Genomic DNA, 72,089 nt, shown 5'->3' on the forward strand with positions numbered 1-72,089 from the left:
TGTGTCATTATACACATTTTTTTCATGTTTGCATTCAGTGGCATGGGGCATGGTTGGGAAACTATATGAAACACAGTTTGGTTTATTGTTTTGTTGACTGAAGTTAAGAAAGTGGTTTAGAAAATTATTAATACTGAGATTAAAAGTGTGCTGTGTGCTCTACTACTCCATTGTGAAGAGCAAAAGAAATCAAAGAAATGCTTTTCCAATATTTGAGTGCTGTCATCCAACTATGCCAAAAGTTGCTCATGCCATTGACATTGAAAGATGAATGAAACGGACACAAGGCAGGGGCGGGGGCTCAAAGAGGTTCAGTTTCAAGAATGTAATTCACATGAAAGTGAGTGGTTTTCCAGCAGATCACAGGTCAGACTCAATGGCAATAAAGTCATGAGAATCAAGCAGAAAGGAATGAAATTCAATCTCCACATCATGGTTGGTATGTTTTAGACAGAAGCTCCTGCATGAGACAATAGAGAACGTTCAGAAGTGAAACTATTGGGTGATGAGAGTCTTGACCTTATCAGTGCCCAATCCCCTGATAGGGATGAACTGGGTGGTAACACCAGGCGGTCGGGGGTGGTTGGGAGATGTGGGAGTGTGTCTTCAGAGTATAGACTCTGTCCTTGCTGAATGGAGCTCTCTCTCTGCTGCCTGATGCCAGGCCCCAGCTGCTCTCCTCCGCCACACAGATCTGCCATGATGTTCTGCCTCATCTCAGGCCTTGAGGAAGGGAGTTGGCCATCTATGGATTGAGACATCTGAAACCAGGAGCCCCCAAATTAACTTTTTCTCCTCTAATCGTTCTTGTCGGGTCTTTTGGCCACAGCAATGGAAAAGCCGACTAAACCAGTACTTGAATCCCAACTAGATTGGCGATAGAAAGAAGAGTTCATGGAAAGCCAATGAAACTATCTCATAAGATTCAATTGTTTAGGGCTGGGTGGTGGCTCAGTATAGAGCACTTGCCTAGCATGTGTGAGTTACTAAGTTTCATCCTCAGCACCGAATATAAATCAATCAATAAAATAAAGGTCCTTCAACAGCTAAAAAAAAATACATATTTAAAAAAAATTCAATTGTTCAGATAAACTATGATGAAGAACATTGCACAATTTTTGTGGTTGGGAAACACGTGCTACCTGTCCTTTACCTGAGCAAGATTGTTGGTGAACTTATGTGCATGCATACAGCCTTACCTTTCCTGAGGTGAGCCTGTTGCTACACATTTACCTGTGCCTCATGGCATGCAGTGTGACCAGTGTGACACAAACAGTGGATTCTGAACAATTCTGGCTACTCCTGGTAGTGTAGTACCTCACCAAGTATGTCTAGTACAGTATTTGGGGGGAAGGGCATGAAATGACGTCATTTCTGCTCTGTCTGTAAAATACCTAAACATGCTTTCCCTTTCTTGTAGACATGAAAAGCATACAAATAACATCTGCTTCTTAAAATGGAACCAGAAAAGGAACAGACATATGCTTCCTCACTTTCCCCGGGAGCCTCACGTAGCTCCTTCCAATCGTCCCACTACAGTTCTCCAGCTTAGAATCCCTCACCCTGCCGTTCAGACTCTGGAAACTCTCCTCCCACTAGGAAAGCCACAGGGAACAGCCTCATTTCAAAGCAAAAAAACACCTAAAGAAAAACGTTAATTCCCATTTTTGAAGTAAATAAAACCTTTAAGATTCACAAAAACTACTTCTCAATTTTGCCCATCTCATGGTTCATTTTGCTTCTACAGCATACTGGTTATTTTGTCTTCAGAGAGATGATTTGCTTCTGCTTGAAGTGCCTTTGCCTATTTGGGGCATTTAATGTTGACCCCCATGGTCACCATCTCTGGATTAAATAGAAAGAGTGGGAGCTCTGCTGGGTCAGCAGTGGACTGACTTCAGTCCCCATCGCTGTAGGTGACCTCACCTGTAAGCACAGCATCCCTGAGAAGGTGAACAATTAAGAAACTTCTCAAAAATACTTCCAGTCCAGTGCTTGGTTAAGGTTTCCTGCCCCCTTCCGTACTCTCAAAACCCAAGCCCCAAAGTTCTCCTTAAAACCTGACAAGAAACCCATTTTTGATGGCTAAAGAGTTTTCCATAGACAGCAAAATAATTTTATTAGTGAATAGAGAATGATTCTGCTGAAACTAATTCCTCTTGATTTAGTGTGTTTAAATACCAAGAAAGGTCAAGGAATTCACAGTGGTTACGTATGTGCTAATAAGATAATCAGGGTTTAATGAAAACCAACCCTTATTAGCTAATCAGTTCAGCTTGGCGACCAATGTCTGTTGTGGCAGGACAAGAAAAATCAAGTGACACTTAAAGGTAGGAGAAGAAAGCTAGTCAGAGATTGATGTGCCCACACGAGGCTCCAAATGGCCGACGTTCCGTGGTCCTCTCTGTGTTGCCATGGCAACCCACTTTGGTAACTCGCGTCTCCTCCGTGTAGGGAAACAAGGGGAGAGTGTTCTTAGGAAGGTGCAATCCCCTTTAAGCAGATCTATAAGCATCACAGATGAACAGAACTTTAAACATTCCGCCATGAATATTCATGAAGTAAGTTGTTTTTTGTTGCCTGCCTAGTCAGCAGTCACAAAACACATGGTGTGTGTTGGCAGCCTCTTTCCTAGGTAGAGGGCTATGGACTGAGGCAATGGCAGGAACCAGGACCTGTGAGGCTGACTGACATTTCCATCTGTAGCGAAGGCTGGTAATTAACAGGAAGGAGTATGCCTGCAGCATTGCACCATCTGCTAGGGAAACGGCTCAATAAGAAAGGAGCTGGATGGGTCTCAGCAGTGGCGCGGTCTGGTTCCGACATGAGGCCGGGCATCTGTTAGCGGAGGAGATAGACTATTAGGAAATTCGACTGGGAATGAGCAACATGGAAAGAGCACTCTGACCTAGCCCATAAAGCAGCTCTTCAGAAACGGTGTCTTTTCATCTTACTTACCCAAGTCTTCTGAAAATGGTTTGCAGAGGGACCATTACAGATCTGTTGAAGTAACACAATGGTTTTCAGAAATGCTGTTTTATTCCAACACGAGATTCTTGAAATCAGGATACAGCTGTCATCTTTTGACAATAGAGCTAATTTCAGAGCGAGGATATGAGGTTAAATTCCTTCTTTTGTTGTTTAGATTAGGGAGCAGGGGTGAGAAACAAAATGATCATCTTGATGCTACGCTATTCAAAACCGAGAAGGCAGAAAGCCCTGGGACGCCCTGACAGAAAGGGAGACGGTCAGAAATCACCCCAGAATCCTGGGGACGTCTTCACACTTCTGCTTTGCATTTACTGGAACTGTCTGTTTCCAGTGTAAACCTTCCTCATCATGAAAAACCGCACTTCTGGACTTTGGCCACAGCCAAACTTGACAAATCTCAGGCCCTTGTTGAGAGAAAATGGATTTTTTCTCTTTCTCTAAAATGTGAGATTCCAAACCCAGAAACAGGTGTGAGCTCACGATGGTGGTCATGTCTACTGCTGACCAACAGAGGGCAGGTTGAGGGGAGGGCTTCCCTGAGCTTCCCGCACACTCACTCTGAGGGGGCCCCCTTGTGCAGTGGAACACATTTTTGAAAGAGACCAGCACAGAAAACTGGATCCACTTGCAAATCGATGCCACTTTTAAGAATATAAATATGTCGCTAATCTTTCAACAAACATGGGGACATTTTTGACTCGGGCTCTCTTAGTCTGTAAACATCATCCCGTTGACTGGTCTACAGACTCTTTTCCAAGGTCCAGCAGATGGCAGAGGACTTGAGTGTGTGTCTCTCTGTGCGTGTCACTGCTACTAATCACAGCATCAGATGATATGCACTGAGACTCATAGCACCATATGGGACTGAAGAACATGGAGACCTTGGAATTTAAATTCATCCGAGAAAGATGGACACAGGTTGGGATTGGAGCTTGCTCTGCACCCGTCCTCCTGTAGGTGCTTGGTTTTGCTAGTGCATGGGAATGCTGGCCTCTGAAAGGGCCAGTAGGAAACACACAGAAAAAGCCCATTCTTTCCAGATGAGAACGAGATAAAATTAACATTAACGGTTAAAAAAAATAAGAAAAGACACAAACATTTTACCCTGGAAAAGGTTTTAAAACAGGCTCTCAGAAGAGGAAGAAAGAGGCCCCAATTTACAACATTGGCCATATTCCACGGTGTAAACACTCTCACTGTGGCCAATTTCAAGCTACCCTCAGATAGTCGCTCAAGGCCAAGTTGGGAACAGATGCCCCCAGGGAACTCTCTGAATCCAGGGGGACTGGATGAAACACACCTCTGACCTATATGTCCATATAGAAGAATTCGTATCTCTAGTTTTGGTCCTGTTGGTAAATGTGGCCTACTGCCCACATGCAGAGACCATGTAGATTTGGGTGGATGTAGCCTACGAAAGCCACTCATATGCAGAATGCATTTGCTCTTTTCATAACCCTGTGGTGTAGGTTGAAATTGAAATTAGGTGACATGCATAGGCCACAGCATTTAGTGGGTGGGAAAGGGGATCTCAGTTATCAACATAAGTCGTTCTCATCCTATGAGTTTGCTTTTAGGTAGAGACCTGCTTATTCCTGGGCAGAGAAGTGTCCAGCCATCTGGATCAAGATGTAACTTTGTGTCTCCATATCTGTCTTGTGCTGTCACTTTGCTGCGTTTTGATCTCAATCTTCCTACCTTTACCCCATCTGGGCTGCCGAGCCAGATGAACTCGTTCAGAGTTCCTCCTGACCAGAGCAGGGCTTCCAACCTCAGGTCCCAACTCTCCTTCACCTGTCCAGCCCCCAGGCCTGGGTTGCATGGAGCATCCTCAATTCAGGAGCCTAGGTACCAGATTATATCCCACATGCTCATTAAGTGTCACAGCTCGGAGGTTACACCAATAAAGAATGAAAAGAATCAGTTAAAAAGTCAGAGGAGTGCAAAGTGTCACCTCCATGTGCGTGGCTGGCCAGCATCCCAATGCTACAGATCTGAAGATGAACTCCATTGCTAAACCTTCGAGCTCTTCATTTAACAGACCCCCCAGAGTTGTTGAGTGCAATGCTACCTGGCAAGGGTCTTGCTACCTGGAGGGGAACTGCTACTCTCCAGGGTCCCGCTTCACATTGCTCTTTCAGAGGAAATAATTCTGTCTGTAAAGTCTGAAATTCTCTAAGCAGTCATACAACCAAAAGTCACACAGTGAAATCTATGGATTACTGCCTGCCTCTCTGGAGACAGTCACACACAGATGACTTGGAAAGCAAGAAAAAAAATTCAACATGGAAAATATCTCTGTAGTTTGGGGGACCTACTGCATTTGGTGAGATGGAAGACCCAAGGCTGGAAAGAACCTTACCAGATCTATGACTGCTCTAGAGCTGAATGATTGTCCCTGTGTGGACCTGCTCCCCCCATGCATGATGATAACTGATCCAAGATTTAAAAAAAACATTAATTTGATGGCTGCATTGATGCATTTTCTTGAGCACTGAGACTCTGCATCTGTCATGCAGTGACCCTGGACCTGCAGTGTGCAGCGTGGATCTGAACCACGTGGAAGGCGATCATCCTAAATGGGAATCACATTTCCGGACTGGCTCCGCGAGCAGAGTGCTCCAGGCCACCCAGCGCATGGCATCATTAACATCAAAAAAGGTTTCATGCTCATCAGGGAGAGGGTTGGATTTCCTCTCCGTCTTCTCTCAATATCCTTGTCAACAAACAAGGGTGTAAACATAGAAGTGATCTTGGCCTTGAGTATGTGTTTCACTCCAACTTTGGGACATTAGAGTCATTCAACAGCACGACAGCAAGTGGTGTGAGGAAAGGTAACACAGACAGACAGTGTGGTGTGGCTGGGTGTCACACCTGCTTCCCACAGGGGCCAGAAGGGTCCCTCTGATCAAGGCTATTGGATTAGAGACCTACGCAGGAAGCGATGGGAGAACGCTCTGGCAGTGTTGGGAGGGAGACCAGCCCAGGCAGGAGGATCCCCAAATTCTCAGCTCTGAGGGAGCTGCCCAGAAGGGCCTCAGCTGATTAGAGAAACCCACATACCTAAAACTGTCTTTGTCATCGTGCAGGTGACGGCTGGCAAGGCTCTGCCCAGAACCAGTGTTAAACTATTCAACAGAGGTAGAGTAGAAGAAGGCTCAGAGACATCTTCAGGATGTCACTTGAAGAAAACTGATGTTCTTGGGACACAGGGCTTGAAGGGGCTCACCATATCCGTCTGGTTGCCTTCCCTTGCATCTTTCGTCTCTGGTCCACTTCTTAGAATTATGAGTTGTGGAGAGTGAACTGATCTGTTCTCCTCCGGGTCCTGCCCTGGGCCTACCATACAGTGCCAGGTGGGCAGTTGTTACAAGGTTTCTTTTTCCTAAATTGCATTTAATTTATACAGGTTTTTTTTTCTTTGTTAAAATTTTATTTGATCTTTTTTTATTATATAAGTCATACAGGTTCATCTTAGAGTAAGGGTGAAATCTGAAGAAAAAGAAATAAGAAGATAAAACTCCTTTTGCCTTATTCAAAAGTCTATTTTTCATATTTTTAAATTAGCATCATGCTGCAGAATCATTTGCACATGTATGTATTTTAGCCTTCAAAATTCTATCATACTAAGTGCAGTGTAGATGTCTGCCTGCCTTTATTCACCAAACGTTTCACAATGGGTTCATATGTGGAGAAATGTTCTTCTGTGCAGCATTTCCTGTCTGCACACTGTTATAGTTGGTATGTGTTTTGGTTGATCAAAATTTATTTATTTAGGCCTTTATTAGTAAAATTTATCTTATTATTAGAAACGCTTGTTGAAAATAATTTTAGCTAAATACAATGGCCAACCACACATTCCTTTATGATATATTTCTGAAAGTAAAATTGACCTATTGATACCCTCTCCCCTGAGAAAAGTTATATCCTTTTGCCAAGTTGTTAATCCAACAAATATTTTTCAGTAGTATTACTTGGCCCCATGTCCAGGGAGGAAGTGAGAGGCCCTGTCATCAAGGATTGTTGATGAAATTTCTCTGTTTTGGCAACACGCCATTGTACGATCTCATTACCTGGATCAACAGAACTTGATATCAGTTTCACATCAGAAAGGTAAAAAAAAAAAATACATCTAGTACTTCTTAGAGCATTTATACTGATGGCTGCCATAGTAAAATGTGGCTGACCATCCACGTGCCTCATTTTTGGCAGTGAGGCCACTATGTGTGTCCCTCATGCCCTCTGTCTACCAGGTGAGGGACAGCATATTTTATAGGACTCTTTTTGAAAATGTAGGCTTCAAGAGTCTTCAACCAAGAATTAGGGTGTAGGTACACTGATGCATGGCCTCCCATCCCTGAATCTGGAAAGTTCTCCCCCTACCTCCTGGGGCTCCAACAGTTTGTCAGGGTCCCTGCTCTCTGCCCCCCATGGTGCCTACTTGGGGTCAGTAGATGAGCAATGCTGTGTTGTGAGGCCTGGCGAGATGCTCTGGGTGTCTGACAACTCTGTTCTGTGGCTTTGTAGGGACAGACGACCCGTGGACACTAATTCTGGAAGAGGGTAGAGGAAGAGGGTGAGCCGTCTTAGGGTAAACATTATTTCTGGCTCAGACCACGGTGTAGCTTCTAGGACCAAGAAATCCAGAATAGTTCTCAGCAACACATGCACCCTGAGCACTTGGGTTGGTGAGTGGCTGATCTCTGCAGAGGGTGGTCCTCTGAACAGTCACATTTAAATGACTGGCCATGCAGTTGTGGAAGGCAGAGAGACCTCCAGTGCTCACTTGTCATGAGCCAAGTCTCCCACAGGGTTAAATAATGAAAGAGCTGTGAGCAGCATGACCAAACTGCCTCTTTGGAGGTCACTGGACTACGAAGCCCCAAAGTCTGGTGCAAGGCCATAACTTCCCTCCTGCTCCTGCCCACCCTCTATGCCCGGCAGACACTGCAGGCAAGGACGGACCTCAGGGTGCCGAGCATGAAAGTGTCCTCAACAGAGGGAAGTACAATTCTTAGCACTGGATGGTCCTAAAGTAAAATGTCCCAAGGTCCCCACGGAGTCCCGGGACTGGAATTCCAGAGACAACACCGGCTCACTCCCAGCGATGCTCTCCGTGGACGGACAGATGGAGCTTCCTCTACAGCTGGGGAAATGGCAGCCATATCTTTCCCTGCCCCCTCCTCTCTTCCCCTCTCCCTTTTTCGTATCTATTTTTCTGCCAGCAGGTTTCCTTCAGCATTCAATCAAGGGCAATATGTCCTCAATCAACATTTTTCATTTTTTATGCAACACTGTCCTTTAAAGCTTTTTGCAGCTGGTTGGCAACTGAATTGCTGCCAATATCCTCCTAGAGCTTCCCCCATTCCGTGCATATCGACCGCCTTCCCAGAGCTCTCCAAGTGCCCTGGAGGCAACTGGACTTGGAGTCTTCTCAGCCTGTTCCCTAGGTGGTGGGGGCTCCAGGTGGACAAAGGCCCAGAGCCCGCTCCAGTGGTGAGGGGGACACAGGGAGATCAGCCCAAGGCAGGACCAGGCTAGGAAACGGGATATTTTGCACAGAAAAAAGAGAGAAATCTGGTGTGTCACTTAGGACATGGTAAACCCAGGGTCAAAACGATGGTGAAGCCTTCTGAGGGCAGGGAGGGGCTGGCAGGGGCCGGGCGTCTTGGTGTTCTCAGGGCAGGGTGGACTAACAGGCTGTGCGTGACCTTGTGTGGCTCAACCTCGTTTTTTATTTATTAATTAATTTATTTATTAATTTATTTTACGACCATCTATGTGGATTAGTCCTGTCCATTTGCATTTTCTATCCTACATTCCAAAACCCTTTCCCCGGGGAGTCCTGGAGACAGTAGAGAGACCCCACAGGCAGCTGCTGTCCAAGGTAAGCCTTGGAACTTCTGTGGGGCTCTACTAGACAGCGATCCAGCTAGTGAGCCCTTTAACGTTGTGCTCGCAAGTTTTTTTTTATTTGTTTGTTTGAATTTAGAGCACTCCTAAAGTCCTCTTATTCTACTCAAGTGCTGAGCAGGACCCCAGCCCCCACCCCTGGGAAACCAGTGCAGACAGGGTAGCACCCTGCCCCAGTGAGCAGGTGCAGCTTCCTATGCAGGAGGCTCTGCGAGTCTCCAGCTATGGGTTCTGTGTGTCCATGGCTCTGTGTCCTGTGAGCATCCTGGACTCAGTGTGTGCTTACATCATTGTCTGGCCATGTGTCTGCACGGCAGCCTGTTCATCAGGAGAGGACCAAGGGTCCCCAGGCGATGAGTAGTCTCAGCCATTGTGGGCCCCTCAGACCCAGGATAGACCATCAGCCATGCACTTACCCCATTTTGTGACCCCCACACAGGCTTGTGTCTTCACCAGGCCTAACTAGATCGTGTAAAATAGACATCGTGTAAAATAGACACCCAAATGTTTCCACCCCAAAGACGTGCTGCAGACTTTCAGTAAAAGAATTTCCTTCTTCACTAGATGCTTCGGAGGGGTCTCACCTTTCATGTGGTGGCGGAGGGAACTCAACAAAACCCACAAAGCTAAATTAAACTAATTGCATCCCTACTCCATCTTTCTTCCTGTCCTGCTGTTTCGCCACCTCTGTGCATGCGTGAAAGGCCCAAAGCAGCTGGCTCTAGGTTGGAATCCCTTGCTACTGCTGCATAACCTCAGAAAAAAACAAAAAAAACTCAATTTCTGCAGCCTAATTCTCTCATTTATAAAATGAAGATAAAATCAGTATCTGCTTCAAAAACATATGTAGAGATCCAATGATAAATATGTGTTCAACTTCTGGGAAGTTCTTTATATGTTGTAGCTTAATTCCAGCTACTTCTGCTTTTTCTTACTCTTCTTGTTCAACCAGCTCACTGCAGAGCTCATTTGCTGGTGCTGAGAAGAAAATTCTATGGACAGTTCAGATCTTTCAACATTTATTAAGTATTTCTTCTAAAACCTCTCCCAAGCAGAGTGGCCTGCAAATGGTGTCAGAGTAACTGGTCTAACTTCACGGTTCTGCCACTCACTGAGAACTTGGTCTTGGGCACATGGTGCTCCTCTAAATGAAGGCAAAGCCGACCGCTGCCCTGCAGGATGGAAGGCACTGAAGGTTCTCCCCCTTCAGCTTGTTTCAATCTGCTCTTACAGATTTAGGATCTTCTTAAGTAAAGGTGCATGTTACTGCATGATACTGATTGCATCTGAAGTCACTGGGAATTTACTAAAACAGATGAAGCATAGAATTATCAGCTAGTACCAGACATGGAGCACTCCACTTAGAGACCACCAGGCCAGGTTCAGTGATACCCAGGGAGTCAGACATGCCCATGATTTGTAAGCTAGGAATATATTTTAGAAAATCCTCAGCTTAATATGAGCTTTGTATCTTCTGTGACCTGGCACCTGATCATTAGAACAGATTGAAATAATACAAATTTGACATCTATAGACTGACACAGGATGGAGGGTCTAAGGGTCTAACTTGCCCATGGCCAGAGCCACAGCAGCTTTTTGAGCTCTCTGATTTCCAGGCTCTCCATCTACAAATGAGTCAGATGATTCTAATTCTACTTTATGTCCAGAGTTTTAGCAAAGATTAATGTATATAAAATTTGTAGAAGTTGGTTTATAAATGGTAGAAGTTAATGATGTTACAGATCAGATTTATCTGTTCAAAGTCATAGAATAAAATTAGGAAACACAGGGAGCTGTATGAAGGAGAATTTGTGTTCATCATGAGGGAGAATTTTACAAGATTTTTAGCTATTTGATTATAAAATCAGCTCTAGTTAGTACTCTGTCACTGAAAGCATAGAATAGGAAGTAGATCACTTTGGGGACATTCAAGCTGATCCTTAAATCATGCATGGGTTTATTAAATAGTGTATGTGCTATAATAGCCATGCAAACACATTAGAACATTTAGAAATATTTATAGAGGAACTATTAAATGGAAAATTAAATAAGTGGGAATGTGTACCAGATTTAATGTTGTGAGGAAGCCATTACCTCAAAACTGGTTGATTATATAGATTAAGCATAATCTTTCCAATCAAAATTCCCAAAGTGTTGCCTTGACCCTCACTAAAGTGATTATCAGTCTTAAAGAGGGGAGTGAAGGGCCCAGAGCTGCAGGAGGGCTCCGAAGCTCCTGCACTGATCCTCTCTTTGTGAACGAGACTCTAAAAAAGGCACTAAGCACCCTGTACTGCATTGTTTCCAAGCACTGAACACCAGGAGGAGGTTTGCAAGGTCAGGAGGAAACCCCGGGGGCAGGAATCTACTGACTCGACATGGCACAGATTAGAGTCCAAGTGGGCATTGGCCGGAGTCTGTGGAGGAAGATGTGGATGAAGATGGGAGCTACACTGGGTGCTAGGGCCGGGGCAGGCTCAGCCGGAAGCTCAGCCTTGGGTTCTGCTCAGGCCTGGCCTGGGCAAGTGGCGAGGAGGCCGGACAAGGGCAGGAGGAGATTCGGGACTCCAAGGCTAACAGCTGCCCTGACCTAGAGATGCTGTGCAGTCCTGGAGGACTTGGAGTCCCTGCCTGGCCTGGGCAGAGACTGCCTGGGGGCCTGTCACCGACATTCAGTAGACATCACAACACAGCCATCTTAAAAGAAAGGTCTTTACTCTAAGGTAAGAGCCATGTCCCCCAATTCAGAACATGACCAAAACATGTGTTCTGCAAAGGATAAAACCCTGCTAATATGAATAGAAGAAACTTTAGCTGCAAGACACAGCAAACAAAGCAAAAAACAAATCTTCAATGCCATTAAAAGAAACACAACAGGATCCAGATTCCCTTCAATTTCTCACCTCCAAAGACTTAAATAACACAAATAAAGAGAAAGAAAGAAACTGGACACTCCAAAAAGCAGGAGATTGAGGCCTGAACTAAGGAGGAAAAGCAAATCCTAGGAGCTGATCCTATGATCCAGCTTTATCACCATGAAAATCCAGAACACAAAGAGAAATTTAAAAACCAAAAAGCAGCAGAAGAAAATAATATAAAGAACATCAGAAAACAGAAAAAAATTTATTTTCAAGAATCAATGAAACCTAGAATTGCTTCTTCAAAAAACAAAAATAAACAAGTAAACCAACAAAATGGATGAAGCTCTCACTAGAATTACCAAGAAAAAAGATAGAATATGCAAATTCTCCTTAACAGGTTGGAAAAAATAGAATATCACTACGAATCCTATAGAAATCAAAAATGTGATCATATGAGTTGCCTTTTCTGCTAAAAGATTTTGGCAATTGGATGAAATAGACAAATTTTTTGAAAAATCCCAATCGTCAAAACTGAAAAACAAAATAAGATAAAGGAGATCTGCATAACCTTCTTTCTCTTAGAGTTTACAATTAAAATCTACCCACAGAAATCTCCATGCCCAGATGGCTTCACTGGTGATTTCTGTCATATATTTAAAGACATCATCTGAGCTGCAGGAGCTTAGCAGTAGGAAGAAGAGCATCGCCTGCTTCCCACTTCCCCTGGCCTCTTTTGTGGTGACGGGGATGGAACCCAAGGCCTCACACATGCTGGACAGTGCCCCCCGCCGAGCCATGCCCCAGCCCAGCCCATGTCATTTTGAGTCCAGCCTCCCTTAAATCTTGTACTTTTGTGTTTGTTTGTTTTGTCACTGGGAATCAAACCCAGGGCTTGGCACGTGTGACTCAGGCACGTTACCACTGAGCTGCATCTTAGCCCTGCGAGTTCTGTACTTTAGAAACTAGAAATGTTGCTGAAGAAATCAGGTATACATTAAATAAATAGAATGCCACACAACATGAATCTGAAACCTCAATTCTACCTATGCAAATTCTCCTCATGTTGAAATATAGGCTTAATACAATTTTCTTTAAAAATGTCACTAGATTTTCTTTCAGACATCCAAGCAAACTCTAAAAATTATATGGAAAAGTGTATATAGATGCAATTTGACTAATGGTTCAATTCAAAAATCTCTTAGAAGGTTCATAATTTTACCAAAATTTAAATAAAAAATGTGGTATCTGTGATCATTGGGAAAAAAGCTTGTTCCATGCATGAGGCTCCACATCTGTTTTTATAAAGGGGAAAAATAAAATTGGACATCTCTCCAATAAATAAAATATAACCCCCAATAAATTAAGCACAGTTTTTCTAAACAGAGGCAAATATTTTAAAATCATTAATAAAATCAGTTACTATTACTTAGTAGTAGACCCTCTGGTCTAAAATCAAGCAATGGGTTGTCTATTGAACAATGTTGATTATACTTAAATCAATTTTGTTTTTTGATAAATTCCTTTACATGGCAAAACCACCAATCACCATCTCAGTAAAGGGACTCATAAACACAAAACCAGTGAAGAATTAGCATAAGGAATTCCTAAGACTCAGTTCACAAGGCACAGACAGCCTTCTAAAAGAGGAAAGTGGGTCAGAAAAAATAAACAGACATTCTGTAAAAGAAGGCCCAGGTGAGCCCAGAGTCATGAGGGATCAGAGACATGCCCATCAAGACCAAGTGGAAACTCCTCGGACGCCTGATCATTCAGAGAAAGGAACCTGCACATACTGAGTAGTGGAGTGATTCTGGAGGCACAGAATCTCTTTCAGATTGCATGTGGGGTGGAGTCACCACTTTGGAAAACCAGCTAGCGTTTGGTTGAAGAGTCAGCATCGATTGGCCAGCAGTGATGAAGACAAGGGCGTGGAAGGGGCCATATGAAGTGTAGGTCATTGGTCACGGTCTCCGGTTCTGTTGATGCAATGTAGGATAACTCAGACCATGCAGACGAACTAAATAAGCAAAGGTGAGACTTGCATCAGCCAGTCAGGATGCCATGAACCAATGACAACAATTAATGTCATTCTTTGAGAGTCAGAAAAACATTTGGTTAACAGAAAATAAAAGGGAAAGACGGCGTAAGAACATTTCTCTTCATGAAATTGCTCTCAATGCTGCTACATGCTTATTTTTTTCTTTCCCCGATTTTCACCTACACACAGATCTTTCTTTGCAATATCCTGATTACACTGCACTCACAAATTTGTGTAGCAACATTTCCACTTAACTTCATGTCAGAAAATTGTATTTTTTTCCTTGTTTTTAAATTTATTTTTACTCTTTTGACTGCTTCTGTGGCAGAAAGTAGTTCATGACGATCTCAGTCCATTTGGGCCTGGAGACGCTTGTCGCTGACCATCTTCTTGGGCCCCGGAAGACGCCCTGAAAGCTCAGGTGAACGTGGTGAAGGGGCCACCAGGTGGATGTCTCTCCTTGATTCTGTCTTCTCAGACTTACTGTGCTTTCCATCCTCAAACACGCCAAACCCAAGGTGAAGTCACATCTGCAGGGGGAAGCTTGTCACCATTGCCACCCCCTCCTCTCAGACTCATCTCTGCCAAACGACCCTGTTGATGATCCTCCAACTTGTTCCATCCTCTGTTCCTGCTCTCACATCCCCTCCTTTATTCCTGTATAATTTTCTAACAACAATCCTGTTCATGATGGGCTTCTCCTTTCTGCTCCTCTTGATGCCAAGCTCCCAGAAGACAGGAGTCACGGTGCCCCTTCTCTCAGCCTGAGAGCCTTAGAGAGAAGGGACACTACGGCTCAGTCAACAGTGATTGAAGTGCTACCCAAAGAGCAGGCCGCCTGGCTTGAGAGACGTCTGACCCCAGTTGGATAGCAATAGTCATCTGCAGCCTGAACAGCATAACTGTCCCCGGCTCGTGTCAATGACAAGAGGGAGTCTGAGGCGCTGTGGGTTCCCGTCTGCCTTCACTCCCACAGATTTTGATGAGATCTATTGAGAAGCCGAGCTTTCAGTCTGGTCCCAGAGCATTGTTACTTTTTCTGTTCATCTTATAGCTTTCCAGAAGTGATGTTTTAAACAACATTTGGAATATAATTCATCTGTATGTAGTTGGCAAGTTCTGAAATGGAGTTAATTTTAATCACACACACACATGCCACACACACACACACACACACACACACACACAGAGAGAGAGAAGAAAGCATTTGAGAACTGTCATTGCACTTATTTCAGCAGAGAATGTACTTCTCCTTGTCTCCGAGTAGGTGAGGGGATGTCCTCATGCTTCAGGGGTCTAAGAGATTCAGTGACATCGAGTAATTGTCTGCCCAAGGTCCCCCTGGCTCTGCCCTCTGTGACATTTTTTTTCTCCTATTGACCACACGTATTCCTTCTCACCTACATCTTACAGAATCCTTTTAATAGAAGTTATACAAATTCTGCGGCTCTGAATGCAATACTCTCTCTGCATATGAGTAGTTTATTGATCTCTCAGATTGCGAAGCTCCTAGATAAAAGGTGCTGGGTTTGAACCTGCCTTGGATTCCAAAGATGGTGCTCATCCAACAACAGCCCCTGTGAAAGACCAGCAGGCCAGCCTGGACCGCTTCCGAGGCACCCACGCGCACAGTGCCCGGCTTGGGTGGGAGGGATCGATAACGTGGAATTCAAGGAGGCCAGGGAATCCTTCCTGCCCCGACACACTCCAAGGTGGGCTGCACCCCTTCAAGATGGACGTGGGTGCCCAGTCTGACCAGAAGCTCCTCCAGGTAGGGTTTTCAGCTGGGCGCTCAGGACGCTGTGGCCGTGAAGTAATGGAATTCCATCTGTGACCTACATTTCAACGTTTTAGTTTTCTTGGCAAACGCCTCTGACTAGCAATGGTAACTTGCCTGTTTTCTTCCTTGGTAGATATCTCTGAGAGCTGCCATCTGAGGACTGTTATTGAATTCTGCACTTAAGGTTTCAAATCTAAAAGTCGCGAGCTCATTATAGACATATTTATTCCCTACGAGTGTTTTTTGGACCTAAGCAGATGGTTTGGACTCCACCCAGGCTAGTTTAGTCAGATCTTTTTTATATCCAAACAATATTTTATTATCATGACGAAATGGTAGAACACAACAAATAATGTAAATGCTATTTATTGGCACTTACAAAATTTCCATTTTAAAAAATCACCAGAATTAAACTCTTCCAAGCACATTCACACGCATATCAACTGCTTTTGTATTTGTCTCAGTAAATATAAAAGTCAACAATTTGCCAAGATCTATCAGAGAAAATGAATTATACCTTTTCATTAACCGATGGCATCAGTGATGTTGCTTATGCATTCATTTAGTCTATAAATAATGACCGAGGGTGGGTTATACAACAGGCCCGGTGCTGGTCACACTGGGAAAGGCCAAAGTAACTTATACCACAGCTCTCTCATCAGAGGGTAATAAATAAAACAAGAAAGAAAGGGCATTCATGGTGGGCTGTGATGCCCAGCAGGAGGTAGAAAAAGACTTTGAATGGCCTGAGGCAGGTAGTGTCCAGGTGCAGGGGAAGCAATGACACCTTGGGCAGAGCTGGGCCTCTGTGGCGCCCCAGTCACAACCAGCATAGGAGCAGACCCCTGAGACGCCCCTGTGAGCAGTGGCTCCTGTTAGGGAAAAGACGTCCATACAGAAGGGCAGACGATGCAGAGTGCTTACCCACACACCGATGTCCTCACTCCTCCCAGACGGCAGTGCTCACCTCCATGTCCTGTCACAGGAGAGCCCCTTTTCCAAGACGGGGGTAAAAGCATTCCACTTACAACTGAGACTGTCCAATTCCAAATGTTTTATCTCATTTCCCCTCCTTAGCTGGATCCAGTATAAAGTTTTCAAGTCTCTAAAACAAACTTGGGAGGACATGGTGATGTGGGTTCTCCCACCGTTCACCTTCAGGGGTATCAGGGTTGCATCCGGATAACACCACACCTTGAGGAAGGAGGGAAAAGTCAGCACCTTTCCTATCTAAAGTCAACACAATTCTGACATCTTTTCTGTTTTTTAAAATGCTAAAAAGCAATTAGCAAACTGTGTCCAGAAAGCGGCCTTGGGAAGGTCAGCCTCTCCCGTGTGGGTCTCCTGGGGGCTGCCTCCCAGGCGGGGTACAGTACTCCAGTGATCCACTCCACCCTGCATCTGGGCCTGAGCAGTGGGGCCCTCTCCTGGCTTCAGGACCTGCTTGAAGACACACAGTCAGTTCCCAACCGTCGTGAATGGAGCCCCTTTAGCTAGACTTCCCCAGACCTCCCTCCGAGAGCTGTTTCTTTCCAGTGTGTCTCTGGATATGTGCATTACATTTCTGCCAAGATTTTAATTTCTCTCTCTCTCTCTCTCTCTCTCTCTCTCTCTCTCTGTCTGTCTCTCTCTCTCTCTTTTATCTTTGCCCTTCTAAGAAAGATTTTCCTGAAAACCAAACAAAACCAGAAATAAGTAAAAGCTTAATTTCTTCGGCAGGCTCACTCTCTGATTTCCTGTCTATTGTATTTTCATTTAAAAACGCGTGAACGTGGGCTATTTGTGAAAGTTTATTTTCATGACATGCAGCTTTGGGGTAAAGATAAAAGGAACGGTTCAAATTCTATAATATTTCTCAGATTAACATATGTTCATTTTTCTGGGTATAAAATAAAATGGGAAGTCTTCTTCTTTTTTAGAAATCATCTTTAAGATTGTTACTTTAGCCATTTGCTAATTTACTTTCTGATATTACATACCTTATTCATTTTTAAAGATTACTGTAAAATAGATGGGCAAGATGGCTCACACTTGTGATCTCCAATACTTGGGAGGCTGAGGCAGGAGAATCACAAGTTCAACACCAGCTTGAGCAACTTAGTGAGACCCTGTCTCAAAAAAAAAAAAAAAAATTAAAAAGAATCATGGAGGTAGCTTGGTGGTAAAACACTCTTGGGTTCAATCCTCAGTACAGAATTTAAAAATAAAGAAAGAAAGAAAAGAAAAGAAAAAAAGACCACCATAAAACAGATTGCAAAAATATACCTTGAAATGTAAATTTCTGAAACAAGAACTTTAGAAAACTAGCACTGAGGCATCACCAGCCAATGGAGGTCACTTGTGAAGATGGCGTGAAAGGGATGCTCTAGACACATTTTCCTTAAACAAACTGCAGTGTAAAGGAAGAGACTGGTTAGCAGGAGTGGTTCGGTGTTCGGTGATTTTAAGATCTATTTTTCCTAAGAAAAAATTCCTAGTTCTATGAAATTGGCAGCTTTGGGTGGTTGTTAAGAAGAAAATAATAAGAGTATGTCAGTTGCCCAATTTGTCTTCCAAGCATGTGAACATTAATCTACTTCTGTGCACATGCCCTTGGCAAGATCATATTATTTTAAGGGCATTAATGGCAAAAGAAAAATGGCTTGACTCCTGTGTCTCTCAGTATTTCCTTGAAATCCTGCAGCACTGATAAGTGCTATCACACACTTAGAGACTTGACTACACACTGATGTAGTATTTTTTTAAATGTTCAATGTGTTTCTTTTTCCCCCTCCTTTGAGGAGTATAACTTCAACAAACTGCAGGAGCTAGAGCTAGGAGGTGAATCTGTTCTTGGCATGGACAGTAAGGGAAGGGACATCAGCTCTGTCCTCCTCCATGTATGTGTCTCCAAACTGCACTGTTCTCTGGAGATCCTCAGGTCCACTCTCAAGTTGCACAATTTGCTCAAAAAATTCACAGAGCTGACAAAAGCTGTTACTCTCACAGTTGCAGTTCAATACAGCAACAGCACACAGAAGAGATTCAACAAAGGCACTGGTGCACAGGGCGGAGTCCAGTGGAAGCCAGAATAAGCCCCTCTCCCAGGTAGCCCCTGGGCAGTCCTGAGTTCTCCCAGCCACACTAGCCTGGGTGTTCAGGACTGTCACTGGGGGCTGGTTCTGTGGGTGTGCCATGCCAGCGACTAACCCCAGTCTCTCCAGAGGTCAGATAGTTCCAGTGTGGCTCAAAACCTCAAATAAATATTGGGGAAATTGTGTTTTGGGGAAAATCATCAAGTTCTCAAATTTTCCATTTTCTGATCTATAAAACAGATCCAACAGGGCTACTTTAGGAACTAAATAAAATTAAAAATAAAGATGCTCTTTTCAGCACTTGGAAGGCTGTTCTTCAAAACACATTTGTATGAAGAGGGCGGTATCTCAGCAGAAAGCAAAAGACACCGAGAGAGAGAACACGTTAATACGCATCACAGACGCATCACAGTGTGTTGACACCCTCTTCACATCTTGGTTCATGGAGAAAATGGTCATCTCTCTACAGCACCCACCGCAGCCCGCTGGGCCTGACGCCTTCCTGGTCATTCTGACTGTGATAAGCCAACTCCATTCCCATGGCCACTTCTTTCTTCTGGGAGAGAATAAACAAAAGAGAAGCAAAAAGGGGAACTGAGGTATGTGAGATAGATGGATGCCCCGTTCAAAAACTGTAATGAAAGCTCAGGGACCCGTTCAGTTTCATGACTTTCTTCTCGTCTAAAGACTGCTGTGGGCAACATGTAGAAATCTGGCGTGAGAGAGTTAGTTTCTGTTAGATGAAGTTTGCTCGTTTGTTGTTGCTGTTTGTGGTTAGGAAGCTGAGCCACATGAGTCGTTCTCAACTCTACCTACCCAGGAGAGTCACCTGCAGAGCTTAAAAATCAAAATACATGAAAACAGTGACAATGACCAAAATCCCAATGACATCAGGGCTGCATTTCCCTCCCCAGACAGAGAGGAGCCCGGGGTGAGTGTCCCCAGCGCTCACTGGTCTTCGGGCAGCAGTGGCAGGGCCAGCGAGCCAGGACCCCCTCACCTGGCTTCGCTAAGGGAGGTCCTAGAAATAGCAGTAAATGACCAAGACACAGAGGGACGTGGGATGAAGACAGCAGGTGACAGAGTTCAGGGCACTCCTAACATTCTGAGCTGAGGTCATTGTGGTTTTGGAGGCCTTCATGCAGAAGGGGGCCTTTGAGTCACTGGTGGGCACTCGGCTCGGCAGCAAGGCCGAGGAGGAGGGGGCACCCCATGCATGGGCACACCCGCCAGCCCGCCTGGACGATGCTGGCCTCACCACAGACGGCCTCTCATGCCAGGAGACCCTTCCTGCCCAAGGAAACGGACACACGTCGTCACTCCGTCTGAGGTCTTACCTCGGATGACACGCTGTGGCCCAAGTGACCTGAGGCACGTATGGAGACAGTGGGGGACACATCTCGACCAAAGGCTCTGCTGTTGACAAGTGTTTACAGTTGTCTTAAAACTAACTGATTCCTTAACATAATAAATACATAGATGAATAAGTACAGAGAGGAAGAAAGAACAAGAACTCTCTGTGTACTTGGCATTTGAAGTCTGAATTGATTACTGTCTCTGAGCTGCAAATGAAGGCATGCCAGTGACTCCGCTGCACTGTTCCCCGACTGAGAAGCACGTATCTGCGCCTCTCTGAAGGTCACGCTCTGCCTGTGTCACCCCAGGTGAAGTGAAGCGTGCTCCTGTGGCGAATGATCTTTTTATGCCAGTCTGCAGGCCAGGGCTGCGCGGCCACCAGCCCTTACCCTGCTGGCTCACTTATTCTTATGATGACCCACTGGCTCCAGTCTTTAGCAGAGACACAGGTTTATCAGAATACCGTGTGCTTTGAAGAATGTCAGTGCAGAGGCAGCTGGTTCCCTCAAGACAGTGGTCTTGGGTGTTGCTGCTGTGTCTCGCCTAAGTCTTTTCTGCATGTCTTATCACTAGAGGACTCAGGACCCAGGAGCAGTCACATGGGAACAAGAGGATGTCTCTCGCTCTTGGCTGCGGGGTGGGGACGTTGGCTAGCTGCACCTTGGCCGAGGGAGCTGCAGGATCACATGTGACATGGCATGAGACAATGAGCTGGGGGCTAGAAGTCCTCTGGTATATTGTAGAGGTGAGGTGTGCCCCAAAAGCTCACCTGTGAGACAATGCGGAATGTCCAGAGGTGAGATGACTAGACGATGAGCTCTGCCTTCATCAGAGGATTAACCCATCTGATGGATTAAGAATTTTCATGGGCTAACGGCAGGTGGGGTGTGGCTGGAGGAAGTAGGTCCCTGGGAGTAGGTCCTTGGGAATGGTATTGTACCTGGCCCCTTGCACTCCAGCTCTCTCTGCTTCCCGGCTTCCTGAACTGGGCGACTTTCCTCCACCAGCCCTTCTGCCATGAAGTTCTGCCGCCCCTGGGGCCCAGAGCAGTGGACTGAGCCAACCATGGCCTGAACCTCTCCAACCCTGAGCCAAAATCAGCTTTTCCTCTTCCAAGGTTTTCTTGTCAGGTATTTCATCACAACAACACAAAGTGGACCAAGTCCTCTCCCTGTGGGGCAAGGGAACAGTCAGCTACAACCACAGGGAGCCCTTTAACCTTCCTCACCTGGGCCGTATGTGACCATGCAAGCATTGCGTAATACGTGTGTGGGTGGCACCTAGGAGCATGCTGTCACCTGGGATCCTGTTTCTATGTGTATTCTCTCTCTCTCTCTCCCAGCAGGTTTTCTGGTATATCAAGGGAACTTACAGTGAATGTTGAGAGACTCTTAGTCGCAGGACAAGGCAAGCTGACGGGCTCCTGTCGATTTAGCTGATTTACCTGAAGAGGTGTGAGGAGTGTGGGGTCAGCGTGGGAGGGGCCTCCTGCCCAGAGCGGAGGTGTCTTAGGAATTCTGCTAGAGGGACTCTCGGAGCCCCCTGGGCGCAGCTCCATGGACTGGAGGACCCTGGGTAAGAGCCACCCTCCTCCCAGCTGGGGCACATCAGCCAGTGGGAGATGGGAAGATTGTGCCCCCTCAAGAGGTGAAAAGAGAGATTACAGATGGACACCCCCTGGCCTGCTGCAGTCCCCAACAGGTAACTGCTCTCAAGACAGGAAAGCAGCCTTGCCCGCGTCCACCCTCCTCTGAAGTCCGGACCCAGAAACTGCCTAGGGTCCAAGATGTGGAACTTCTGAGCTGATGTCCTCCGGGTTCTCAGACATCTGCTGGGTGAGCTTGAATGTTCCTGCTCTCAAAGACTGCGGAGGCCGTGACTCTGAACCCATCCGTCGTGTGGTGTACGGCTGCAAAGAAGAAAAGAACCCACATGCAAGTGACTGAAGTGAAGCATAGACACCTGTGTCCTTCCTGAGGACTTGTGCCCACTGAAGAATTCCCTCAGGGATCCACGCTCCCCATCAGCCTCGGGTGGTCGGGCTGGAGCTGAAGAAGGGTGGTGAGACCTGACAGATGACGTGGGTCATCGAGGCAGGCTTCCTTCTGGGCAGGCACCCCATCCCCCATCGGGGAAAAACATTATCATTTTTATGACTATGATTTTTACTTCTGACTAGTGGGCAATATTAGGAGAGGCAAACGGTCTCTCTTTGGGGGACGTGGACACAGCAAACAAGAAGAGCCCAGAACGTGGCTTCTAAAGGGTGCAGCGATGACGCATCCCGACATCTAGGGCACAGAGAAGTACTAAAGTCAGTGTGATTTCCGAGTTTCTTCTATAGAACGAGAAAAAGAGGGATTTCTTTCCTTTTTTTTTTTTTTTTTTTTTGCTTGCCTCAGTCATCCCACTAATTATTTAGTGGTCTTTCAAACCTTTTGTAATCCCGCCTCGAGAAAGCCCTGAAAGATATTAATTCTTAGCCATGTGCCTCTTAAATGAAGGCCATTCTGCTATACTTAATGACAAGGCTGAGGCAGCAAGATGTCATTTGCTTTTTTCTCGGTTTTTAAATTGCTTTCTAAATGAACTACAGCTGTGAGGGCCAGGTGCTGTGATCCCTTTAGAAAGATCAGGAAATGATGAAATCCAAAATTTCAAAGTGTGATGGATGTCAGCTCCCGATTTGGTGTGTGTGAGGTCACCCCGTGCACCTGGTGCCATCTCCACAACAGAATTACTTTTCTGTGGAGGAAAAAAAAAAAAAAAAAAAGGAGAGCGAGGGAGGGAGAGGGAGGGAGATGCACATGCCTAATGCGAGCGCAACAATAAGAGAAACAGTTTATAATTATCTCTTTGTTTGCGCCTCATCTAGATGGAAATGGTGAAATGTGCAGTCTCCCACCCCCACCCCTTCCCCATTATAGGTATCGCTGCTGGGTTCAACACAAGACTTTGTGAATCACGGAGTTGGTGTGGTGGCGACCCAGAAGCCACCGTGCAGCAAATGACATGTGATGGTGATGGGGGGAGGGGCGAGATCCAGACCCGTCTTCACTTGATTAATTAAAGTCCGCACCCCTCACTGCAGAGGCACTGTGCTCCAGGGAGCCGTTGGCTGAACGTGGGTCTCCGTGGACCGTCCGGGAAGGCGGTGGCAGGAGGGCAGAGGTCGTCCACTCTGCCCCTGGCTCCCTCGGGCACCATCGTCACTCCTTCTTCTGGCCCAGCTTGAGTCCTAGGTGCCGTCTCCTTGTGAGACGTCCTTCTCGCCGTTGTCCAGTGGAGGAAGTGAGAGTGATTGTGCTTATTATCCCCAAGCACTGGCCCCCCGGGACACGCATTTGTCAGACTGGATGGCTGCCAGGGTCGACCCCATTTTCTCTGGGACGTCTGCCCAGTCTTCCCCCAGGAGGAGTGGGGACTCCTCAGACTCTCGTAGCTTTGCCTCTCAGAGCGACTTGCTGGGGCAAGGAACTTGACTGCTTCCCCTGGGGCGCGAGACAGGGCGGGGCGGAAGGCTGGACCTGCCCTCACCGGGTGGGGAGAACTGCCAATGCGACCTCTCCTCTACAGCTGGGGCAGAGACAGCCAGCGCTTGGGTGAGCACAGCCGAACCCCACGCAGCAGCACCCACTGTGTGGCCTGCACTGAGTGTGACAGCAAGATACCAGTCTCCCTCAGCACTTTAGGACGAAAGGGGGAAAGACAGTGCCGGAGGGTGTCACTGAGGGTAGCACCCACGCCTAGCTCCCGCCTGTCCTGGATCGCTGCCTTGACTTAACCGCCTGCCTCTGTGGGTGTCCTCCTCTGTACACTGGAGCCAAAGGTCCCCCTCCTTCATGCCTACCAGGACAAAACGGGACGAGAAATCCCAAAGTGCTCCCCGTCCTGTGAAGGGAAGGAGGATGGTCAGGATTTCAGAGGGATGTTGGTGTCTCCCAATGTCATGGTGGCCGCGTCCTTTTCCCTCGCGGCTCCCAGCTGATGTCCAGGTCAATGCTCAAATCTCCCACATCACTGTAGGAACCAGGCAGGTTGCAAGTGAATCCCGGGAGGGATAAGTGACGGCGTGAATGCAGGAAGGAGAGAGCCAGTGCATGTGGAAGACCTACAGCCAAAAGGAAAAGCTCTAACAGCCTGAATGAGGCATGTAAATGCAGTTCCATTTGGGGGTAGATTTATAGAAAAAAGTAAATGAGCAAAATGTTGTCAGATAGCTGTCGCCCAGATGAGAAGACACTGGTCATCATGATGCAGAAGGTCTAGATACCGTCCCTGCCCGCTGTTGCTTCAGGAACACTTGTGTTCTGTCAGCACACACGTGGAGATCTCTCCTGCATCATTGCAGGGCTGTCCTGTGCTGTTCCAGAGAAGAGGACTGGAGATACTGGGACTCTTCTAACCTCCGCAATGTGACATCCTGTGACAGTCACCATATGTCATCAAGGAAAGGGGCTACTACAACGCATGTCTAACATGCCGGAGACTGGTGCTGAGGGGTGGGTGAGGCTGCCCCACCACCCGCTCTCGAGTTTGGACTTGGAGGCCTGAAGTACCAAGAGCAAAGCTTCAGTGAGCGAAGCACAGACCTGTGCCTGGAGCTCCAGCCCCAGACTTTCTGTGGAGGCTTCACCCTGGATCCCAGAGTTGCCAAAATGGATGTTATCACCTCTCCCTGGCTCATCCCTCCAGATCTGTGAGATCCTCTTCACCCCCAGCACTTCCTGCTTCCATGACATCCTCCTGTCTCCTTAGCAGACCACAGGCACCAATTCAGAAAGCAGATGGGAAGGTGATCTTCCTGCTCAGCAATGTCAGATGCGCCTGCACACCCCCTCTTCCACACACTCAGCCACCAGGTGGGCCGAGGACGGGAGTAGAGTGAGCTGCTGCCCACACCCAAGGCAGGACTGCTGCAGGGCTATTGGCTGAAGAAGCCCTCGTGGGGCTCCTGTGAGGCCACCCAATCTCTTCCGCACTGATTACAGATGGCAAGGTGACCCTGGCTGAGAATGGACCTTACCATTTTTTTAAACCTAGATGAAAAGATAAACTGTTTTTAAAATTTGCAAGCAGTTTTTTGCTTCCTACCAGGTGGAGGCCTGCATTTATCTTTGATGCAGAGTTTCTTTGTTCTGAGAAAATCACCCAAAGGACCTTTAGATATGCAAATGCAGATCAAAGACCCTCTTCTGGAATGGGTTTGAACTTCTGTGAATGGCAGTGTGGAAGCTTCCCTTCCCAGTGGACAGAGCAACATTCTGTGGTTTTCTTCTCTTTAAAAGAATACTTTATCCCAGGTGCAGGTGAGATGGACCTTGGATTGAAAATAATTTCAGAGGAGATGGTCTGTTTGGGTGTGTGCTCATGTTCAAATGCTTGCTCTTGGAAAATCAGTAGTACTGAATCTCACAGCTTGCTTAAAAGACAGGAGAACTGGAAGAGAGCAACTTGGAAACAGGTTGGGCATGGGTGGGCTTTGCTCGGCCTTGGTACAGGTGAAGGGAGATGCCACACGGTGCTGCTCACATGTCTTCTAAGTCTTTGGGGCATCCATTGTGGTGACCAGCTGCAGCCCCATATGTCACGTGGGTGACTCCAGCCCAGGCTTTGCTCTCCTTCTCAGTGAGAGCTCACACTGCTCAAGTTAGTCCAGGTCACTTAAAGTTGGGATGTCCAGAAGTGGGCTCCATTATGCTACTTTCATTTGTTTAGAAACTATGCCTCCTCCAAAGTAGCAGAGGAGCACCCATCTTCATGGTGCCACACTTCAGTGTTGACCTACCTCGCCTGCCTGTGCTGAGGACAGAGAAGCTGCCACATGCAGTCCTCACACTTGAGGGCTCGTGGTGTTTCCTACACATTGAGGATAGGCCTTGATTCCGCCACATGAGACAATTTTGTTGGGTTTCCTTCCATTTTGGTCTTTTTGCAACAAAGAGTGGGGCCTGAAAACACAGCCCTGTCATTAACAACTTCACTGGGTTGTCGTTTAATCTATTCATCAGCCTCGTTCAGGGCAGAGTCCCTCACCCGGTGATGCATCCTTCCATGTTTACACCAGTGGACTTGCCTGTTTTCAGACCAAAACATCACTGCAAATCTTGAAAACTCCCGTGCTGAAGTTCAGGTCTGTGCCTCTCCCTGATGGAATTAGAAAAGCTGTGGCCATTGTGAATTGCGTACTCACATATGACTTGTCTCTGGGTGTTAGGCCTGGTCTCTTAGGGCTCACACCACAGTGATCTGACCTGGAATCCACAGCAACTCCATAAAGCCAAATAAGAAATCCCCCTTCCCATCGGACCTGAGATGCTTAAGAATCACAGGGATCAGTTTTGATCACAACTGGAATCTTGGGACTGACAAGAGTCTAACCCTGTCCCTCTGTCCTCTTAGGTTCCTTCCTAGTGTCCCCAACTAGTACTAGTAGACTCCTTGTCTCTAGCTATAAACGCAAACTTCCATAAGATGGTGGGGTCAGGTGGGGGTGATCATCAGCTTGGCTTGTTCTACACAGCCCCCATTAAAATACCTGGACTCCTGCAATCTCAGAGCCGAGAGGGGCATGGGCTCGATCCCCTCCTACAAATACCTACCACCAGGGCACCTGCTGACTTGACTTTGACTATTGGAAGGCTGGGTCTGCGTGAGGCTGCACCCCACAAGACTGGCGGGTTAGTGCTGCCTCCTGTGACAGCAGACAGGATGGCCATCTCTACTGTCTTCCTGGGCTGGGCACCAGGATTTCCCTGGTAGCTGCCCAGATGACGTCTTCTCCTCCTTCAGGTACTGAAATATTGCCTTCACCTCTCTGCTCCAGACAGTTCTCCCCCAGACCCCTGTCCAGCACACCAGCAGCCAGGCCTGGTCTCCACCTCAGCCTCCAGGCCCCGGCTCTGCATGCTCCAGTTTTCAACATCTAACGATGCAACACCCATAATTACACAGAATGCTCCAGATGTGGTTTGATTGGCACAAAATTATTTCGCCTTTTGTCCTAGACTATGTTGTTTCCGATCTTGTTTACTGCTTTTTCTGTACTAGTTATTTCATACTGGGAATTCTTTGATCCTGAAATCCCCCAAGCCAGGAACTTTTTGTTTTTCCTACATGAAGTTAACAGCCAGTTCACCCTGCTCTTCATCACTGTGCGGTGACCTGCTTGGGTTTGAGTGTTGGATTGCATGTTTGCCCTTGTTAGATTTCATCTGCAGTTTGCCTCATCATTCAATCTATTGAACTCTCTGGGCTTTAGTACATTTGTTGCTTAATATTTATGGGTTGGATTGGTATGTGTTTTATTTTTCAACAAAATTCTCTCTGAGAATACAGGAAACAGTCCTTCCAGCCATATTAGCATTCTTGTCAACTCCGTGTCCCTGGACGGTCCTGACCTCCCACTGCACCTTTTGATGTAGGATACAGTGTGGATGCGAGGACACAAGGGGGTTGTCAGCACACTCAGGATTCCCTGGGGAAACAGACTCACAGGAGGAGCTTAGCTTCCCACTGATGTAGCGAGACTACCACAGAAGCAACAGCAGAAGACCGTTAGGTACGACCTTGCTTCAAAAATGATCAAAGCTTTAGAAAACAGAGTTGAAAGAACTGGGGGAGATTTAAAAAAAAATACATTGTTTGGAGAAGTAGGTAAAATTTGAATCTGGATTTGGGTATAATATATTATACCCAGATATATTATATATTTTAATAGGTGTTAGAAGAAAATTATGTACCAAATGCCAATTGTGGCAGAATTGGGAGCATAATTTAGTTAAATCAGTGAAGGTTAAAGAGAAGGCTATATAGTACATGGTCTCTGGAGGAGGAAGAAGGAAAGATCCGAGAGAGAGGGAAGAGCTTGGGGGGGACCAGGAGCCAACCCACCCTCCCTCCTTCCCTTGCTTGCTAGGTATCTGCGGAGTTCCTGCTGTGCGTTGGGCGTTGTGTAAGGAAGCAGCCAGAAAACCCTCCACCAAGCCTGGAACGTGCTGAGGGCCTGCAAGGCCAAGCTGTGTCGGTAGGAGAGGGAAAGCACTGGAGGGAAACGGAGCAGGGAGGGAGGCCCGAGAGGCTGGACTAGACTGTGCCTGCCGTTTTAGGGAAGGCCTTCTCATAGGCGGTGGAGTTGAGGTTGACTCGGGGAACCGTGGGGGAAATCCTGGCAGGAGAGTGCTCAGGCCCAGGGAAGAGCGAGTGTTAAGGCACAGGAAGGCCGTGAGACGCGGGTGGTACCTGGGGAATACCCAGAAGGCCAGGGGACCGAGGAGCACAGACAGTGGGTGGGCAGCAGATATCACAGAGGTCATTTTAGGAACCTTGGTTTTAACTCAGAGGAAAAGCAGGGCTGTGGCAGGGTTTTGAAGATGATCTAATTTACGTTTTAATACAAAGTTAAAACATAAGTTTGTTCAAGTGGTGGTTGAGCAAAGACTGAAGCAGGTAGAGTGTTGTGGGGGGGGGGGGGTTTAACTCAGCTATTGCTGCATAACAAACCATCCTAGAATCTCAGCAGAATAGAACGAGGATATTGTTTTCACCCTCCAAGTCAGCAGCACGCTCCTCTTGGCAAGGTGGGGCTCACAGAGAGGTCAGTGGGCAACTCTGATGGCCTTGTGAGGGTGTGTCTCCCCTGTTTGCCAGATTGCTAGTAGCAGCTGGTCTCAAATGGCCGTGGCTGGGACAGCTTTGTTCTCCTCTTGCGGGCTAGCCTGGGCCTAGTCACGTACAATGGTGGGATTTCAAACAAAATGGGAAGGAACAGGAGGCCGGAAATGTGCACTTGAGCCCCATTTTCAGGAACTTGGAGGCATCGTTCAGTTCTGTGCAGGGATGATCTTTGCCTCTTGCTATGGTCTGAAGAGCGGACCCCCCCCCCCCCGAATTGATCATCTTGAAGCCTAACCTCCCGGGTGGTGGTGTTGAGAGAGGGGGCTTTGGAGGCGAGGCCTGGAGGGCCCAGTCCCAAGAACAGCATTAGTGTCCCTAGGAGAGGACTTGGAGGAAACTTCCCAAACTGCCCCTTCTGCCATATGAGCACGGACCTCAAAGGTGCCGTCAGTGAGGACTGGAGCCTTGACAGACACCAGATCTGATCTTGGAAGTCCTGGTCTCCGCATCTGTGAGCAATACGTTTGTTATTTATAAATTATTCAGAATAAGATATCTTGTGACAGCAGCCGGAGCCGAGCAAGATGCCTCCTAATTGGAACAAATGTGAAGACATGTTGTGAAGTTCGTGGATACAGGGGAATTTGGAGATTTGGACCATTTTGTACTCGACACACACGTCTATTTCCTGATCTGGGTGAGGATTGAGAGTGTCTTTGGTTCTAGCAGTAGCAGGGAATGTGACAAAGGTCACCGAATTGAGAGTCGTCATCAAAGATAATGGACTGGAGGGTGGGACCTGTGATGAAGAAGGGCTCGAGGATCACGCTTGAGCTTTTAGTCTAGGCAACTGGAAAGATGGGCCACAGGAAAGAGAAAAAGACAAGCCTTTGGAAAGGGCAATTAGGAGGTCAACTTTGTACTTTTTGAGAGACTTTTTAAATACCCAACAGGAATTTTCAGCAGGAAGTAGAGTATGAGCCTAGACTTTGAAGGAGGCGGAGTGTTCTGATGAGTCGGGATCCAATCAACAGGAGAAGCAGTGCATGCAGATGTTTAAAACTGTGGTACCTGCAGAGATCCTCAAAGCAGTGGACGTTAATAAAAATCAAAAGATTTGCAAGTGCGGGGTTCTGGGGCCCTGCATTAGGGAGTGAGAAAAGGCACAGAGGCTGAGACCTGGAGTCAGAGAGGAGGAGCTGGGCAGAGCAACTAAGACGCGGTCCCTGAGACTGCAACACCTGCTGTGGGGCGAGGAGGCCGGAGATGAAGCTGAGGGGAGACGGAGGCCATCACCCGTGGAGAGCCGTGAATTCCAAGGCGTCTCAAGGAGGTGGACTTGTTGGAGGGAACTATCCACAGTGTTCCAGGTACATCAGATTTTTATTTCCTGTCCTCACTGACTGAAGAAAGAGGCGCCATCTCAAAGCCTTGCTCATTCGACAGAGGCATCCTAAGCAGACTCTTCATGGCTGGGAAACGTCCACCTGCACCCTGGGCACTCAGTGACAACTCCACCTAAGTCAAGAATCGAGTCATCAGCTTACCTGACTGCCCAGGGCAGGAAGCCAGAGCCCGCTTTGCCCACGCTTGCGTTTGCAGGTGCCCCGGCAGCGCCACAGGTGAGCAGCACCTTGGCAATGGTGGGTGGGGTCAGGGGCAGGTCTTGGGCAGGGCCCAGAGAGACCCGACCTGAGCAGAGCTACCACTGGATATCTTGAGCTCCCAAGCGAACAGCTGAGGAGTGGAGACGCGGATTTGCTGCAAAGGACCAGCTATTTAATTTTATTCATCCTGTATCAAGTTTCTGCATCTCACAGTTTGGGCACAACAGGAGGTGACACTGTTAACTGTTGCTCTTTTCACTTCCTTTTTTTCCCCCTCACTGAACATAAACATATCATTACACAGTTACACTCCACTATATTTAGAGTTGATTTTTAACTATCTATTAAATCAAACAGGGAAGCTCAGCTGTTCTACCTGGAGCCAGTGGGACTGTGAGGAGATGGACTCCTTCCCTGGGAGAGGACAGGACTGAGAGCTGTTTTGCCAACCACCGTGCACCCCCTGGCGCGCCTCTTCTTCTCCTCCTTGGAGCTCGTGAGCAGACCACTCCTCCTGGGGAGGCAGCATCCTGCCCACCAGCCCCTGACCCCTCTCATCTGCCAGTGAGGCGGACTTCAGCTTCACCGTGTCATGCAGACGGAAGGGACCTGAGAGGTGTCTGTAGTGTCAAAATACGACTTAAAGTGGCTCGAGATACCAAGGATATGATACACTTTACAAAATCTCAAGTGTTGTTTGTCACACGCGTTTGGAAACTGCTGCCTTCCACGCCGTCTCAGGGTGTCTCGCTGAGCATTTCAGCACCAGCAGCAGCGAGCAGATCTGCAGTGGAAGCCTGCCCAGCGCGGTGGTCCCCACAGCCCCATCCCATCCCTCGGCAGCTCTTCCACTCCTGAGGATGCCTGAGGGCACGGAGTCTGTGAGACCCCTGGTCCTCTGAAGCAGTTTGATGATTTCCCACTGCAGCTGGGTGACCCTCCGGCACTGTGTGAAGACTTGGGCATGTTTCCTTCACTGTAAGACTCCAGGAACTGAGAGGTGGCTTCAAGATCAACAGAGATAATGGAGACAGGAACACCGACCGGCAGATCTTACAGCCCTGCCCAGGCTTGGTCTCTAGACAGGGCAGCTCAGGAAACCCAGGGGTGCCCTTTACCTAAGGATGAGGACAGGGTTGGGAATGGGCAGCGTTAGGTAATGTTGGTGAGGGTCCGTGGTAAGTGGGGACAGACTAATTTGGGGAAGTTAGAATTGGGAGAGCACAGGAGGTGAGCCACCTAGTCCCCATCACCCCTGGCTACACCTAGAATTCCTCGTAACTCTCTTCAACCAATGGAATCGCCAGGGGATCTGTAGCACCCGTGGCTCACCCATCGCCTGCTCTCCTGGGAGCCGCGTCTCCATGGTTGTCTGCCGGCTGCGTTGGGAGGTGTGTTGTGACTGACTGGCTGCACATTGGCTTCTGATTTGGAATCTAGGGTTCTTCCCATCCTCTCTTCCTTCCATACATTTGTCCCTTCTAGCTCAAAATGACACATGAGAAACTTCAGATGACAGGAAAGACCTAAAATCATTTTCAAAATGAAGGGCAATCTTAGTTATTTGGAAAGATAGGCTGAAGTTTATACTCCAAGCTTCTTCTGAAGTGTTCTGGAGAGAATGATGTTGTATCAAGGTGGCAAAACAGCCCTAGAATCACAGAGCCCTCCAGCTGTCCTGACGGAGAGATTCCACAGCATCTGCTCCAGTGGGGAGAAACAGGAGAGTGGAACAAGGCCTCCTCCTCATCTTTAACCTGACGACTTATGTACTCCAATTTGCCTCTGGTTTTCATAATACATTTTAAAACCATAATGACTTTGTCTTATTAATTCATAGATCTTACTGAGCATCTATTTTCTGTCAGGTTGAGAATTCAAATGTTATTATAGTTCCTAATTTCATGCTGCTCACAACTTATCAGAAGAACTCAAATCCTATTCATGTCTAAGAACGATTAAAATAAATCATATGCTTCAGTCCATCAAGCCTGACACAAAATGATAATCAATGTATATACACTACAACAGGTGACAGTTCATCAGTAAGACTCACCCGGGGCCTAGTGTGCACCCTGACCACATAGGATACCTGAGAATCCAATTACAGCATGGATGCTGGTCTCAGGATGCTTTGATTTGCTTGGGGACAGGATTTGTAAGTTTGTAAAAACAAAGTACAAAACAAACAAAAGTTCTAAACTAAATAAAATGATGATGGACATGGAAAAAGTCAACAGATTAACATTTGCCACATAGTATCTCAGCCATGAGGATTTACAAGTTTGGTAGGAAGTCTTCTAAAACTTTTAAGTTTGGATGAAGGGTCTCAAGGGTAAATATTTTGTGAATGGAAAGAAGGAAAAGAATGTGAAAAATATTTTTTTTCAAAGGATTAAAATCAAGAAATGTCAGATATTTTGGGGGAACAGCCCCTAGACCGAGACCTTATGTTGCCTGGTGACCCACAAAGCCTCCCACTTTGTATCTCTGGGTCCTTCTCTCTGGCACCTCTGCTCAGCAGCACTGGCTCTCTCCTCCTCCGTAGTGCCCCACTCACTTCTTCTGCACCAGCTCTTCTCTGTGGACGTTCTTCTGCTGCCTTCAGGACATGCATTGCTGTCAATCACGGAGGGGTCAACCCAAGAGGACTCCTCCACCCCAGCAATGCAAAGCACCTCACCCCTCACTCCTATGCACACTTTACCCTATCCTCTACTACAAATGGGGTTCTACAGAGCGCGTTTTTCACAATTTCATATTCTTAGTTCTTTGTCTCTTTATTGTGGATATCTGTTCTCTACCTGTAGAACTGCCCTGCTCGATACCACAAACATTAGCCCAAAGTAGCTGCTTGTAATTATATTTAAAATAATTAGACTCAAAAAAGTCAAAAATTCTGATTCTCAGTCACTACAGCCGTAGCTCCTACACTCAAAGTTCCCATATTTAGTGGTTATATCAGATGGTGAAGATGTAAAACATTTCCGTCATTTTAGAAAGTTCTGTTGGACAAACTGCTTTTGAATGTGAGCTCCATGAAATCCACACACTTGGTTAGTCCTGCTTCCCAGGGCCTCCTGAGCATCCCGAAGGAGCAGTGGAAAACAGTATTGCTGGATAAATGGATGAATGAAGCAGAGAATTACATACAGTGGAAGAAAGGAATGAGGCCGAGCCCATAATGTGAACCCGACATTGACAGAATTCATTTGCTTAGAAGAGGAGCCAATACTGAGCGCTGTGGGTGAAGTGCTGTCCTGCAGTGCTTCTGAAGGTCAGAGGCATGAGAAAGGCCTGAATCAGAGTCTAGCTGAAGACGGTTCTTTCCCAACAGAAAGAGAGTGAATTGGAGGGTGAGAAGACCAGCTAGGAGGTCTCTGTCACTGTAAGGACACGAGTCACAGGGACTGAGCTCAGGAGGAGAGAGAGGGCTCAGAAGAGGCCACATCACACGGAAGTGACAGGCAGCCCCAGCGTCTCAGGGGCCTCAGACACCTCCAGCAGCCATAGCAAGAGCTTCCCGAGGTCAGCATTGCAAGCTTCCTGTGATGGGCAGGGGTGCTGCTCCACAGGGTCCCTCTGGAACCCACGCTGTGGAGGCCCCTGTCTGTGGCTGCACCCTCTGCACCTCTGGAACACAGGACTTCCTTTGTACTGTGGCTGGGAAGAAAGATGGACCAGAACCAGGGGCTTTCCACTCCCTCGTGGTAGGAGAAATGTTTTGTTTCTATGAAATGTCACCTGTGTGGGGTGATATACAGGGTTTAGGATATGCAGAAGAGCAAAGCCATTTATTTGTTTACTTATCTGAGACTTAATCTCTCCACCACCTTGAAAATGGAATATGAGGAAACGTGAGCAAAGAAAGGAGACACAGACATCTCTGAACTTTCCTCTGCCTGTTAAATCTACCTGTAAGTGGAATTGGCTGGGGACTGCCCTGAACAGGGTCTGAGCACACCCCCTTAGCCTTGAATAATGGGCGTGTGGAACTGGCATCGCACACGGTGCAGAGCAGGTGGGCCTCACCTTCACTTGGCAGAGACGTGCATCTCTGGGATTGGGCGTCACCCAATGGGACAGGGCTACAACCCTGTTGTTGTAACACAATCCCTTGCCTAATTTGGGTGGAATATTCTATCGAATGTCTTTCTCTAATAAATACCGGGGTTCGGGGCACTCTCGCCGTCTTGCCTCTCTTGCTCCCCTTGCCCTCTTTCCTACATGGGGGCTGAACTTTGAGGTCGCAGTGCCATCCCTGACCCCAACCATTGAGAAAAAGGTATTTTCGTGTTTGTGTGGTTTCTTCGCCACTTTCTTAGTTATTGATGCAGCCAGCCCGGCCAGCTGGCACCAGGGGATCAGAGTCCCTGCCCCTCGGGGACTTGCCATGAGCTGCTCTTCAGAGGCCACAGTTGTCACCACCCAGTCTCCTTTGGGCCTTGAGTGGGCAGCAGAGGGATGACATTTCAAGAATACTGTTGTTGTTGGGTTATTTGAAGCTAATGGTACTGGACAGGGGTCACCAGGCCCCAAGTGCCCTGATCCTCTGTGACTTGGTGTGTTTTCTATTCCTTCTTTCCCTTTCAAGTGAGGATACTTCCTGATGGACCCCTTTCTACAAGTGCAATCCGAGTTCCAGGAAGGACTTTGTATTTTTGAGCAGGCAGATGATTAAGACGGCTGGTCCCTAGCCCACCTCCCAAGGGACATAAACGTCAATGCCATTTCCAGCCTCTGCAGATGGTTCCCAAAGTAAGAGGCAGTAGCCTCGGTGGCCCTACCTAGGGCCTTTCACCAAGCTGCGTACCCTCTCCTCCTCTCTTGGCTCCAGCTCTGTGTGACCCACAGCAATTGGAAGGGCGTAGTGTGCACATTTCTCTTCTCTCACTGTGGATCAGAAGGCGCCGCTCTCGGCACCACCGGCATTTCTGGCTCCCACCCAGCACTGTCTCCCTTCCAGCACAGGCACATTGGAGCCCCATGCTGGACACAGCTTCCAGCCTCCCTGCGAGGGCGCAGCGTGGCCAACACACTGCTGAAGCCCCAGCAGCCGCGCGCCCGTCCATCATGCATCTCGCAGCAGGGAGGCCGCGCTCCGCTTCGGATGGAGTGCCAACCACCCGAAGTCGAGGGGTTTTCCTCTGCCTAATTTAAAGGCATGAAGTACTGTGGTCATAACACGCCTGCCAGCGCCTTGGCCGTGGCTTCCCCACCAGCGTTGCCCACATAACAGAACTCTGCAGTGATATCCGGGGAGGTGGGAGAGTCGATAACCAATTTAGCCACTCAGACAGTGCTCAGAACCTCCGGGTTAGGGCTGCCGTGGGAGGCCACTTGCCCTAGATGAGCTGCCGGAACACCGCGGAATACCTGCCTCAGTGCCTCCTGGGGCGGTCAGCGCTGCGTGTGCGCTCACAGGGAGCGGGAATGGGCAACCAGGTGCCGGGAGCCACAGATTTTTGGTTTTCAGTATAATGACTGATTTGATGGCTGTTTTACTTATTTTTCAAAGGTAATTTGGATTCCACGCTCTCAAAGAGTCACACCAAAGGCCTCTTTCCTATGGTGGAAAGCCATTCTTGGCTCAATTAGGCAGAAGAATCCTTGCCTATTTTGCCAAAGACAAGGAAAGTAAAATACTTGATATTCTTTTTGAAAAAAATTAGGCATCGAAATCCTGGTCAGGAACAAGACTCAGAGTACAATCTGCTTGTCAGCAACGGCAGGGAGTGGCCAGCATGGCTGCTGAGGAGTCCTCAGCTTCTGGCATCGTCCGCACACAGGAGGACAGGAGTGTGTGAACTAGATCATGTTGCTCGGTCGGAAAGCAAAATAATTGTCCAGTCCTCACACCAAATCCTTTTAGTATAGCTGCAAGATAGAAAAGACATAAATACCCCAGATTTTTCTTTCTAAGTCTTAAAGATTAGATATCTGCATTGTTGAAAGTTGTTATAAGCATTTGTGGTGTTTACTTTCTAGGACAGAGAACTGCAGGACTTCAGATGGACAGGAATCCTGGGGGATTAACAGCAGCAGCGCACATTTCTGTACCCCCGTGAGGAGCTCTGAACCATTTCTGTGGCACCACTCTCCACTCATTCACTAACAGCAGACAGGAGCCAGTCCACCTGCAGGGCTGAGTGGGGCCGGCGAGACCTCCCCCCAGGGAAGTACGTGGGCGGTGGAAAGGTGAGAGAGGGGCTGAAACCAACCGTGACATTGGTAGGTTTGAGGAACCAAGTGCAACTACAAGAGCACAAGAAAAGTACAGCCACTGGCCCTCCCCAGGGCCACACTACAGGACCCCCATGGAGGCCTGAGACCTCGGATGACACTGACTCCCTCAGACTGGGTGTTCTCCTACACATGATATCGCTGACAAAGTTCAACTTCTACATGAGGCACAATGAGAGAAACAACAGTAACGACCACTAGAACAACCACTCTGCAATGCCACTGTTTAAAACTCATCAATTGCTGATTTCTGGAATTTTCCATTTAATATTTTTATTCATGGTTCAACATGCGTAACCAAAGCTATGGGAAGCAGACTGCAGATAAGGGGGCCGAGTGCACGTCCCCAGTCTGGGGGTCAGACTGGAGTGTGAACAGTCACCGCCCAAGGGTAGGTTGGCAAAGGCAAGCTGAGGTGGAGTCCCCTGTAGAGAAGAGTCCGGAACAGTGGGAGAGGCTCCATCTTCTCTCTAGGGACCCTCACTTTCCCTCCTTCCTCGTTCCGCTCCTGTGTACCTAGGGAAGAAGGTGAGCTGCAAGGAAAGGGGCGGCCCAGCGGCCACCGCACTGGGTCCATCTGTCCTGATGGCTCGTGGCCGGCTCCCTACTGTAGAAGCAAGAAGGTCTTCCAGGGGAGCCAGCCCCTGCTGCTGCTCTGTGCCCCAGGCTGGACACCGGGCAGGGGGCCATGCCTGCGCTGTGGGGAGCAGGGCTCGCTGGAGCTCCGTCTGCCCTGGACACCCCTCCATGTTGTCCAGGTAGCTGTCTGCCCTCCCACAGGGACAGGTGCCAGAGGCCTGAACCGCTGGGCCCAGTGGTTGGACCTGACCCATGTGGGGCTCCTGTTGAGGCTCTCCAGCCCACCTGTGAGGGACACTCTCATTGTTATCAGGGGCAGGGTGTGGCCTCCATCTTGAGAGATGATTCCTTATACGATTAAGGGGATTTTCCTCCAAGCAAAACGTTCACATCTCATTCACCGATGTTAGCTAACATTTTACCCCAGCATTAGGTATTTTATAGAAATGAATTCATCCTACTTTTATCCTAATGGTAGGTAAATGCTGTTCAAAATCTTTACTCAGACTCTCTCCACATTCAAGAGAAACACATCCAAGACGCTTCTGGGAAGAGCAGGGTCACCTGCCCAGGTACAGGTGGTATCAGTGGTGGGGAGGGCTGAATCGGGGGGAGGAACTGCTGTGGACAAAGTCCATCCACTCAACCCTTCCTCCTCACACAGCAGGTGCACAAAGGGCCACGAGGGATGGCCACCCTCCCAGAAGTGACCGTTGTCCCTAAGTGTAGGTAAGGACAGCGGTGGAGGAAGACAGGGGTTTGGGCAGCCCTGCAAGGCAGAGCCAGGGAGGTCTGTTAGTACAAGGACCCTGGGGGACCATGAGCAACAAACGAGGGGACAAAGCTGATTAATCTATGTTTGGGGGAGATGTGCTCTCATTTGACAGCCACACAGTCGGTATTCCCATTTTACCCAAGAAAATCTGAAGGTCCTGCCTGAGGTCGCAGACAAAACCAGCTGTTCTTCTTCCCAGGCCACTAACACCCTCAGCTTCACGTGCTCAGAGTCAGACGGAGTCTTTACCTCCAGCTTGTAAGCCTCCAACCTCCGGTTTCAAAAGCGTGTCTGAAGAACACCTCCCCTGAGTGGCTCATGGTGGTGACTGGGTGACAGTGACTCGAATGTTTCCTTTGGGTGACATTGCCACGTTTGATAATTTAAGGAGAAAGCTTCACCACCTTTCTACCTTCTATTTAGTTTAGGCAAACTTTTTATTTAGAAAAATTTTAAGATTAAACTAGACTACAGGGCTTTGGACGCAATCCCAAAGTCACATTTGATCTTTTTCTCTTTTTGAAGTTTGATCATAAAAGTAACTTATGGAAAGAGTTAATAAACATTCCTTTTTGGAGTAACTTTATTTTGTTGAGGAAAAATCAGTTAAATTTAAAATTCTGTGGAGAAAATTCACTTATTATGGAAAGAAGAAATCTGCTGAACCGCCCAAAAATAACTCAGGCCGTTAACATTCTCCAGCTTGCCTCCACTATTGACACAGCTAGTTACCACTCGCGCTCCATCTGCCAGATATACCTGGTTTCAGATGGGGTGGTATTTGCTAGCTGAATTAATGAAGAATATAGGATCTTTAGAGGGAAAAAAAGTACTCCATTTGATGCATTATTTAACCTGGGTTGTTAATAATAAAATTCAGAATGAGATACAGCAAATCATACAGAACTCTTAGGATGAGTCGATCCCATATTGCCTCCCGTCATCTGCTCAAACAAAATAGGAATTTTTGGGCACCATTTTACTCATGAGCTGAACAAGATTCAAGGGCAAGGAGTTGGACTTGTCGAAGACAAGATGATTTGCTGGTAAATAGTCTAAGTTCTGGATATCTTTTTATTCATAATGGATGATAGAAACAAGAGCTAATAATGTTGAGGGTTTTTTTTTTTAAATTTTAAGGGTATTTTTTTTCTATGTCAACTCTCTCTGAAGCCTTTGGGTATTGTCTTGGCCTGGCAGGAGGAGACTCACGGCTGATGTAGATGATGTCCCTGCTGGACACTGGTGAGGACTGGGATGGCATTTTATTTCCTGAGCTCCCATCCAGCTGTCCGGGGGCAGATATGGGACTTTGGGTGAGTTAATGAGCTCAGGTGAGAAGAATCTGACAGTGGAGAGGGACATGCCTCCTAGGGCCACTCAGGATTAATCCTGTAAACGGTATGTAGTGTTCTCACACCTCTCAATTGGAGCATGGCCCACAAAAATACAGAGGGCAGGAACTGGGTACCTAGGGTGGCAATTATTCGGGGAGGATGCTCTTGAATCTGAGCCCATGCCAAGACTCTTTCTGCCGTGTGCTGGTGCCGGCTGTGGGCAGCTTGGAGCCGGGTGCTGTCAAAACTCTCCCCAGCTCCTCTGCACTTTGTGAGGTATCATGGCTCCCAGACTCAGAATGACAACAGAAACCCATTGTAATCTTAGTAAAAATGTACTCTCTTCAGTGCACCTCAGATGCTGGTAAGATGAATCATCACCATTTTAGACTGAAAAGGACACAGTCTTGAGGTGACCAGCCATGATTTATGGAGTCTGCATAGAAGAAAGAAAGATGGAAGTGGCTTATCTGATGGACTTCAAGCACTGTTTGAATGGAGACTGGGACTCATTTGGTAAGTTGGAGCATGGGCAAGGTCTGGGAAGTGACCTCTCCCATCCCTTCTAACAGAGGGTGTGAAGGTCAGCAATTGGAGCAGAAAAAGTGGAAGTGACATCTAATTTATATTCAATTTGGAGCAATGGCAACGTGGGTACTGCTATTGCAATATGTTGGGTGGTGTCTGTGGTGGTGGGTGGTGGGGGAGTTGAGATGGACACGGGAAAGCCACTTCTAAGAGGCCATTCTTTGAGAAGGGAGCTCAGTGCGGAGCCATGGTGCCCAGAGGCAGAAGCATTTCCTAGCAGGCATCATGATGTTACAACACCGGTGTACTCAAGCCACACCGCGGCCCAGCCCAGATCCCTACCATTAGAAATCCACCTACATTGCCACATTGATAAACTTGATAATTCTACTGAGATGATTCATAGCAGATATAAAACACCTTGTTAACTGTACTAAAGCAGAGTATGAGAGCTGAGTCCTCTGCCTCTTCAGGACCACACAACATACACCAAGCACTGGGAATAAGATGAGCTTTGAAAACAGAGACTGCTTTGCCGTCTATTCATTCATTCCTTCACTTACCCATTTATTTCCTCTCCAGTAGATAATTGTGCCTGATAAGATTCTTGGTCCTAGGAGAGTAGAAATGAATGAGAGACCACGCTGCTGCCCTCGCAGAGCTCACCTTCTAACAGGAGCAACAGCATGCACCAACAGACGTGTGGACCGTCCACTGGAGATACTGCCGAGGTGGACATCAGGGTGGAAGCCCAAATCCAGGGAGAAGGAGCCAAGCAAACGTGCAGGAGCCACCAGAACAAAGCCAGGTCCCCAGCAGGACCTAGCTGGAGGGTCAGGAAGGACGTCTGCAGAGCAGTAGGAGGAGGATTGTCGGGGAGATGGGGATTTCAGGAGCAGGCAGAGGAGGGGCCTCATGGCCTGGTCAAGCTCTGCATTTTAAATGAGAAAGGGTCATTGGGGGGGCTTGCTCTGCAGGACTCTGCCATCTCCTTTTATTATAAAAGGCTCTTCTGGTTGCTCTAAGTAGGAAAAGGTGTCTGGTTCAGGGATGTTGGCCAGGAGCCCAGGCCATCAGTCCAGGTGACAGTGAGCGTGCGCCAAGGCACTAGCTGGGTTTAGGACATCTTTCAAAAGAGCTGCTGACCGACTCTGGTTCTGTTGCGAAGGACCTGGGTCCTGTTCACTCCATATGGCTGCCTTTTTGCACCAGGCCCCAGACACCACAGCTCTCAGGAGACAGCAAGTCACTGAGGATCACACGTTGGGTGGGAACCAAAGTATGGCATACCACGTGGTCCTCAGAGGCAGAATTGATCACTTCGATTTTTGGTGAATATCACTGCTTTTCCGTGTGTGTGTGTGTGTGTGTGTGTGTGTGTGTGTGTGTGTGATCTTGTACATTTCTCCTGCAGAAAAAGTCTAACTCAGAGCCACCTTCCTTTTTGTGAAATCATGCTACAGGTGAGCATTGTCCTAAACTGGTTACCCGTCCCTCACTGAACTATCACAAGAGACTACAATTGTTTCTATCAATTCTTTTTAGAGGTGATCCAACACGGGCCTCTGGTGCCGAGGCTGATAGCTAAACTGCCGGCTGCCTTCCATGAGAGACCTCAGAGCCCTGGAACAATATTGCTCATCGCAGGGCGATGGGCTCAGCCTCCATTCTCATTCATCTTCCCCTTACTTCCCTCTCCTGCAGGACAGAAGCCAAATGTCTGATTTTCATTTCGAGTTCTGAGAAGGCAGTAGCCAAATGAGATAATCATGTCTCGTGAGTTTCAAGTGGACACCTGCTGGGAAAGACCTTTGTGAAGGAAAGAAAGGACATTGGTGTTATCCCTCTTTCACCTTCTGATGCCTGGAGGTTCAGCAGCCTCCTGGTGACTACCAGGACAGAAATCACACAGTCATAAGAATAAAGGAGAAAGTAGAAGGAGCCCTCACACCAAGCTTGTTTCATTGTGGAGCCTCGTTCTGACCTTACCTATGCCTACACTCAGCGCTTTACCTGATAAGTCCTCAGGAGGGATCACACTCTTAATCGATTTGATTTACAACTTGGAAGACTAATGTGTTTCTTCTTTTTCTTGGAAAGAAGCTTAGTGCTCAGAAGGGTCTGTGGTTACATAAATCCACAGTGGAGGAACTGAGGCTCAGAGGGAAGAGAAAGGCACTGCAGTCCTGGTCTGATGCTGGCCCACCATTCTCACATGAAACCCAGATACAATGTCCACCTGGGAAGCTAGTGTCTCCCTGGCTCCTGTTTCTGGAGCAGCACCCACCCAGAGACATGGTTCATAATGGTGACTTTTTTGATTGTTGAAAATTAGAAAGCTGGAGCTGGGGTGGAGGTGGGGTGGGGTGGGGATGCCAAGGAGCCCCAAGGCCTCAGCCCGAGGCAGGGACCCTGAGGAGGTTGCCTGCCCAGTTCAGCTCAAACAGCAGATTCACCACATTCCTTCTAATTTAATTTCATATGCTGCCTAGAAAGGGTGTTGATAAGTGTTATTTACAGGATAAAATAGTAGAGCGTTTACTTTCATAGTAACAAAGTAGAACACTGTTAAAGGGTCTACAAAGGTTCTAAAGATCAAATGAAAGCCCTGGATTCAGGTCAAGGATGTTCAAGTGTGTGTGTCTGTGTGTTTGTGTGTGTGTGTGTGTGTGTGTGTGTGTGTGTGCGCGCGCGCGCGCGCGCGCGCGCGCGTGTGTGCCTGAAAGAGAGAAGAACAGAGGGAGAGAGAGAGAGAGACAGAGATAGAGAGAGGAGGAAAGCAGGGAGAGAGAGGAAGGGGAAGTACAGGGCAGAGGGATGAGATAGAAATGCAAGTCACCCGTGCAGATAGTTCAGAGGAACAGAGAGGGACAGTGGGGGTCACATGTCATCATGGCTTCCTGACATTTTGTGTCTTCCCTGTAGAAGAATAATATGTCCCTGCCCATGATGGTGTGGCCCGCAGTGTCCCCCTGAAGAACAACAGTGTCCCCCATCTTCAGATGGAGCAATATGCCTAAGCCCCAGCGGGCGGGTGTGGCTGTGGCTCTTTCCTGGGAGAGCAGAGCGGGCCAGGGCTGTCCTACAGGGGGACAGGAGGAGGCTCCTGGTGGAGCCACAGGTAATGAGGAGTCACAGGTAGCTTGAGTAGGAAGTGACATTTTGCTGTTGGACTTCTCAGAGGCTTGGGGACTGTTTGCTGCTGGATTTTAGTTTAGAAAAACTCTCCAAACCACAGCACATTACGATTTTGCAGATCCTCGGTTAATGTTGCCCAAGAGCACATGGGAATAAAAGCTGAGGTTCAAAAAGACACCCCGGTTGAAATAAATGAGCTTAGTACAAATATGTGTGCCTGGAAATCACAAGTGACAGCTGATTTGACAACAGCCTCATGCAGTTAGCAGCCCGGGAGGCCAGAGCTGGGCTGGTCTGCAGCCAGAGGGCCCCTCTGGGTGGAGGGCAGTCCTCTAACTGTTCTGCCTTGGCATGTTTCTCTTCCCTTCCCCTCTCCCTCCCAATCTGTCCCCATATCTAAAATGGAATAATATCCCTGCACCAGCAATGCAGGGAAGATGAAGTAAATCTTAACTGCAAAGCAGAGGAGCTGCTTTATGCAGAAGTCTGTATAAATACTGGCTCTAATTATAACATTAATATGGCTGGGATCATGAAGGCAGAGACAACCGACATATGGCAAAAGTTGCAGGCCCCAGAACTGCAAATGAGAAGTGCTTTGTGAAAGGGAAAGCAGGTTGCCCGGGGAAACCAGGCCGCCCTGCGAGACCCACAGCTGAACAGCTACCCGAGGGCAGGTGGCGAGGCTAGCCACGGGGCAGGAGGGAGCTCTAGGGCAGGTACCAGTGGGCTGACTAGGCGAATCCAAACACCATTCACTTATTCCTCACTCGCCAAGCACCAGAGGCATGCAGCCATGCGGGAAATGCAAGACACGGTGCAGCTCTGAGGCGTTAGGGACAGTGAAAGGGATGCACCTGGAAGCCCAGGGCCAGCTGGGATGTGGTGGTAGGAGGCCAGGTGGCTGTGGGAGGCTGTGGGCGTATCCTGGCACACACCAGCACTACGTGCAGGCAGATGTCACGGGAGAGAAGAGGGGGCTCTGAATCTACTTCTTCTGGGGTCCTGTGCAATGGGGAGCACCCAACACCAGGCCAGAGAACGTGCCCACACAAGCTATGATGTTGTGCCAGGGCCCACAGGCCCGCGATCTTCCTGGATATGTCTGAGGTTTTAGGAGAGACCTCTCTGTGCTTCACCCAAACCACAGAGCTCTGGAGACCGGCTGGCTGTTGAGGCTGTCCTCAGCGGCTGTGCCACCTGCAGTAGCTGGGCTGGGTGTGATGGCACCAGGTGCCAAGGGACCCAGCCCCGGCCTGGTTTCTCCCTTTGGAGACCTTTGCCAATTCATGGTGTAGCCTCCAGCTGGAGACCTTTCCACAAGGAAAAAAGTTCTCTTTTAAGAAGGGAAATACCATTTTTTGATTTCAGGATAGGAAAATCAAGTTTAAATTATAATTAGTGCCTTTATCTAGCACTTCAGAAAGAAATAAAAACTGTATGACTTTTTTGTAGAGCAAGTGGAGTATGTGAGTGTGTGTGTGAACGCTCATATGCACATATGTGTGTGTATCAGTGTGTGCATATGTGTGCATATTTGAAAATGTATGTACTTTAACCAAGTAATTCCTTTCCAGAAATCAATAACAATGAAAAAGATGTGTCTTCTAGAATGCAAAGATGCTCAGTAAGAGCTGTCTATGATAAATTAATGGAGTATGTGTGCAACAATGGAGGAATGTTTAAACATGTTATGGAACATTTGTAGCAAAGCAGATTAACTTAATTTCAAATAATTTGGTGGAAATTTGTTGCTAAAATGATGTGAGAGAGAAGGCAAACTGCAAAATCTTTGAGACTGCATATCCAAGATAAACAGAGTTTTAATAACATCATCTTAAAATTGTCAGATTATATGTGATATTTATTCTCTATGTAATTTTCTCAATTTTCAAATTTCCTACAAAATGTTTGTGTTATTTAGAAGTCATTTTAAAATGCATTATGAAGAAAACTGGGGTAGAAATTCCCGGAAGGTTCGGAGTTGGTTTTGGATGGAGATGGAAAGCGGGTATCTGGGGCAGGGATGGGGAGGTTCCAGGGGGAGGGCCAAGCTCTGTCTCTTGGGATCCCTTCTGACCTGATGCACCGCAGTTGGCCACTGAGTAGTCTCACATATTCTTTCCATAGACATTCACTAGAGACCTACTATGCATCCATAAAGTTGTTTCTTGTCTTCAAATTAGATAAACAAGAGGTTGCTCCTGCTCAGCCTATTATCTACATATGAGATCCGTTAACGGGGACGTGTAGCCTTTCTGTCTCTCTAGTCAGGCAGTAACTTCACCTTCACTTCAGGGTCCTGCCTTTCCTCCCCCAGGGCACAGCCATCAAGAGCGCCAGCCACTTCCGGAGCGTGCGCACCACGCACCCCTGGCACCGCAACTCCTGAGCTGCGGGCTCTCTGGCTAAGCTCCCTCAGCCATCAGCTGCTGTTTATTTCTTTGCCTCCTCATTTGGCTCCTGGGAGGATGTTTCAGCAGACTTTTTAGAGAGAAAGAGAAAAAAAAAATACAATAGCTCATTAAGCTAATGACCCGTAGCCGGGCTGCGGAGCGCACAGGCGGCTCCGTGCACAGCCCCGAGCTCCGGAGCCCACGGCGCTGCTTCCAGGGCTGCTTTCCCTGGGTCCTTTTCTTCTCTGACTCAGGGCAGGGAGAGGGCTGCCCACCTGCTTTCTGGGGACGAGACTGAGGCTCTGTTTGCCTCAGCTGAGAAGCAGTCACACCGGGCAAGCAACCAGATCCATGAAATTGGAACAGTGATGAGAACGGTGTCAGGAGGACAGTCCTCCCGGGTCTCTTGCTTTGAGTTCAGAAACCACACCTCTGACCTCCACTCTCGCAGTCCTCCCTCACCCTCCACGGAGGAGCCTTGGGCTGGTACTGCTGAGCACAGCGCTTGGGAAGGGTCCGGGCTGGGGTGCGGTCGGACTCCTAGGCACCCTCCAAGTTCACCTCAGGCTTCAGGTCTGGTCAGATGTGCTGTTCCCAGAGGTGGGCACAGTCCAGCCCCGTGGTTCTCCAGGGCATTTCGGTGTAGTCGCTTTCCGTGGAACTTTCAGACATGCACTTCCAGCCACAGAAATACAAACACAGGCACATTCTATTTTCATCTTTCTTCAGAAAATTTGAAAGAATTGAAAATGATTTATTTTTAAAAATGGAATAAAAGCAAAAGGCTATAAACAAAACCCTGGAAAATGCAGAGGGGCAGGAGAGGCTGGCCATAAATATTCAGACAGAGAGACCATACACTTGTTTCTGTTGAACTGCAAACCTCCCCCTGAGCCTTCTCTTAGCTGAGCCCCCAATAAGAAATATGTGCATGACTTTAACCGTTTTCTGTCTACTGATGATGGCTATTTATTGCATGTCATGTTACAAGCTAGGCTCTGTCCTTAGCACTGCCTATGTCCTGAACTTATTTGATCCTTAAGATGTATACCCTATGCATGGAAAAATATATAAAAAATGAAAGATTATTTATGCCGTGTGACAAATGAGGAAACTGAGGCTGGGTCTGTTAAGTGTCTTATCCAAGGACAGGTATTACATAAGAGCAGACACTGACATTCCAATGTATGATCTCTGACTCCAGGGGTGAATCCTATTTTCTGAGGAAAAAGTCTAAAGAGAGTCTCCTCCTGCAAAATGCATCTTCCTCAGGGGGAAAAAAGTACATACATTGACTGGAATATGAATTTGATTTTAAAAGTTAAACATCTTTACATGGAGCAAAACAAATCTCAGTGGACAAGACCCTCAGCGTCCCTGTCACATGGCAGGTTCTGAGAGCCGAGGATGTGTTAGTACTAACTTACTGTGTTTGGTGGGCACAGTTGAACACACCTGGGTATTTCAAATAGTGCTACACAGGAAGGCTAAAGGATAAACTCTCCAGCGACAAACATATAAACTTTTTATAAATTGCAACAGACTGTAAAGCTATCCTCTTATCTAGCTTGGAATATGCGGTTCAGTCTTTGGAAAGTCAGATGCCGCAGAAGGACTCAGAGAGGGGGCAGAATGTGGCTTCTCGTCCTTGACCGTTCGTGAATGACTTTTCCGCCCTGCCCCAAGGTCCTGTCTCATGATGAAAAACTCTCCACTAAATCCCAACTTATTCTTGACCTGTCAAAGCCATGTGACAGAATCTACCCCACTCATCAGAAAGGGAACACTGGAGACAAACCCACTTTCTAAACCACTCACCATCTGCTTTGTCTGAGAGCTAATCAAATATCTTATTTCTTGGGGGTATGACAGCTACCAAAGTATCATAAATAGAAACAATTGTACCACTGTCTGTGAACCTTAAAGTCATACCAACACTTCCCAAGGGCCCCCTCTAATATTTTCAGTATGCATTTATGAGACTCCAGTCTTCAACTCCTGAGCCAACTTAACCAAACTCTGAGACATTAGTGTCAGCTGCATGGCCAGCACTGGACCCTGTTCCAGAATGGGCCCTGTGCAAGGTCTCTTCCCCAATAAGCAAGAAGACCAACCAGCCTCCACTCTCAGGAACAGGGCCGCTGTAACCACTCAGCTGTTTGCTACCTCGATTCCTAATGAAACACATTGAGTCTGGGCTGGGAATGAGCTGTCCTTGGTCCCTGTGGGTTAGCATTGAGCTCTGCCATAGCAGATCCTGACCCACCTCTGCCTATTCCTCTGTTTTAAAACAAATTACAGAAAACATTATACCAAATACCAAACACCAAACATTGAAAAAAACAGAGGCTAAATTTTAACTCAGATTATTTTAATTAAAAATAGAATTTTACAGGAAAATGGGAATAGTTTTGCAGGTTACTGCTTCCCCCATACTTCTCTCTAGCAGCAATTTCTTTATAAATTAAAAGTACATCTTTCTAGCCTATGATTTCAGGCTTCTTTATGTCTTTTTTGTCATTATAAACAATGCTAAATCTTTGCTTGTCTTTATATTTTTGCACACAGGAACCCACTGGATTTCTGAAACACATCAGATTGTCCCTTGTGCTTTTGGTTGGTTTTGAAGATCTTCATTCAGTTTTTCCAATCTGTTTATTTACTTTTTCCTCAATATAATAGTGCTTATTTGTTTTTTGTTTTATAAAAAAAAAAATCTTTAGTAATGCTTTATTGAATGTGTCTTGCCTTAGTTCTCACTTTGGGATTTTTTTATCTAGTCTATATCTTCCATCATTTCTATGGATTTTAGAATCAGCTCCATAGTGTTTTTTTTAATCCCATAAAATTTTTGTTGTGATTTATATTTGAATTTTCTATTTATAGTCAATTTTGAAAAGAATTATTGTGGTGACTCACTTCATCCATGAACATGGTATATCATTCTGTTTATTCAATCCCTTGCCTTTCTTCTATAGTATTTGGTAATTTTTCATGAAATAATGCAGATTTTTTCTAATATGTTTATATTAGGTAGTATAATTGCTATTATAAGAGATAGTTTTACTCTATTACAAATTCTAACCAGTTATTAATTGTGAATTAAAACATTAATAATTTTTAGATGTTGATTATTATATAATACACAAACTAAACTTTTTTGATTCTAACAATTTGCAGATTATCTTGGATTTTTCATGTAGAAAACAATTTTATCTGCAAATCATTACAATCTGTCTCTTCTAATAACTCTTTTTTCCCCTTGTGTTATTTAATTGCATATTTTCATTGTGTTATTTTTTTGGTTCGCAGTGATGACTACAAAAGGGCTTTGTCTGGTTCCTAATTTAAATGCAAATGCTTTTAAAGTTTTGCCATATGTATAACATTTGAATCGCATTTTGAGTAGTCACAACTGATCAAATTAAAGTGATTCACTTCTATTTCTAGATTGTTATCAATATTTCTTTAAATGAATGAGTTTGTATCCCAAATGTTTTTCCTTCTTCTACCAATATAACCATATTTAATCATTTCCTCAATCATATTATAAAACACATTAATCGTTATTCTAGTATTGAATGGAAATTGTATTCCTAGGATAAAGGCTTCTGTGTCAGAAGATAAAACGGGTATACTACTGGATCCTATTGTTCATATGCGATCTTCATGTAACTTTTATTCCTTAATTCACTTATTCATCTTTCCATTATTCCGCAGCCAGCTAAATAACCAACAGTGTGGATGTAGATGTAAGAAAAACGATAACCACTTAGTTATAATCTAGTGCTGTCACACAAATACAAGGAAAGATCTCAGACTAATGAACTGAGTACTCTAGCTGAATAAAGTACAGTAGATCTGTATATCTCCCTGAATACAAGGGGTGGGACACTGCGGAGCTGTTTCTTTGTCTTTTCATCTCTTCTGTCCTCTCTTCAGGTGTGATTTAAACCCCAGATCTGGACTGGTGACTTTAATGCGTAGTTGCCACCTTTATGCACAAAATGGCACTGCCTCCTTACAATGCAGTTTAGGTCTGGCTGTGGCAAAATTAAGTATCTAAGTAGAGCTCATGACCCCACACTCCCTGCCCAGTCCTGCCAGGCGCGGGCCTCCCGGTCTCAGTAAATATTCAGCTTAGAGGACTTACAGCTCAGGCCAACCCATAACTCCCTGTCTCAGTAAACAGCCTCCCCATGGGCCTGGTGCTCAAGATAGAAACCTAGGCGTGACATCGGTTTCCAGACTTTTTCTATCCCTAAGTTACCCAATCTATCAACAAAACACATCACATACCAGCAATAAATATAACTTTTTACAAATGCAAAAGTTAAAGTTTTTCTTGTAGAAGAACTTAACCAGAAAATAAGCCTAAGGGAAGAGACTTAAAATAAACTATGGCAACTACTGTGAAATTATTAAAGTAAATGGAAAATACATGCCAAAATCCAGTGGCTTTTCTCAAATCCACTCTCAGAAAATATGGGTAAAAATGTTTGAAATAAACCTTTATAACAGCAGCCACATTTCACAATATTTAGGTATATGCCATCTAGATTTTGAATAGGGTATCTATGAATATATGGTGTTCAATGTACAAATAGTGAATGCATAGATTGGTACATTAATAAATGACTTTATTATTATAAAACTAATTTAATCTTCCTTTGGATAGAGTGAGGGTTTTGAAAATATTTCAGAGACTATCACCATAGTATTTTATTGTGGAAGGTTGGATATTTTGTTTATTTAGAATTTTTATTGTTGCTGATAACATTGTTATAAATATCATACATATCCAAATTTCATTTGGTGTTTTACATCTGCTGTTAGAATTGGTTCCTGTCATCAAAACTACTGGTCAAAAGGGGAACCACAATCTAAGGACTCTGGAAGTAGCAGACGAGCTTCATGTCCCTACAGCGCCCACTGGCCCTGACTTTTCCTGAGTGTTCACTGTTCACTAAACAGTGGCAGCTGTTTAGAGCCGAGCATCAGTAAGGATCTGGAAACAGACAAGAATCCACAGCTTTGGCCTTATGATCCCAATTCCTTTCTCTGGGCCATCTCATGCATGAGCTGTGCCTTGCCCCTGGTGGAGGAAACCCTGGAACCCTTGAGAGATCGTTACGGAGGGTCAAGTGACTTGGACAGAAATTGGCACCCAGTGGTTTTGGGGGGTACATCACACTGCCGGTTGACCCAGGCCTTGCTGGAACATTTATGTAAGGGTCTGGATCAGTTCCTTTGTGCTCTTTGTCTCTCTGAATGATGATCAAATGATTAATCAAAACATACTCAAAAGTAAGTTAACCATCTCTGTACTTGTCAACTCTGGCAAATTAGAATGACTTTAGGAGAATAAAACAGAAACAAAACAAAAACAAATCCACACCCCGTCCCAATTACATCAGTGCTGTGGAGGAGAGGCCTGGGCCACCGTTCTCAAGCCTGTTGGCTTAGGTTGCCAGGGGAGTCTTCATGGTGGCGGTGACTTGCCTTGGATGTCAAAAGACACTCCGGTTGGACGGAATGTGGTAGCAATGTTATACATTATAGGGAAAAAGAATGGCACTAACAAAAGTAGGTCAGAGAGTTAAGAGCAGATGTTGCTGCAGGCAGGAGGGCTGGAAAAGGGATGACTTCAAACCAAGTGAACTGAGGAAAAAACGAGAAAAGACAGTGTGGGTGCAACTCCCAGTCAAGCGGTGCAGTTTCAAACTGGTGGCCCCTAGCCCCTTCAGACCCCACACATTTGTTTATCCCACACGTTCGTTTTTCATTTGAGGCAACATTTAAAAACCAGTGACTTTTATGTAAAAAAACAACAACTCAGATTTGCCAACACAGGGCCTGTGTCTTTACCGGCCTGAGCTGCTGGAGCTGTGGGCTTTGGTGGATAGGTCCTCCGCGATCTCCCCACTCGCTCCCAGGGAGCACCTGGTACCAGGTGCTACCTTCTCGCTCCTGGGTACAGCTGGGTTCTCATCCCTGGCTGCCTGGCACAGTCTGTGTTGGGCAGGAGGAGCACCGGGCTGCAGACCAGCTGTGGCCCTCACAGCTTCTCATCCAAATGACCCTGGGCAAATTCCCTCACCTCCAGTTCTCAGTGTGGCAATGCAAATCAGGGCAGGCAAAGGCACAAGCTCTGCAAGGTCACTGTAAACACTGAGATTCTTTCACTCTTGCTGAGGTGGCTGGAGCCCACCAGCAACTTGCACATGTGTAATAAATAGGCCCAGCCCCAAATGCAGGGAATCTGAGGACCAGAAAGGAGAGCCTGGGCAGAACTTGAAACTCCAGTTCTTTATTGTAAAAAAATAAAAAACAAAAAAAAGAAAGAAAGAAAGAAGAATGATGTGATTGCCTGCTTTGTGGCACAAGCCCATTGACTTGCCATTGAATTTTCTGTCTCAAGATTCCAAGTCACAGGCAAATAATTAGCAAGATCACTTATCAAAAATTGGCTAAGAATATAGCCAGAGATGAGCGCATACCGGAGTTCTCTGTCAAGGTACAGGAAAGCTGAAAGCCCAACTTTACAAGAAGGAAAAGAAAGTGTCAATGCTCTGCCCATGGAGGACAGTTTTAAGAACATCATCTGGAGCCACAGTTTTCACGGTTAGGCCCAAGAACACCTGGGGGCCTGTAAAAGCCCTGATTGCTGAGCCTATGCTGGACCTTCTGTTTCCCTTTGGGCAGCTTTCAGGAATTTATATTTCCTTAAACTTCTCAGGATGTGCTCATGCTCCCTTCCAAAGACCAGCCTTTAACAAATGCTGCTTCAGGCAGAGCTGAACCCAGACAAAACAGAATCCTTGTTCTAAAGTGCACCTGACCCAGGTGAGGCTCCCGGGTCTTGGGTGTTTCCTGCAGCCCACCATCACTGAGCGGCTAGCACACAGGCCATCAAGGTCAGGCAAGAGCACACAGTGAGGATCAGCTTCTGCACACAGGGTTTATCAAGTCCAAACCTGTCTGGAGTGTGTCACAAACAGAGGTCTCCCCAAACGCCCTTTCTCATGTGTGACTACTTCCCAGCTCTTCCAAAGGGAAAGATTCCTTCCCACCTTGAAAAGCCACGGCAGACGCCTGCCTCAATCCCGGTTCCCGCCTCTCTGTCCTGGGTTGCTGGTGTCTGGGGCACACAGGGTGCTTGTCCTCTCACCCTCTTTCCACACCCTGGGAGACGAGGAGCCATCAGGTCCAAGCTGGTAGCAGAGTGTGTGCCTTTTACAGCATCATCCAACAACCTTTGATTTATACAACTGGAAAAAGAATCACCAAAGCAAACTGACGGACTAGGGACGTCCCAACCTAAGAAACACACTCATCCGTCTAAATGCATCAACAGAACGGAAACGCCTTCCCACAGGAAAATAGACAATGTGAGAAGAGAGGGATGGAAGCTCTGAGTGCAGGACTGTCTAGCAACAGTCACCTCAAAACGGAGGACCACGTGTCTTCCGGCTTCTCCCCAGCCTCCTGCCTCCTGCTGCCCATTTCTCAGTAGCTCCTACAGGTCCTTGTGTGTATGCACCGGGCTTGAGGCACGTGCAGTGTGTGTGTGTGTGTGTGTGTGTGTGTGTGTGTGTGTGTGTGTGTGTGGAGAGAGAGAGAGAGAGAGAGAGAGAGCGCGTCCTGCTCCCTCTTTGGCTGAGTTCTGTTTGGTACCAGGTTCATCTGCGTTAGGTCTGGTGGGTGCATTCTTACAGATGGCATCAAGGGGGACTGTTGAAATGACAGGTCTAAGTCTGGACACCTCCCAGCACATTAGAATCATAGGACCAAATTCTTTCACCTAAATAAGCTTGAAGAGAGTTTGACTGATTGATAGTTGAGGTAGAAAGAACTTCTCTAGACCCGGGAGCCAGAAACGGCACGCGCTGGAAGCAGCCTCCCCTCCTGCCATTTTCAGAACTCACCACGAAGACTCCGCTGATATGTTCCCTGAAATGCACTGACTGATGTGCCGCAGAACCTCACTGGAAGTTTGTTACACCACCTTCCCTGCGCCTGTTATGGGCTCAGCCCTTATAACCACATTTCTTTCTGTCTTTTCATGCTTTTATGAATATATAATTTACCAACTTCAGGGACAGAAATTAACTGGGAAGCATTTTTATGAGCAGTTCTAATTTCCCATTCTATTAGCAGTTCAATTAATTAACGCAGAGCCATCCAATCCTCTTAATAAATAGTAATTGATTATTAGGATCACCTGCCTACCATCAATGGCCATTCACTAGACATACTCTTGCAAACATGGTTCACCACTGGGGAGTGAAAGGGAAATGGATGGACACAATCAGCCTGATTGCTACAGTAACTGCTGGAGGTCTGTGCCAAATCAAGGTCTGTGTGAAACAGCATCTAGAGAGCAGGGGAAAGCACTTCAGTCCTGCGCCATTCTTTCCTCCCACGAGCAGAGGCACCTCCTGGGTGGAACTGCTTCCAGTTCACCTTGCAACCCCACAGGCACTTAGTACGTAATGGCAACAATGAATGCAAGACCTGTGGTCCTGAAGTTCTGCTTGGTATTCTATGAAGATCAAAATTATGTAAGCTTCAGAGTTGCATAATCTCATGAAATTTAAATTCTGACATTATTTTGCTTACTTACTTAATTAGTTAGCCAGTTGGTTATCATGTTCTTCTCATATTCTTTGAATACAGAAGAGGTCAATCATGTCTGATATCTGAGGAGAAAGGACATTTCCGCCCAAGCCATGGAATTCCTACACATTATCCTAGATTATCCCCATAGAACCACATTTTCTATATTCAAAATTAATTCTCAAGCAAGCGAGACTAGGAATCTCTATTCAAGATGTGTTGTCAAGGCTCAGTTACGTTGCAGAATGTATTCCATCCAAAATTATAGCTGACAGCATGTTTGAGACAGATCCCTCATCTCTGTACCAGAGGCACTCAGTTTTCATTATCTAGTATTTTAAGAGCAATTATCTTTTAATATGATTCTAAAATTGTTCTCAAAGTAAATGTTGGCTGCTTTAGCCATTCCATTTCCTTGTAGAGTTACTTAACTAATAGCTGCAAAGCCACCAACAAAAATTGGAAAAAATGAAAAAAAAAGAGTCGTTATCAAAAGCTAAGCTCTTATTTCCAATTGCCCATACACAACCATATTAATTTGAAATTATGAGCTAGAGATAGAAATGCTATAAAATGTTCCACCAAAGCTTTGTCTTATAACTTCAACTCCAGTTTTTATTTTTATTTTTGGTAATTAATTCCACAGCCAACCCTCTGTGGTGGATGTCATTCAAGCTGCAGAAGCTTATTGGGTAGTTAAAAAGATAAAATCAAGTAGTCATTCTACTAATCCTGTTACAAGGAAACAGCTTTCTGCATGAAAAGTGGAACTTATGTGGCCATTAGCAGATGCTACATCAAGCCACCAAAAATATACACATTTAAATTCTTAAGCACAATCTATGAACACTACACAGATGGTTTCCAAGAAACTGTACCTAAATTGATTACGATAAAAATGATCTGCTGCAATTGTTTCTGTCAAAAGGGAGAACAGAATTTGTCCCAATGTGTCGCTCTGCCCACTCATGCAGAGAACCCAGCTGCTGGGACAGATGTTGCTCTAAGCACTTTATTTTAGGGTCATTAAAATGGTTACAGGGGTTAGTCATTCACTGTTTTATAAATTGTGCTTACTAGCTGAGCTCCACAGATGCTAGAAAACTTCTTTGTAGTTGATCAGAAACAAAGTTTCATGTCAGATCCCATCTACCTTGTGCTTAGATGAAGAAATTAGGGACAAATGGGACCGAAGAGTCAAACAAAGATGGGCATAGGGATCCTGGCCAGGCATGGAGGAGGAACCGTTTCTGTGTAGCTCTGTGAGTGGTGCTGCTGCCTGTCAGGGCACATCCCTGCCTAGCAACCCAAAGCTGTCCTGCAGGATTGATCCTGCTCCTGCAGTTAAGACTTTTGGGATCTCATCGTACCACTGCACGTTTTAAATTGATGAAGGTCTATGCTCTTGTCCCACAGAATTCATCAGGCAATAAGATAAGTCTTCCTACTGCTTCTAGAATGCTCTTCTTTACAAGATTGCTGCTAACCTTTCTGAGAATATTTTAGCTCTCTCCATCATGAACCAGGATATATTCCTATCATCTCTGTTTTGTGTCATGATGTATTGAGAGGGCACCAATCTATCAACAGAAAACTCAGCAATATCATGCAAATCAACCTAGGTGAAATGATGGGCATGCAAGATTCTGGGAAGGTGGCTGTTTGTGAGTGGTGCAGATGAGCCACACTGATTCTGGTCTAGATTATCACTACCACGGCCCTTTAAGAAGCTAGGCTGCAGAGCTGTAAGTGATGTTGACATAGTTAAATGAGAGAGAAGGCCACAGCACACTTTTGCAGTATAGGAAAATCAGAGATCTACAGGATTCAGGGGTCTTTATACAACCAAAGGCCAGAATAGAAAGAAGAGTAGGAGAGGGGAGACCCCAGGAGGCAGGCTGTGAGCCATTTGTAGGGAGGAAGTTCTAAGTAGATGAGTGGGATCTGAAAGTGCTGTGAAATCAAGCTGATTTTCAAAGAAAAACAGGCAAGAGGGTTGACCATTATATACGACCCAAGGCTACAGAGAGTGAAAACCAGGAAAGAAAGGGCCCCAACTTGAAGCAAAGGCAGGTCATCAGTTTGTGGAGCCCCAAACTTGGACAAATACTTCAGAATGGGAGATCTCTTCCAAAAGGAACATGATTTTGTAAATTCAGGTAAAGTATTGCTTCTTGTCAGTAGCCCATGCAAAAGAGGCCCCTAGAGTTTAAACTCAGGTTTTTGTTTTATTTTTTGGGAAGGGGGGTTTGGTGGGGATATGCATCTTCTTTTGAGCCATTAGGAGAATTACACATACTTCTTTCTGATTAAATATTGTATGGCTTATTAAAATTGTTGGAAGAGAAAACAATCGATTTGTATAGTGGTAGAGGAGTTCTCAAACTTGGATCACCACAGCAGCAGTGCTAGCTTCATTAGGAACCAGGTGGAGAAGCCAAAATTTTCAGGTTCTCACCCAGAGACACCAAGTTAGAGACTCCAGCCATGCATCCGTGGTCAGCATTCCACCAAGCCCTGCAGGGAGTCTGCACCCCAAAGATGGAGAGCCTGCTTAGTGGACGTAGCAATCCTAAAGCGAAATCAACTTAAGAAAACTTAGAAGTCCGTTAAAACAAGTAAATGAAGATTAAGGGCATAGATAGGAAGAGGAAATTAATTTTTAAAAATTATTTGTAATTGACATACAAAAAAATGCAAACCACTTTGACTCAGCATTGGAGACCTGTCGGCTGGTCTCCCTCACTGTCCTCCTCTCAGATCCAGCTTCCACAGTTGCTTGGTCCCATCTCCTCTCGCTCTTCTGGGCTTCATCTCTGTCCAGTAGCTGGTTCTGGCCCAGAGTCTTTGCCCTGGGCTCCGCCCCACCCTCTTGCTTCTGCTCTGTTCACATTCCCTGAAGCCAGTTATCTGCTTCCTCGTTAACATTTCAGGAACTCAGCCAGACTTGGTGGACAGTGGAGATTACAGAATGGAGTCCCAGGCTGCAACCTCAAGCAGAACCTCACACAAGAACTCCAGAAGGTAGCTCAGGTGTGCTGGGGAGGTGACTGACCTGGTACATCCTGTGAGCTGTTCAGAGGGTCCCAGGAACTGGAACCTAGCCTGAGACTCAGAAGAGTATCCACTACCCAACGCCTTCCAGTCCTCCTTTATTTGTTTTTCTTTGGTTTTGTTTATTTTCTGTGGCTGGGAATGGACAGAGGGAATCATGTTCCATGAAAAGGAATGCTCATTCGGCCATACTGGAGAGACCATAGGCTGCTTCCAGTCAGTAAATGGAGGTGGAAATCCAAGTTTAAGTGCAGTGTAGCAATCTACAAATGATGTCAGCTAAAAACAGACTGTGTAAGCAAAATATAGGAGGGTCAAGCAATTTTCAATCTTGGTTCATGAAAACTAATTCCCTTGGTTTTGGTGCAATGTGATTCTAGGTAAATTGATGTAGAAATGTGTGTTGTGCAATGGAATATTACTCAGCAATAAAAGAGAATAAAATCATGGCATTTACAGGTAAATGGATGGAGTTAGAAAAGATAATGCTAAGTGAAGTTAGCCAATCCAAAAAACACAAGTGCTGAATGTTTTCTTTGATATGAGGAGGCTGACTCATAGTGGGATAGGGAGCAGGAGCATGGTAGGAATAGATGAACTCCAGATAGGGCAGAGGAGTTGGAGGGGAGGGGAGGGGGCATGAGGTAATTAATGATGGTGGAATGTGATGATCATTACTATCCAAAGTACATGTATGAAGATATGAATTGGAGTGAATATACTATGTGTACAACCAGAGATTATGAAAAATTGTGCTCCATACATGTAATAAGAATTGTAATGCATTCTGCTGTCATATATAAATTAAAAATTTACATTAAAAATATGTGTTGTGTCAGGCAGCTGTAGAGCACAGTTTGAGGGGTGCCGGTTTGAGGGGTGCCCTCAGATCTTGTGGTAGATACATTTGAATCTCACAGGTATGCAGTTTTTAAACTGCCCTGGTCATAAGTAGGGCAGGTCTGGCCCTTCTTTCAGACCAGCAGGACAAAGTGACTAATGGAGATAATTAGAAACAGCTTACTCAAGCACAGAGATGCCTTGGCTAAACCACTGTAGGGCTTGTACTGCTGTGACCCCCATCCTGTCCCAAGGTTTGGTGTGTGATTGGACATGGACCCAACACACACATTTGCCAGGATTTATGGGACAACCTGTTAGCATCTAAGTTAGCATTGCCTCTCATTTAATCGACATGGAGGTAGTTACCACGTCTCTTCTCTATTGTTGCCAAAATCACATTAACTAAGTTAGTCAAGAGATGCTCACCGGCCTTGAGGAAGACGTTGGATATAAATTGGTGAACTAAACAGACGTAGTCAATCACTCGGGAAGCGTGTAATCAAATGAATTAGATAAGCAATAACAACAGCAAAAGGCTAAAAACCCTGTGAAATCCCACACCAGGGCTCATTGTCCACCATCGTCATCTATATCACTTGATAAAATGTTAGTGACTTAATGCAGAATCACTTCATGGAATCACCTAAGTTCCATTTCAGGTGTTCCTCCAAAAGTGGCCTGCTACTGCAACACAGCAATAAAACAACAAGACCAGCTTGGGGAGTTTCTCAGTGAGGAATCGAGTTTCGGTTTGTTGTGACTTAAAATACAGACCCTGTGTTGGTCACATGTGAACTTCCACTAGAAAACACACACAGGAACCTCGCAGGTCATCACTCTGCAGCACAGCAGGAAGCAGAGTGCAGGGGTCAGCAGAAGAGTTAGGCTATTTCTTCAGAGGCAGGGATTAGTTAAGGAGCTAACTTTAATGGCCCTCCACTGGAATGCAGCTAGTGGGAATTATTGAATCTATATTCTCTGAAAATATTAAGACTTACCAAAGGAGTTTATCTAGCTTTCCTGAATTTTGCACTATGGAAATAACCCCATGTAAGTATCATTACATACTCATAAACGTCTTCCAGGCACTGAAGCTGTGTTTAAGAGTATCAGGTACCACAGGAGAGACGACTCAACTGCAGGTTCTTCCCAGAGTCAGCCTACTGAGTACCTAGTCTCTAACCTTCTAAATTTTATAGATGAAGAATTCAAGTACAAAGACGTCAAATTCAAAGTGCTTTCAACCTCTTAAGTCTCTACATAATATGGAAAACAAAACAGCTATTGGAATGAGTCTTCCCGGGAGTGATGTTACCCAGGAACAAAGTCTAGTGCCCATCTTAACCTTGCCCTTGGACCTTACCTGGCCCTACCGTCTGTTCACACTCCTCAGAAATACATGCAGATTGTACAGGCAGTTTATACAGTCATTCTGGAGTTGGTAAGACACATAGCTGGGGTTCTCCTCTTCATCTACTTCTTCTCATTAATAAAGATTCCCATTTTCCAACTTTGCAAACTCTGCTAGGTTAACATAGTATTTAAAGAACACCCTTATATTATAAGAGGAAAGTATTACTCAATGAAAAGAAAATCAAAATACGAGATTGGAACTCTCTTTGCTAATATGACACTGAGGAAACCCTTGCTTCTCTGTTTATTTTTGGTTGCACCAGCTTTAGAGAATTGTTTCTGTGCATTATAATCCTGTTGAATCATGGACTCTTCACACAGTTGATTTGGTTCTTCACAGTTTATACTACACTTTTCTGTATATTAAATCACTCTACTTACATAGTATTTTTAAAGGAAATGTGGCAGTGGGAAGATGTTAACCTCTCCTTGCTATTATTTGGGCATGCTGGACTGAATTCGAGTTCTTTGACCTCAAGTTTCTCTACAAAATAAAGAAGCTGGATTGTTTGAGGGGTAATTCCAAGTAGGATCAAGAAGTTATTTAGAATATGAAACTTTCATAAGATATCTTACTTAGCATGTCTTGGTCAGCAGACATGCTAAGCTAGTTTCTGAACATTTTGAATGGTAACTTATAGAATATGGGGTGGTAAGTAAGATAAGAGTCTGCCAATAGTATCTTGTCAGGAGTTCCTGGGTCCCATTCCTGACCACCTCAGAAGTCCCATTCCTCCCTCTGACCTCCAGTTCAACTTTGCAAACATCATGCATATGGCACTTGGCATGTTCCCTCTCCCCCACTGAACTCCAAATTCCTCAAAGGCAGTGACTGAACTTCACTCCGCTCCGCATCTCCTATACACACAACGAGCACAGTTTGTCGTACCCAGTAGGTGCTCAATCAACAATGAGTGAATGGTAATCAAAAGAGATAATTGCAGCCTTTCCTTTGGAGGAAACCATAGGACCATGATGAAGAAACTCAGGATAACAAATTGACATACAGAGGTAGCAGATGGCACTGAAGTTTAGCTTAAATGTGTGACCCATATTCCAGGAAATATGGTGGCAGAAGGGCGTGCATTCAGACTGTTCACTCTTTGAAACTGTGTAAAACAAACATAAAAAAGTATGCAGTCCGATCTATCAGGCAGTATGCGACACAGGCATTTCTAAAGTGCAAGTTCTCAGAAAAGTTGCCTGTGCTTATCCAGATGTAGGCAAACTAAGGAAAATTTGAGGTGTGCCCTCCAAAACATGGTCCACTTTCTCACATACCTAGAAGACTGTGCACTCTCAGCTTGGAAATACGGGAATTAATACAGGCATCATTTCTTTTTTAACTAGAAGGAAATCTTAATTTATGTTTTTAGCTGACTTGGCTTCTGTGTGGAAATTTGATTGGAAGAGGTCAGCAAGGGGGTCAACAAGATGCCTTAAGGAGCCATTGTAGAGCTGATGACTCAGATGGGACATGTGACAGTGGGTGCAGTAGAGACCCAGAGGAGGACCTCATAGAAGTTCCTCATGGAAGCTGGGGATGGATTGCATCTGAAGGTGAGGAAGAAGGTGGGGTCAGTGATTTCTTGCCTTATGGGACTGGATGCAAGGAAATCACATCTCTTCAGACTGAGAGGAGCAGGGAAGAGGACATGTGGAGCAAGAGTAAGAATTGTTCTGCACACGTTAATTTCAAATGCATATTGGTCCAGGTGCATATGTCAATTTGTGGTTCTGGAATTCAGACAAGAATTCTGGACTGAAGATATGCAGTTCTAAGTCTCCAACATGGAAATAGCATTTTAAAACAAAATACATGCCTTGGAATTTGCCAGAAAATTCAAAAAACTTAAAATGCATTTAAAAAGAGAAGTAAAGAGAATATCAAGAAACATAGAAAAATAAGAACAAAAGAAAATAAAATGTATCTTGTAAAAATACAGGTTAATATAAAAAAAACTATTCTAGTAATCAGGGAAATGAAAATCAAAACTATGTTGAGATCTTATCTCACTCCAGTTAGAATGGCAGTCATCAAGAATACAATTAATAAATGCTGGTGAGGAAGTGGGCGGAAAAATACACTCATACAATTAGTACAACCACTCTGGAAAGCAGGATGGAGAGTCCCAAGACTAGGAATGGAACCACCACATGACCCAGCTATCTTACTGCTCATTGTTTATCCAAGTGAACTAAACATGAGCATACTGTAGTGATACAGCCACTGAAATGTTTATAACAGCTCAGGTGCCTGTCAATAGGTGATTGGTTTAAGAAAATGTGTATATATACACAATGGAGTTTTATTCAGCCACCAAGAATGGAATGATGGCATTGGCTGGTAAAAGGGTGGAAATAGAGAACATGATGCTGCATGAAGTGAGCCAGACTCAGAAAGTTGAGGGTCAATGTTTCTCCTTATATGCAAATCCTAGGCCAAAAGAAACAAGAAAAATGTGGGGATTCCATGAAAATAGAGGAGAGATAGGTGGAGCAGAGGAAGGGGATTGGGGGAGAAGGAGGAAGGATGGGGGGAGGAGGGCATGGTGGATGAAGATGACCGAATTCTGTTATGTATATCTGGAATACACCAGGGAATGGCATCCACATGTACCCCCATAGAGCTTTAATAGAACATAACTTAATAGAACAAAGACCAGGAGAATAGAGGAAGGGGAATGGGGGAGAGAAGAGAAGAGGGTCAGGAGAAGTATTAGGAACTTAGGGCAAATTCTATTCCGTGCATGTATGACTATATCAAGATGAACCCCACAGTTGTGCCAAACTACAATGTACTAACAAAGACATCAAAAAGAGCCATCCTGTTCAAAGCAAAACAGACAGGCAAACACTAAACTTTTGGGAGAAACAGAGTTTTCACATGGAGTCAAATGAAGTCTGAACACAGGAAATCAACTCACAACAAACTGAGAAAACATGCAGGTGAAGGAGAGCCTAGACTGAGCAGGAGATTGGAACAGAAGGAAACAAGGGCTGATACGGAGCCACCGAGGGCCGCCTCCGTGGGGCAGCCAATCTCATGTAAGCTGAAGGTAAGACAGTTGGGACCTGTGGATCTAGAGCTGCCAATGTCACATGGACACAGTAGACCATCCGTCACGTGCTATTTGTGAATTGCACCTGTTTGTAAGTGGGGACACTGTGGGGTGACTAGTGTGGTTTGCCCAGGTGTTCAGGTGACGGACCAGGACAAGAGGGTCTGAGCCTTTGAAGGATACTGGGTCAACCTGGGATCAAACCTAGGACTAACCTGCTTCCTGCCACTGCTCTGCACCCAGCATTCAGCTCCTGGTGAACTTCTGAAAGCTGGGCTCTGACCGCTGCATCGTGCTCTTCGGCCTCTGTGTCTTCAGGGTGCTGATCCTGAAGGGTCCACCCAGCTCTGAGTCCTGGCCCCTGCTGGCTCTCTCAGCCCCCTCTGAACTCCCCTTCTTCTCTCTACTCTACCCAGAGCAGCCCCTCCTTGTCTTGAAGGAGCATTTTTGTTGCAATCCTATAACACAGGCTTCTATTTCTTCTGGATGTCTACCCTCTTTCCTGTTTAAAGTTTGCCCAGGTGAAGGAGTCCAATAGAGAAGACTCTTCTCAACCCCAGCCACATGGCCTGTGCTGTCCCTTAGCAGCTAACAGTTTATGATGACATATGAAATGCAAGAGCACTGTGGAATAATGATTCAGATTATCTGCCATCTTACTGAGCTATTTGCCTCGGGAAGACAGCAGGAGGTGACGTGAGGTGACCATGACGCAGGAGTTCCAAGCACTGAGGAATGCATGGCGTGTTTTCTGTTGGATTTTGTCTATAGCCTGAGCCGCACTGAGGCAAACAGTAAGTGATTAATCTGTATAGGTTCTTAGGAATAAAATCGGATCTGCACAACATTCTCCAGTCTACTGAATCTTCTCGATAATTCCCTCCTTTCCAAACTGCCTGATCTCCCAAACGGCTTCCCTCATCAGCTGGACATGAGGAAAACATCTTTCCAGTACCAAGAGGCCATCATCCCTGCACTAGGGAGGACACAAGAGACCATCTCAGTGAGCTGCAGGACAGCAGCACTGCAGTGGGTGCACCTGACAGCAGGCCTGGGGTGCTGGTGGCCTGGCCATAGCACCTGCCTGGGCCTTACCTGAACAGTGTCACCTCCTCCTCTCCCTTACCTGTTCCCCCTTTTTCTCACACCAGGAGCATCTCCCACCCCTGACTTTCCCCCTTCCCTCCCCACCATGGCCTGAATGTTGGTGTCCCCTCAAAATTCACATGTGTGGATCCTCAGCAAAGGCAATGGTATTAGGAGGCTGGGCCTGCGGGAGGTGAAGAGGTCTTGGGGAGCAGCCTCCCCAAGAGGTCAGAGTCCTCGTAAAAGGGCGAGGGAACCAGCTGGCCCTTCCATGAGAAGGTGAGATCACAGCACTCGTCCACCACTCCTTTTGCCCTCTGAGGATGCAGGGAAGCCACCATAGTGAGAAGGCCTCTCACCAGATACCAAAGCTGTGGACCTAGATCTGATGCACAGACTCCAGACTGCAAGAAATGAACTTCTCTTTTCATGTTTGCCCTGTCTAAGGTATATTGCTATAGCAGCAGGAACAGACTCCATCGCCCGCCCCCATCTATGCTTGGAAATCCTGAAGAGAATTAACATGCACCTAGAACAGAGGAGAGGTCCATCTAAATATCTAGTTTACTATCCTTATGAAAACCCTACTGAGCGCTAATTGCCAAGGTAGAACTTGGACGTATTAAGGTAAAATATTGAAAGCTGAATTTCTCTTCTAGTAAGTTTTTTATTTACTGTTATTTTACCTTTTAGCATAGGGTTGTCATTGAATTGCTGTCCAGATTACTTCTGAGCTGAAGTTATAATAAATTCTGTGCCTACAGTGACCAACACCATGGTCATTGCCTCAGACCTGACACTCTCCCATGCATGGCAGGAGGAGAAAGGGACTCCTGAGCATCATGGCTTTGCTCGTGGGTCTGGGGTAATCATGGAGAACTGGTTAGCAAACATGCTTCTCATTCACAGAATATTCATCTAGAAAGATTTCCAATGCAACAAAACTCTACAGACATATGAAAATGTCTCCAAGAAGGAGTTCATAGATGTTGAGATTCATAGGAATGCTATTGAGTTCCCCAGCATCTACCCACATATTCTTCTGAAATTTTGAAATGAAGTCATGTAGAAATGCTTTTTAAAGTTCTAATAGAAAGCTACATAATGTAATAAATCAATATATAACAAATCAATAAATAATAAAAGAAAAAGTTTTATATTCCTGTTTAAAAATATCTTTAACTATTTTTTTTCTCATTGAACTAACACCTTATAAAATATAGAGATACAGACAGTAATTATAAAATTCATCCAACTCCATCACTGAGAGCCCTCCATTGTGAAGACAGAGATGAGTCTTTTCAGGTCTTACGGGCAGCGTGTCAGGATCTGTGGGGACCAGAGTGAAACCAGCCCATTTCCCGGATCCCTGAAGGTCTCGGGGATTGGCAGCCAGAGACAGATGGACTGCTGGCGGGGCTCCAAGGCCAGGTCAGAGCCCTGACACAGGCGAGCACTGTCCTTGCCAGGACCTCACCTGGGCTGTCCTGCAGGGCACCCTGAGAGCCTCTCGGCTGGTGGAGTTTTCAAAGCAGATACTTGGTTTTATGGATAAAAAGCAGTTTGAGCCTGGCACCATGACCTTGAGGTTTGACCTGGGCCGACTTGGATGGAGAGTGTTCCAGTGGGCTGCGTGCTGGCTGAGCCACAGGCATGGCTGGGGGGGACGGCTTCTGCTCCTTTGGCATGGGCACACGCGAGTCTTGCTCTCTGCTTCAGCATCTCTTTTCCCATTAATCATGTTAAAAAGATCTGAGAGGCCTCATTTGCTGTTTTTTTTTTTTTTAGTTTGATGACTGATAATATAAGGAGGGCTCGTTTGCAAAATATTAACGTAAAATCAGAAATATGATCGAATTTCTGGGACTTTAAATTACTGAAGTAATTCCCTATTGACAACATAAAATAATAACGTGGGAATTTTCTGTGTACCAATATATGGCAGTATAAATGCTTTTTATATCTTTCAAGGAAAATGTGATGAATAATTTTGGAGAAGGGCCATCGGTCCCCAACTTTCTTATGGGAGACAAAAGCCAGTCAGATGCTTGAGCGACAACCTAGACAAGGACGTTTTCATGTGTGAAGAGGTGATACTTGTGAACAGTTTACCAAGGTGCCCAGCAACAGCGACGGCTGAAAACTGGCTGAGTAACCACACACTAAACTTAAGAACAAAGAAACCAGTACTACATCTCCATGCACTCGCCATGGTGTTGGCAGAGATTAAAATGGCCTTCCATCCTCCACATGGTATTTCCACACTTGCTCAGCATCCGAGCTCAGAAGCCAGGCTGGACTTGTGCATACCCAGCCTCCTGCAGACACACCTTTCCAACCTGCGTACCTTCTCTCTCCTCAAGTGGTCCAACCATTGCACCCCATTTGCTTCTTTGCTATGTATCATCTCACTATACTAAAATAAATCTGTCTTTTTCTAGTGAAGATATAATAATTTAAGGAAATTAACCTAGAATTTAATATCAAAAGAAGTGGGAGTGAATGTCGCCCTTGACAACATTACACAATTTAAATTAATTTTGAGATATGGTACAAGGTAGAAGTGAAGTTTCTTTCCATCCCAAAGGAATAGCTAGAGGTTCCAACTCCTTTTGTTAAAATGGCAATTTTATGATATGGGTATTTCTTGAAATAAATACAAATGAATTCAAGAAAAAAATGGGAAAAAAATGATATATGTAAACTCATCACTTTGGAGTTTACCATTTTGGGAGGTTTATTTTGTTTCTGAACATGACTGTGTCTGATTTTCATGTTCTCCTCTCTTTCTGTCTCTTGCAAAATCCAATTTCTTTAATTATAAATGGCAAACGTTTTGTGTCTTAATATTTATAAACTGAGAGTAAATCTTGCAATTACTTAACAAGGATTAAATAAGCCTTTAGAAGGCCAGGTAGGAAGCAGGCGCTGGCTGGTCGCTGCCAGAGTACTGTGAACGTGGCCAGGTGAGAAGGGTTCTGTTTATTTTCCTGCCATCTTGGCTGAGTTATTCTCACTGGAAGTGCCAAGTATAGATAAAGTTGAATTCAAAACTCCATTTGTCTAAAAGAATTTTTAAATATGTTAAGATAAAAGATGTGAGAATTTCTAAATTTCATCAATGAAGGAGTAGTTGATATTAGTGTTATCCTTCCACACAAAAAAAAAAGTGGAAAAAAAGACAAAATATATTGATTAGTCTTTCAAATATTGATCATTGGAAAAATTATAACTATGATCCATGATATAAGAAAAAACAATGAGTTTAACTTTCTCATTGCCTGATATTTTTATTTTGTGGATCTTCTTTCAGTGAGAAAGAACTAAGCAGAAGAACACAAATAGTTTGGGTGAGGAGGCAGAGATGGTAGTTTGTAACAGGTAAGCAATGAAATTTGAAAATCAGAGTGCTAAGATAAAAGGAACTATTCAGATAGTTAAAAATACACTCATATATATGCCTCTGTGTGTGTATGAAGCTCCCATTGAGTCTATTGCTGAAGTCTAAGTTTTGCATACAGAAAGTGAAATTCTGTAAGATTGGACAAAGGTAAAGAGATAAGCTATAAGCTAATTCATTCTCGGGGCCCATACATAATCAGATGGCCAACCAACCAGGGGAAAATAACATTATTGAGTGCCCAGAGAACTCAGTAGGCTTAGACTATTCACATCTTATAGGTAGGGTTAAACAGTCTCTTGTGTAAAAAGTTTTTGGATCTTTACTGAAAAAAAAAAAAGAAAGAAAGAAAGAAAGAAAGAAAGAAAGAAAGAAAGAAAGAAATTTAAGCTCAAAATAACCATGAAAATCCATAAAGGACTCTCCCAAAATGAAGTTAAACGGCCTTCAAAGGAAACAAAGCCTAACATCAAGTGTTCAACAGCACGTCACAGAGTCTCTCCTCCAATCAAAACTCTAGCTTATAAAGAAGGAGGAGGCTGGTTTTAAAAAGGAACCAACACAAACACAACAAGTACAAACAGAGAATTTGGAACAAGCTAACCCGGACTAGAAAACTGGGCTATAAATACGCTCAAAGAACAGCATGAACACAGTGATTGAACAACTGAAGTTTTGTAAAAGACCCACATGGAATCGCTACAATGAAAATGATCAGAAATGAAAACTCACTGAATGATCTTAATTTCAGATTAAATCAATTGAAGAAAAAATGAAAGCACTTGAATTCACGATAGAGAAATGATACAAATGTAAACAGACAAAAAAAAATGCCTAAAAAATCTACAAGAGGCTCAGTGCCCTGTGAGACAATATGAAATGGCATCATATAAAGGAATTTTTTTTTAGAAGAAAGAGAGAGAGAATTTTTTTAATATTTATTTTTCAGTTTTTGGTGGACACAACATCTTTATTTTAAGTGGTGCTGAGGATCGAACCCAGTGCCCCGCACATGCCAGGCGAGTGCATTACCGCTTGAGCCACACCCCAGCCCCAGTATAAAGGTATTTTGTGTACTGAAGTGGAATAGAAAAATACTGTAAGAAATAGTGGAAACAAATTTTCAAAATTAAATGAAAATATAAATTTAAATTTTAGCCACCTGATGATAAAGGATGGATCACAACTGAAAATTGTATTCAATTAGGAAGAAGGAAGATGCTCCGAGACAAGAGGGCATGGGGAGGGTCATTGTCCACAGCACAGGGTTCCTGGAGAGAGCACAGCAGGCCTCCCAAGATGGCCTGAAAATGGCTTGAAACATGGATGAAAGAAAGGATCAGCTGGGCCAGGTATGGTGCACATTCCCGCAATCCCAGATACTTGGGAGGCTGAAGCAGGAGGATCACAAGTTCAAGGCCAGCCTCTACAAATTTGCAAGACCCTGTCTCAAAAAATAAAAGGTTAAAAGAGCTAAGGATATAGCTCAGTGGTAGGGTGCCCTTGGATTCAATCCCCAGTACTGGAAGTGTATATGTATGTATGTATGTATATATGCATGCACACACACACACACAACAGAAAATATTAGCTCGGACTTTTCTTGTGGTGAAGGATGGAGTAGATATTGTTTGTCAAAGGAAGGATGCTCAGACTTTCTTTTCCTCTCTCCTAGATTTGGGCAGAAGGGAAGGAGAGAAGCCGGCAACCTCAAAATATGAGAATATCAGAATCTTTATTAACAACCACAAAGTCAAGAATCTCTTACAAACCCAAGCAGGATGGACATGCGGAAAGCCCCAGAAGGGCACATCATAGTGAGATTGCCACCGGACCATTTGAGATCCCCTAGAAAGAAGGAGAGCGGAAGAACACATCTACACAGAGGGACGCAGGCTTCTGGTGGGAAGCGATCAGGGGAGGGCATGGTGGACCGGACCTGGACCAGCAGGTGAAAGAAACACAGTCACCAACGGGAACACAGAGCAGGAGTCGCCTCCAACAGCGACAGGAAACTTCTCCCGAAAACGAAGGTGGGGGGCGGGGGCGGGGGGCGGGGGGGGGGCAGCTCTGCTTGTGGTGTGGCCCAGCGACACTGGACCTTACCGGTCTTCACCCAGGTGACAAGTGTGCGACCTGAGCTCGAGGCGCAGACAGCAGTGTGAAGGCCAGGGAGTGTCAGAGCTCTCCTCTATGGAGGGACCCGTGTGGCCAGTGGAGGGAATGGTACACAGTCGCGATCCCATGGCTTCCCCCAGGGACCCAGATGGGCTCGGATGCAAATGGCAGAGGTAAGAGAAGAGGAGCCCAGAGCGAAGGATCAGTGGGGGACCCCAGCTGGGCCACCCCACCTCTGGTGGAGTGGCCTCAAAGCAGCTCAGCGGAAGATCGGGAAGAACCAAGAAAAGAAGCTTGCTTTCAGTCTGAGTCCAAGGTAATCCCCCTGCCCCAAGCCACCTGGTACCCTGGGTGGGGGCCTCAGAGAGGTTAGGATTTCCACAGCGCCTCGGCCACCTTGACTCTGCCCCACCCACGCTGATGCAGAAGTTAAGTATGAGACACGTATTTCTAATATCTGGAGTGAGAGGGTAAGGAAATATAATAAGCAACTTTACTCCAATATATTTTAAAGTTGGATAAAATGGGACATTTTTTTTTTAAGAACACTAATTGAAAAAGCTACCCTAAGAAGAAATAGAACAAAAAGAATAGACTCCTCTCAATTAAGGAATTTGTATTTATAATTGAACACCTTCTGAAAAGCAGAACTCCCGGTCCAGATGGAGTCAACCGGTGAGTTCTTTTCAACATTTAAGTAGGAAACAATTACTGCGCTATGAAAATGACTTTAGAATGCGGAGGAGGAAGGAAAGAATTATATGAAGCCAGAATTACTCTATCGTAACTAGATCAGGGCATCACAAGGACTGGCCTTACTCCGTGTGTGTGTGTGTGTGTGTGTGTGTGTGTGTATAACACCTTGCAAGCATCCTCAAGTGGACAGATGTCCCACACTTAAGAAAGCAATATCAAATCGTGTGTGTGTGTGTGTGTGTGTGAGAGAGATAGCTAAGCAAGTTTTGTCAAGCACAATTGGTTTCATACCCAAAAATGTACCAGTACAATTCACCATTTAGCAAAATTAAAAAAAAATAGATGCAATAAAAATAAAAATGGAGTAAGTGCAAAAAAGCATTCGACACAATCCAGTCGCATTAGATAGCTACAAGTGCCTCATGGAGAAATCACCGTAGGAGTGCCACAGTGGTAAAAGAAGAGAGAGAGGTGAGAAAATGGAATAGGGACTCTGCAGACCAGGATGGCGAGAGGTGGGAGCAGGGAACGATGCTGAGAAGGGAGGAGAGCAAGGGTTGAGCCTGTGACCAGCAAGGACAGAGAGAGAACTGATGGGCTGAGAGAGGAGTGAGGCAGAGTCGAAGCGAGGGAGAGAGGCGGCTTCCAGAGCTGGAGGCTGGTCTGACCACTGGGGGGACTGGGGCTTTGTTTCACGTGGGAGCATTTACTCAGGGTGTGAGAGAAGCTCTGGTTCTGCTCACAGTCTCTGATATTCAGTTTTCTAGGTGTCGTTATTTGGGCATAAGCCGCAGGTGGCTCATCTGCTGAGCTATTTCTCCAAGTGTGCTCTTGAGAGCTGGTATCAGAACCTGAGAATCCTCATGTGGTCACTTCATTCCCCCACTAGAAGCACCACCCACACTCCCATTTGCCTGTGCACTTCAGTGACCACTGTCTGATGGCCAGCCTCTTTCTCCACCCCTCCAGATCATTAAGAGCTCAGTTTCTGGAATGAAAAAGCAGTCTGAACTTAAATCCCTACCTGGGTTGTTATGTGTCAAACGGCTTGGCCACTCACCTAGCATGCTGCAAATGTAGAACGAATAGTAGTTATAACTATCACAGCATGCCCTTGGGTCTGTATGCAGTTCCTTCTGATTAGGAAGGCCTTCTAATCCTCATCTGGATCAGCAAAGCCTTGCTTTCCTGTTTCTGTTCAACTTCTACCTATGTGCTAAGAGGTCCTCTATCATCAGGGTTCTAACTCACCCTATACACTCTAACCTAAGACTGTTAAGTATATGCTCCTCTGATAAACAATGATGAAAAGGCCCTGCTAGTTTTCCATCCAGGTTGAATATCCCTAATTCTAAAATCCAAAATGCTACAAAAAAATAAATAAATAAATAAAACAAAACATTTTCAGTGCTTTTGTGACTCTCAAAAGGTTTCAGATTTAGGATTTTCAGTGTATAGAGATGCTCAACTGAGAAAATCTATGCAAATATTCCAAAATCTAAAATGATCCAGAATCTGAAATCCTTCTGATTCCATGTATTTCAAACAAGGAATACTTAACCTCTGTCTTGAGAAGCTAGGAGAGTAATGCTATGGCTTTTAATCATCAATCACTTGGTTGAATATATGAATGGATGGTCATTCAACTTCACTGATATAGTGGCTTAAAGTTGAACCAAAGCACATGGGGACCGGAAAGAGAGAAAAACTGAGAAATCATCATGGAGGTGACTTTCTTGGTTCCCCAGGGAATCTTCCCTGGTCTAACCAGACGGCAGCCTCTCTACCCACATGTTCCCCTGGGTATGGTGACACTGCTGCCCAAGGACACATGTTGGGGGTGACAGTCACACTCCAGCTCCAGATTGGCAGGAACTGTCATCCCGTTTGTGAAAGAGCTCTTCAGTAGGATTCTTACTTTTAATTGGAGCACAGAAAACTCTGCTAAGCTCTTTCTCATTTCTTAACACATTGGACGATGACAATTTTGGGAACTGTTTACCGCCCAGTTTGGGGCAATGTGTTAGGTTAAAAGACCTATTGTTTGTGGCTCTGAGGCTTGGATTTCCCAGGCCTCTACAAGTAGGCAATCCTCTGAAAACAGTTTTTGTCTATTGCCACATGCAATCACTTGCCTCATTGTTGAAATTCAGTTTGAGGAGGGGAAAAAAATGAAAAGAAGAAAAGAAAAGGAATTGTCATCTGCAGCTGCAAACTCTAAACCTTCTGGGCTCAAGGCACATTAGAATTTCTGAAGCCATTAGAAGAATCTTTTCTCATTGTTACTGGACTTTTCCACCTTCAGTTCACTTCTCCAAGCTTCTTGAATCCATGAAGATGAAGATCATGCTTTATGCTGCCTAAACCATATTGTAGAAATTATGATTTTATAACATTATATATATATATATATATATATATATATATATAATTGGGCACAAGCTTATCCAATTACTGATTGCTAGTTTGTAAATGGGTTCACATTTTAGGAAATAACTGGATTGCGTATGAATTTTTGAATGCTATTAGCTGCTATCTCAGCAAAATAAGCACTAGCCAAAATATT

The sequence above is a fragment of the Ictidomys tridecemlineatus genome, chromosome 12 (genome assembly GCF_052094955.1).
Source record: "Ictidomys tridecemlineatus isolate mIctTri1 chromosome 12, mIctTri1.hap1, whole genome shotgun sequence".
NCBI lineage: Eukaryota > Metazoa > Chordata > Mammalia > Rodentia > Sciuridae > Ictidomys > Ictidomys tridecemlineatus.